This window comes from Crocuta crocuta, unplaced genomic scaffold (genome assembly GCF_008692635.1).
Source record: "Crocuta crocuta isolate KB4526 unplaced genomic scaffold, BGI_CrCroc_1.0 scaffold92, whole genome shotgun sequence".
Lineage (NCBI taxonomy): Eukaryota > Metazoa > Chordata > Mammalia > Carnivora > Hyaenidae > Crocuta > Crocuta crocuta.
In genome coordinates, this window is record NW_027528804.1 from 4,133,662 (window position 1) to 4,205,750 (window position 72,089).

The 72,089-nt window shown below is 37.9% G+C and overlaps 1 protein-coding gene across 1 annotated transcript; it reads left to right on the forward strand.

The window, feature by feature from the left end:
• The first annotated feature begins 23,851 nt into the window (after nt 1–23,851).
• Nucleotides 23,852–48,033, forward strand: LOC144224633 (uncharacterized). The gene is made up of 3 exons (XM_077755714.1): nt 23,852–23,882; nt 37,462–37,594; nt 47,604–48,033. The coding sequence occupies exons 1-3, from the start codon at nt 23,860–23,862 to the stop codon at nt 47,775–47,777; spliced, it is 330 nt and encodes a 109-aa protein (XP_077611840.1). The 5' UTR covers nt 23,852–23,859; the 3' UTR covers nt 47,778–48,033.
• The last annotated feature ends 24,056 nt before the right edge of the window (nt 48,034–72,089 follow it).

Sequence of the window (72,089 nt, forward strand, 5' to 3'; positions counted from 1 at the left end):
TAGAAATAAATAAAACATTTATAAAAAAAAAGAAAAAAAGGACTTTTCTTACTCATGGTAATAGCAACAGCCAGAGTATTAGCATTTTATTGTGCAGGTTCCTCAAGCTCCATTTTCCACAGAATAATGCTAACAGGGCCAGGTGACAACTTCACATCCAATGGGTTACATTACAGAAGAACTCTAAACTTACAGATTTTGAGTGCTTCACAATGTGAAGACACCATGTCTGCCCTCTAACTCTGGAGGAAGGCATTAAGTCTAATTCCCAAGGATGTTTGCTATACAAAAAATCTTTACAAGATGGTCCAGGACAAAGGACAGGTAGTACTTCACTCGCAAGATGTGCAGAAATGCAAGATACTCAAGACACCCAATAATCATTTGCATTATGTTTAGCACTTTGCGATAATTTCTGACCATACAAAATAAGTACCGAACCACATATGTACATGAACCTTAGTGGTATATATGACCTATTGACCTTCTTTTCTTTTACAGCTTCAATATTTTATGTCTAGTGATAATACCGGTATATGTTTTAAGATTTTGAACCTGTTGTTTAGCTTCTCAAATAAATAATGTATATATATGTGAAACCAGTTTTTGGCATTTTTAGAGCTAACTTTGTGCCTGTGTCCTTTTCTGTGCCATGGACTCTTGTAAAAAGGAGTTTAATATTTTTAAAGAATAAATCTCCAAATAAATAGGTCAAACATATATCTCAGTCAAAATGCAAAGAAAAAGTCAAAATAAGAAAATAATACTTAGAATTATATTCATGACATTTATATTAATATTTTTAATTCACATAATCTCATTATATGAAAATGAACACAGATATTATTTTATGAATAATATTTATATGAATGAATATTGTTTTTTAAGTAAAAGTGAAATTCATATGCAATAAATAAATCAGTTTGCTACTGATACACCTACACACATAATAGATACTATATTTAGGATGTTTACATCTCCAGAAAAGAAAAACACAAAAACCCAAACAGTGTGCCATTATATAACAAACGTGGCCTCTAGTTATCTATATAAAATACATAGTATATTATATCTCTTGCATATGTAATAAATAAGATTATCTATATAATATTTTAGTATGGACAAACTTGTTTTTAGTATTTTAGATTCTCATATTTTAATCATACATGTGATTATGTAGCATCTGTTTAATTGAAAAACCCTGCTTCTCATCCTGCTTTTAAGAGTTGTTAAATACATTCATGCTCTGTTAAAATGAAAACATTTGAGAGGGGTTTGGGAGAAGCTGCAGACGAAAGAGGCTAGACAATCCTTCCTCAAAAAGTAGATCTATCCACTATTCAAGAATGATTCAAACATTCATTATCGCTTAAATACCTGCCAAGCAATTGAAATCCCTCTAATTGCCAGGACCCTACATGTAGCTTATTGCCTCCGTCTCCCATCTCCTGACTTCTCTGGGTCATTTCATTCACACCTCTCCTTCAAGCCATCTGGGATCCCGGGTACAGCCGCATTTTAATGCCGAACACCTGGCCTGACAGTGTTTGCTGCTCCCTTTCACCTGCCAGCCCTTTGTTCCTCCCCAAGATTGAATGAGCACTGCAAGCCCTGTCAGGCACGCGCACACAGCGGCTTTCCTTGCGTTCAGTCTCTTCCTCTGGTCCTTAAGTCTGGCAAATCCTTTTATTATTTTGCCTTTCCCGTATAGCTGTTCCATCTACTTTGTGATCTTCAGGAGCCAAAAATCCACATGAGAATTAAATCTAGATAAATGTGATACCTCCAGAACACCAAGAGTGCTAGGGAGGAAAAGCATAAGTGAAGGAAATCACATAAAAACTCCCTGCTCTTGCTATGAAACAGTTATAAATCATCTGGGTTTGCACTAAAATTTAAAAATTCAAAAGCTATGGGATTTGAAAAAATGTGTTATCAGTACTTAGAGAAATATCAAATAGCTCCTCCACAAAGCAGAGAAACCCAACTTACCACCCAAGCCTTGGTTTCTCATTCTTTGCCTAGTACCTCGCGGGATTCATACCCCACCTCTTGAGCTCCTCCCACACACAAAGCTCCTTTTACGCTTCCAAAAATAATTTCTGATCTGACATTCCCAGTGATATTGAGTCTACACCTCAACTTCCATCTGTTTCCCACTCTCAATTTCTATAGACTATACAACTAAGAATATGGTTCTTGGCTTAGCAGTCATTCTTCTTAATTATTCAGAAGTCTTTCCAAACTTTAGCCTTTTCCAAGTTTCTTCTTTCAGTCAATACAGACAACTTTCCCAGTTTAACTCAGACACAATTATACTTCCCAGAGGCTTCTGTTAAAATGAGATCATTCACTTCAGGGCTCCATACAACAAATGTGATTTAAGATTTCAAACCTTGAACAACTGAGAGCAAACAGGATCCAGGGGTTCATCTGGTATAGGGCTGACTCCGAGGTATGTAAACATCGATGGCCTTCTTCAGATGTATAAGGAGTAAAAACATTTTTAAAAATGTGTAGGGGAATTTAAAAATCTGAAAAACTATTTTCCATTATAACTGTAATGGATAAAAGAAAAAGAATACAAAAATCCTAGGACTTTACTGATTATAACCTAAAGAAGCAAATAAGCCAGAATGTCACAGAATCTTAATGGCAATCCTTTAGTCTAACTGGAATATTCCATAGAAAACTATGGGGATGCCAGCTTTGGGAATGAGGTGAGCAGAGTTATTTTAAATTATATAGAAATCATGAGGATAAGGGTCCTATTATAAAGGGCTCAGAACCGATTAGGCAAGGCTTAGTTTTTGATGACTTATTTTCGATAAACCAATTCCAGAGAGATTTTTTCACAATGAACAGGGGTCAAGGGAGCACCGACTCAGTCATGTGACTGTAAAGAAATGTTAAACTCTGGTTCTTCCCCTCCTTTTTCTCTGTACACCTGCTCCCAAATTCCTGCCTGCTGTCGTTCCTGTCCATGTCACATTGCTTGCCAGAAATAAGCTGACTTTCATAATTAAGAAAAAAAAATTCAGAATTAATGTATTAGAAATACAGCTCTGAGAATTCAGGTAATATTTTAAACACTGAGAGAGGGAGAAGAGGAAATTCTAATCTAAGAACTGAGGAAGAGAGAGGAACATTTCCAAATATAATCTCCATGTGTACTATGACCTTTGTTGGATAAAACATAGGATAAAGAGTATCGGTGGTGAAAGTGACTTATAATTCACCAGAACATATACTGGGGATGGTGTGAGAGACAAAACTTGCAGCCTCACGTATGTCTGGTATATAAACTTAGTTAACTTGAGATTTTAAACTAAGGAACTAAAAAAAAAAGAACTGAACTTTTGTGAGACAAGGCCATATGTGGAAAGTGGAAGTAGAATGATTTTGGTTTAAAAGATAGAGATGGGAGTGGGGGTAGGGGTAGCAAAGTAGCACAAAAATCCAAGGGGCTCTATAACTGCAGAGAAGCCCGTGGGGTATGGTGGGGGAATTTAAATGAAAGACAAAGGAGACATGAATATAAGTATACTATAGGTCACCCAGTTGAGCCTAGAAATTTTCACAGAGCAAAACAACACCCGAAAAACAAAAACAAAACATGCTGAAGTTTTAACTGATGGAGAGGCTTTGGGCAAAGGATTTCAGTACCACACTTTATGAACTCTTTTATTGGCTCTGTTCTAATGGACATTTTTAAAAATTTTTTAAATTTATTTTTGAGAGAGAGAGGCAGAGTGTGAACAGGAGAGGTGTCAAGAGAGAGGGAGACACAGAATCTGAAGCAGACTCCAGGCTCTGAGCTGTCAGCACAGAGCCTGATGTGGGGCTTGAACTCACGAATTGCAAAATCATGACCTGAGCTGAAGTCGGATGTTTAACTGAGCAACCCAGGCACCCCTGTTCTGATGGACATTTTTATCGGTGATTTGGAAGAGGTCACAAATGACAAGTGGATATATCTGCAGTAAGGACAAAGTGGGCAAGGGTCCTAATATCTGGTTTATCAGTTTTTCTCTTCCTCAGCTGGTCCCTCACTTTTCTCTCACTACCGGTCTTGATTTCCCTCTACTTATTCATCTTTTTTCCTTTCTATACAAACTTCATAACAACTTTTCTTATACCCATGACAATGTTTCCTCAACAATATTCACATCTCCGGGCTCTGATTAACACCCCTATGATCCCACCACAACAATCCTTGTTAGTGTCCTTATAATGGTGTCCTAGTTGTCAAATATAATGGACTTTTCTCAGATCCCCCTTCCAGCCTCCCTGGTATTTACCTCCTTAGGCCAATTCACCCTTGTTATATTCTCAGTCACCTTGTTTGGGTCCTTCTCTGATCCTGTTCAGACTGGAGCTCTTTTCAGTCCCCCTTTCTTTGTCTTCTCATGTTCTGCTGGTCTTAGGACAACCTCATACACTTCATGACTGAAACAAATATCTATGGCAATTATCTATTCTGAATCCTAGGCCACATATGTCCTTCTGAATGTTCTAGAAAAAAACAAGAATTTAACAAACCTAATACTTTCATTCTACTCCTAACTCTTCCAGAAGGCACCGACTCAGAAAAAAGAATGAGAAAACACACAGTCACCCACATCATAGTTTATAAACTCCTTCCTAACCTCATGTTGTAAGTCCAGTGGGTTGGGATTTAGTTGACTATGGACGTAACCAACTATAGTGTGTGTAGAAACAAGGAAGGCAATTCAATTGCAGGTCACTTTTATTCTTATAAAGTTAGCATTAAAATATCATCATTCTGAAGAAAAATAAAATATCCACTTCAAATTCTTTGCCCATTATTTGTTTACATTATTCTTACTTTCATTATGTCATAAAATTCGCAAACTTAACTTTCCCCATTTTATCATTCTTATTCCAAGGATAGAAAGTTTATGTACTGTAAAAGATGTCTTACTGTTATTAGAAAAATACAAATTATTTCTATATAAAAAATTGCATGTTTGTGTTTCAAAGAAAATAATGTATCTTAATTTAAAAATAGATGCTTCTGAGACACCTGGGTGGCTCAGTCTGTTAGGCGTCTGACTTGATTTCGGCTCAGGTCATGATATCAGTGTTCAGGAAATTAATCCCCACTTCAGGCTCTGGGTCTACAGCATGGAGCCTGCTTGGGATTCTCTCTTTCTCTCTCTCCCTCTCTCTCTGCCCCTCCCCTGTGCTCATGCTCTCTCTCTCTCTATCTCAAAATAAATAAACTTAAAAAAATAAAAATAAAAAGATGCTTTTAAAAATGATATATTTAATTCTTCCTCCTGACATGTGGATGATATAAACATATATGCATTATTATTCTGGTGGAGACCATAAAGGGTTCACCTACAACTAAACAAAACTTCCTTTTTCCTCTTGTATGCAACCTTTTAAAGTAGGGCAGAGAATAAGCTGGTTTGCCAGATTCCAAACACATGAAAACCATTGCACCTAAATTTAGAATTTTTAAAAATCTTTCCATATTCCAATTTGGCTTGAAAATTTTTGAATTCTTCAGCTGCACTTTAAAACTTATTCATTTTTTTTTTTCTAGTTCTAGGCCCAGGAGCATGGTAACACTGTTTGTTTATATAGCATTTTATGTCATTATATGTGTTAAGTCTTATCCTACAGAGGAAGTGAGTTGTTATAAAGTCCCCCAAGGTTCATTGGATTTGATGCAAGGAGTAGAATAGCAGAGCAAGAGGAAGAATTATTTTACCCCATTCAGGGATGCCATAGAGGAACTAGTTCCTCCTGCATGTTCTCTTGGCCTGTACTATGAACTTGGAAGCCTAGGTATGAGAAGACTGGGGATAATTTGTTGACCACAAATAAACAGTGATCTTTAGTTTCAGCGTTCTAACCATAGGTTTTCCCACTCAAAAAATTTGCATGAGTTCAGTTACTCAAAAGTCTTTGTCCTCTTGTATCACTTAGCTATTTCTGTGTAGCCAGCACTCCCTATTCACCACTTCATCCCACTCTGAATAAAAGAAATTCACTGGCTTGAAATGATAAATATTTATTATTTCTCACAAGGCTATAAGTCAGCTGGCTAGTCTTTCTGGTCTTAGCTGGGGTCCCTTGTGCACATGGGGTCAGCTGCAGGTCAAGGACATAGTTCCAGTGATCAAGACTGGGTGCTCTCTCACATGATTGATCATTTTTAAACTGGTCTAGGTCATTGATTGCCCATATGGGTAGCCCAACCTTAAGGTGCAGGCAGGGCTCCAAGAGCAGAAGTACACAAGGTCTCATAAAGCCTAGGCTTAGAACAGACACATCGCCACTTCGACCTCATTTTTGGCTCAAATTCAAGGGATGGAAAATAGACTCCACTCTTTGATGGAGGAGCTGCAAAGGCACATTGCAAAGAGATTTGCAGTTATTATTGTGGCATAAAAACATCCCCCCAAACATAATGGCTTAAAACAACCATTTCATGTTTCTCACAGACTCTGTGGGTCAGGAATTTAGACAGAATGCAGTGGCTCCTGTCTATTCCACTATCTCTGGGAAGACTTGAAACCTAGGCGTGGCAGCTGGGGGCTGGAGTCATCTGAAGATTCCTTCACTTCCATGTCTGGGACCTGAGCTGAGGTGACTTGAAGGATAAAAATGCTAATTGAGGAGCCTTTGTGTGGGCTTCCTCACAGTATGGCAGCCAAAACAATCAGTCTCTTTACATGGTAGTTGAGGTCTTCAAACCCAGAGATCCAAGGCAGAAGCTGCATTGCCTTTTAGGACACAGCCCTGGAAGTCGTGCAGAAAAAAAAATCCCACCATTCTTTATTAGGGCAATCACAAGGCTTCCCTTTCTCAAGGGAAGAGGAATCAACCTCCATCTCTTGATAAGAGAGTGCACGAAGATTACACTGTAGATGATTATGTAGGACGAGAGATACTGCTTCACTCACCTAAGAAAAATGCACTCTGCTATAATCTGAATGTTAGATATATTAATTCACATTGCCCCTACAAGCAAAATACATTCACCTCTTCCCCCAAGTCCTTCATTATGGCATTAGCATGAAATCCAGTGGCTCATTATCTAAATCAGGTCCAGTTGTTGATGAGACACCATAAGTGTAATCCCTTGAGTATAGCTTCTAAAATACAGCTCCTCCAGTTCTCTCTAATTCTGAAGACCTTTCAGTTAAAGAGTCTCCCTGTCAGGCTGATGTGGAACAATACACTTAACATTTTTAGGAGCCCTAATTTTTAACAGAAATCTTCTGGTAGGCATGCCCTTAAGTTTTTGGAAGGACTTCTTTCTGTTTGAAGAGCCTATGAAATATGTCTGCGAATCTTTCTGAGGGCTTAATAAAGGATTATATCATCAGACCCTTGGCTTTATCCTGACCCTATTCGTTGAAACAGTGATAAGCCCAATCTACCACTTGATGAGAGTGTAAGATTATGTTATAGAAGAACATAAGATAGAGGAGATATTGTTGCAGCCATCTTTGAAAACCATAACCTGCCACAAAAGTGATACCAGAAGGTCATTAATTGGATGGGATAGCAATGTAATTAATTTACCAGACCCTGCCTATAAAGTTAATTCATCTAGTTTTGGATGTTTTTATTTATTTTTGAGAGACAGAGGAAGACAGAACATGAGCAGGAGATGGGCAGAGAGAGAGGGAGACACAGAATTTGAAGCAGGCTCCAGGCTCTAAGCTAGCTGTCAGCACAGAGCCTGATGCAGGGCTTGAACTCATGAACCGTGAGATAAGACCTGATCTGAAGTCGGACACTTAATGAACTGAGCCACCCAGGTACCCCAATTCAGCCAGTTTTTGGAAAAATATTTAGAGTATCTTCTATGTTTTGGGTATAGTTCTGGGCATTATCAATGAACAAAACAAACATTCTACCCTCATAGCTCTTTACATTTTCATTAGAGGTCAGACAAGAAATAACGAGCATAATACATCATGTGTTATATGTGGTACATGCAAAGAGGAAGAAGAAAAAAATCACAGCATGGGAGATGGAAAATACATGTGGTGTATCCCAAGTTTAGATAAAATTACCAGGGAAGGTCACACTGAGAAGATAAATTTTGAGTAAAGACCCAAAGTAAAGGAGGTCAGACAGTAAGCCATATGGATATTGAGGAAAGAGGACTCCAAGTAGGACGTATAGTAGGTGCAAAGTTTCTAAAGCAGTACTGTGCCTGCTAAGTGTTGAAGAAATAACAATAGAGTGAGCAACAGTCAGTTAAGCATCCGACTTCGGCTCAGGTCATGATCTCACAGTTTGTGGGTCTGAGCCCCACGTCAGGCTCTGCACTGACAGCTAGCTCAGAGCCTGGAGCCTGCTTCGGATTCTGTGTCTCCCTCTCTCTCTGACCCTCCCCTGCTCACGCTGTCTCTCTCTCTCTCTCTCTCTCTCTCTGAAATAAATAAAACATTAAAAAGAAAACAATAGAGTGAGCAAGGGGTAGAAAATGAGGTCACAGCATTAATGTGGGCCAGGTCATGTAGGGACCTATTGGCTATTGTAAGTAATTAGACATTTACTCTGAGGGAGATGAGAAATTCAAATAATGGATTTGTAGCTCATGAATAAATGAACTAACTTCCTTTTAACAGAATCATTCTGGCTCCTTTGTTGTGAATAGATTGAAGAAGGCAAGAACAGAACAGGGACATTGGTTAGGAAATTGTGGACTTATCACAGATTAATGGGCTAAGATGGTAGTGGTGGTGATGAGTTGTTGTCTGATTCTGTATATAGTTTGAGTATAAGGACAATAGGACTTGATGAGGTAGTGGATGTGGATGATAAGTAAAATATTGAGGATAATGCCAAAATGTTTGGCCTAAATGACAGGGTGGGTTTATTGGAGAGAGGAAGATGGTAAAGTATGAGAAGAAAGCTGGGTGCCTGAATATATTCTGCTGGGGTTTAAGAGTAGCATCAGATCACAAATTGGTTATTCTTTGCCAGACGAAGAACACCTGTGAGTTATTTGTTTAACAAACAAAGGCATACATAAATGAATTCTATCCTGTGACAGAAGGGGAAACCTTTTCATCACCCAGTGTTATATCAAACAAAACTGTTCAGGAGTGATTCAGACGGATTGTGTCTTTCCAACACCTCAACAATTTGCTTGTGAATGGCTTCTGCATATCTAAATTTTCTACTTAGGTTCCCACACTTTTTACTTTGAAGATTTTCAGCTTCCAAATAGCTAGGCTTCTTAAGATGTCAAAAAGCTTTCTCGGTGAACATAGCATTATCATAAATGGGACACTATGAGGCATAAATGCTGAAAGGGACAACTTCTCTTTAATTGCATTGATTACTATCAGTTGCCAGTCAGATATTACTTACTCTACCTGCTAACTAATCCCAAAGCACACTTATCCTAGACAAAAGCAAAAATTAAACTCAAAAGGCTGACAGTTTCAGCTGCTAATAATAGTCATTAATTAACCGTTTTTCAGAATATCTTATAACTATTCATTGAATCTTTATTTTTATTACCAGTGCATTTACTGAGCATCTACCAAGTGCTAAGCATCCAAAACTGGTATAAAATCAGCCACTGCTGTTGCCTGGATAACAATCCATGAAACCACAAACAAAATGTTCCGGTTTCTAAATTTGTTCAAGGTTCTAGTGTGTATCTAACTGTATTAAGGGGAGAGAAAGGAAACCAAAGGCAAGAGAGGACAAACAGAGGGAAAAGATAGACCGTTTACTATGCTTGCATGAAGAAATGTTTATCTAAAGGCTTCTAAGTGATGTTTTGATGAAAATGGTTTATCTATGAGATCCAACTCTATCAGTGAGAACTTTCCTCAAAACTTGCTCTTTCTGTCTTTCTAAAAGGATTATTTTTGATACACAGAAATGCCATTAATGCATTTTCTAATGGCAGAAACAGAAGCCTAAGGTGATATGAGAAACAGTAAAAGGAGAAAGAGTAAGAGCACCATAAAGATAGGGATTATGATTGCAAATTCCCAGGATTCAGAATGCAGAGTGACACATATCATTGACATTATAGCAGATGCTCTAGCGTAAATATTTCCTAAAGAATGCATGGATGGATGAATAGATGGATTGATCAGTGAATGGGTGGATAAAGATGTGAATAAGCTGAATGAAGTCATCAAAATTGCAATGATGAAATGTAGACCAAAAAATTTCATTTGGGATTAGTGACAGAGCTATGAATCTTGCTCTCTGGTTTATAATGCCCTTATCTCTCAAAGGAAGTGATTGGATATTTAAAATCATTTCTAGGTCTAAAATAAAGTACTTTCATAATAATGATAATTTTTAAGTTTTTCAAACATATTCAGCCACAGTTCATCTCTGAATCAGTAACCTGGGGATCTATTTTTATTTTTATTATTTTTATAGCATTTTACTTGTATCTGTTTTATTAAATGGCTTATTAATTTATTTTGGGAGAGAGAGAGCTGGCAAGGGGCAGAGAGACAGGGAGAGAGAGAATCCCAAGCAGGCTTCACGTTGTCAGCAGAGAACTTGACATGGGGCTTGATCTCACAAACGATGAATTCATGAGCTGATATCAACAGTTGGACACATGGGGTGCCTGCGTGGCTCAGTTGGTTGAACATCTGACTTTGCTTAGGTCATGATCTCGCATCTGTGATTTTCGAGTCCAACATGGAGCTCTGTGCTGATAGCTCCGAGCCTGGAGTCTGCTTTGAATTCTCTGTCTCTCCATCTCTCTTGCCCCACCCTATCCTCGTGTTCTGTCTCTTTCTCTCAAAATAAATAAATAAACATTAAAAAAAAAAAGAGTTGAACACTTAACTGACTGATCCACCCCAGGAATCTATTCTTAATAATAACAATATTAATTTTAACTTACTGTATACATTAGTTGGGTATTTGAATTTAGCAAATCCACAAGATAAGAGTCATTATGTGCCTCATTATACAGATGAGGAAGCTGAGGTTTAGACACATAAATAAGGGCATAGCAGACCTGGGACTCTGGATCACATCTGTCTGGCTCTGAGTCCCATGTCCTTAATTGCCGTCTACTTATTATTCCAGACAGCTTCTTTTGTACGAATGTTTTTTTGTGTGAAGCACCAGTGTTGCTGGGCTGGGCACAGGATTAGGACTAGAAAGTGCCACCAAGCATGAAACACAGCAAGGATAAATATCCTGCGTCAGTATGTTCAGGAGTCAGCCACAAGTCAAAAGGACAGATAACAGGGCACAAGGAACGAAGAATAGAAAGCATTTTGGAGGGATTGAGGAGGAGGGCAATTTGAAATCCTAGACAAGTGGGCAAGGAATATATCAAAGTAGAAAGGGTCAGAACAATAGCAAGAGGAGAGCATAGCACAGTGTAGAGTCCGTCGACCTTAATCACTGAAGCTTACCCCTCCCCTGGGATTTTTTACCATTGCACGGAGCAGGCACAAATTCTGGATTGCTGGTCGAGGCACAGCATGAAGAAGCAGAATTAGCAGCTCTGGGTGAAGGGGGCAGGGGATCAGTAGCAGCTGCTGGTGTGCAGCTCCTGACACCTTAGCATGCCTTCTTAGCTCCTGAGAGTTTTCGCTATCTGTTCAGTACCTCTTGCAAGAGGGAATTGGTTCTGCAGCATATATCGTAGCTTCCCAGCTGGAAGAGTGCAATTATGGAATGCTGGAGTCTACCACATCTGACAGGTTCTTTCTTTTTTTCCCCTGTCAGGAAAAAGTGACTCATAGCAACCATATATTGGTGTCATACACATGACTCTCTCCTCTCTGTGCCTCTGACCCCTCCCCCCACATACTTACTCACCTTTGGCGTAAATCTACTTTTGCAACTCTACCTTGCAAGTTGCTGGTATTTGCAAGAAACGGTGGTAGGTGGAGGATATGAAAAGATAAATGAGATATTATTTCTACCTCTGAGGAGTTCATAATCTCTGAAAGAGAGATACATGACCCAGTAATTATAGCTAACGGATATGGAGTACTATGAGACATGGGGTACTTATAACAGGGCAGGTGCTCTTATTTTTATTATAAATACTAACTCATTCAATCCTCAAAGCCACCCTATGAGTCAGGAACTGTCTTATCCTCACTTTCAAGATAAAGAAGCTGAGGCATGGGGGTGCTAAATAAATCACTCAAGGTCACTCAACTAATAAGAGTCAGAAGCAGGGTTTAAAACTAAACAATATGGCTCCAGAGCCTGGTTTTGAAAGATAATGACTTATTGCCTTCTTACAAACAAACAAATTGCCAAATTCAATTATAAGGGCAAGAAATAAGACCCGCAGAAGAGGCAAGATGACTGCATTAAAGTGCAGAATTGGAGTGAGTGGCATAAGTGGGGCTGTTGTATGACTTTGGACACATTCCTCAATTTTCTGGGTCTCAAGTTATTCGTTGAGAAAATGATACTTACCTTCAGGTCTTATTGTAAAAATAGTAAGACATTGGAAATACCTACCACAGTGCCTGATGCATATTAGGTCCTAGTAAGTGATGCTTGCAATTGTTGTTGTGATTGTTACTGTTTTGTTATCAGTGTGATGACGTACATAAGTACTGTGGGGACACAAAAGAATAAATGACTGATTCTAAGTGAGCAGGGAAGGTGGTTTACAGCAGGTACTATGAGGTTTGCCAAGGAGGGTGGCATTTGAACTGCATCTTAAAGCATCAGCAGAAATGTTCTAGGCAGAAAAAGGAAAGAAAAACATTCCAATCATGGGAACAAAATGTGTAGAATACGTTTGGGAAATATCAAGTTTTGTTGTGTGGGTAACTTATGGTCTGTGTGCGAGCATACATGTGCCTGCGTGCACACGCATGTATGTATGTGTGTATTGGGAGGGAGGGACAGGAGAGGACACTAAAAATTTGGAAGACACAAATTACAGAAGGCCTTTGTTGAATTTAGCCCTGAAGGCACAAAACATTAAAGGTTATATGATAACCAAGTCGGCAGTTTCTTAGATCCCCCTAAACTGTTATTTTTTTAATCGTGTGTTGTCTTTTCTTCCTCCTAAATATTTTAAGACACATTAACATGGCTCCACAACACAGGTATAGAGTGTTCTGTGACTAGGCTGACTTTGTTCCATTTTACCCTCGAGTTAAGATGTGTTCTCCACTATCCATCTACTACAGCTCATTGAACAAATCAGCCAGTGTACAGATGGGGGTGATAAAGAACAAATGTTGAAAGAACATTCCCTTTAATTACTCATTGGAACTGTTGCCTTTACTGATCACCCTACTTTTGTCAGACAAAAAATGTCAAAACATCATTTTCCACATATTGGATAAGAACCTTTTTTTTTTTTTTTTGGTTGTTGTAAAAAAAAATTCTTCCTGAGTAGGGTGCACTGTCCATATGTATAGGACAAACTCTTGCTTTCATAACTATTGCACACACTCAACATCATTTGCTGTCTGTATTTCTTAGGATTAAAACAAAACAAAATAAATGCATACCAAAAAAGAAATACATGAGGAAGACACCACTTTTTGAAACAACTGTTGAGTAAAATAAGCATATCACTTTTTCAAAGAATGAAAAAGTGGAAGAATAAAATGCTATCATTTTCTTGGAGCTTTAGTCAGAGGAATGATCTCAGCTGTACTGGTTTTGTAAGCACACCTAAAAACTGATGAGAAAAACTTCCTCTGTTCTCATTGCCAAGGTGGCATGAGATTTCCAACTGTTCTGCAGTTACTGCTGGCTGTAACTGATTCTTTCTAATTTTTTTTTTATGTTTATTTATTTTTGAGGGGGAGAGAGAGAGAGAATGGAGGAGGAGGGGCAGAGAGAGAGGGAGACACAGAATCCGAAACAGGCTCCAGGCTCCAGGCTCTGAGCTGTTAGCACAGAACCCGGCATGAGGCTTAAACTCATGGACTGTGAGATCATGACCTGAGCCACTGTCTGAGCCACCCAGGTGCCCTATAACTGATTCTTACTTCATTACCTTCCTTTTCTCACATGGCTCCTGGAAAACACCAAATGATTACATGCTAAATACTCATATAACATGGGACAACTGCTTATTTACCATTCTATCATAGTTATCATCATATGTGTTGTTTTAATGCAGTACTAGATAATCTGGATTATTCAAAAAAGTACCTAGAACTTTCTGGGGTATTTTTGTTTTGTTTGTTTTGTTTCTGTTTTATGCCTGGCACTTTTTTTTTTTTAATATTTTTATTTATTTCTAGGAGAGAGAGAGAGACAGCATGAGCAGGGGAGGGTCAGAGAGAGAGAGGGAGACACAGACTCCGAAACAGGCTCCAGGCTCTGAGCTGGCAGCCAGCACAGAGCCCGACGCGGGGCTCAAACCCACGAACCACGAGATCATGACCTAAGTGAAAGTCGGACGCTCAACTGACTAAGCCACCCAGGCGCCCCCACGCCTGGCACTTTGAATGAACAGTCTTACTGTCCTATCCCTTAGTGAAGGAAGTTATTACACACTGCCCCTTGTACTTATTTTCTTAGGTTTGCAGACTACAAGATTATTTTAATTTTTTCTTAGAAGTTCACTAGGTTAACCCCTTAATTATTTTTATTGCCCATCTTATTTCAGGTGTATTTAATTCTGTTTTCTTATAGTTGGGTGCATTGATAAACACCAAATTGTTTTCAGGAATTAAATATTGGTCTCATCAGAAATATAGAGAGAAATATAATGTTTTCCTCCCACTGTAAAGTAAACATTTAACATAGCTAGTCCTCAAGTATTTATCTGATTTTTTAAGTAAAATGTCATTTTTTCTCACATATACCTCTTTCAAAATCATTTATCCATGCTGTCATTATGCATGCTAACAGAACCTTCAATTGAAGTATCATCTGCAAATTTTACTAATATATTGTTTACTCCCATTTCTGAGTGATTAATGTAGATATTAAACATGGTTATACCTAACATCAATCCCTTCATGACTTGGTTGGGTATTTCTTCAAAATATAATAGCATTATTCATCATTACTCCTCATTTGTAGCTCTTTTATCAATTTTCTTTTCTGGTGGCACCAGAATATTCAACACAACTTAATTTTAACTTTTAAGATTCTATCTCAGATTACTAAAATCAAATATGTTCTTCCTGCTACATTTCTCACGTTTATTAATAATTCGGTAAAAACTGTAGACACCCTTGACCTACAAAATTAATTTACAAATCCATCCATGAAACACGATACCATCATCTTGGAGAGGTTTAAAGGCCTACGGAGTATGTTTAGGGCTTTATAATATTACCGGTCTTCAAAACATCAGTCTGAGAAGTTTCCAATATTAATTTCTAGGCAACTAAGTCAGACTTGTGTTTTTTTGTGTATGATATGAATATGAAGATTCCTCAATAGAATTCAGTTGGTTTTTTACTGCATTCTAATTGTATGTGACTTCTAATTTGAATGATTGTGGGAAATATTTTTTCTAGTTGAGGCAGATGAAAAAAGGGAATTGTGTATTTAGTTATTCACAGTATATTTTTTCCCATAACAGAACTGATATTCAGATAGTAAACTCTAGTCTTCGATTTGTTTTTTCTTTCAGTTGGCCTCCATTTTTATGGAGTGGAATGATAACTAATCTTTTTTTATATCCCTTGCAGTCCACAAATTAAAATTTCCAATCATAGGCCACATAAAAATGAGAATTTGAATGAAAATGTCTTACACATAGCTGCCAGGATGTTCTAAATATATAACTTAAGTCACGTGATTATGAAGTAATTACCATAACAAAATATATTTTAACTAAGTCCTCTTGCTTCCTCAGAAGATTTTACCATTATACATGAAAAAGTTTGGCACTGTAGTAGTAATTTTCCTGTGCCCCATTCCACCTCCTCAAGCTGATTAGTCTAATCAATCATGTTAATTTCCCCCCGTTTTAGAGATGGAGAGGACCAAGGCAATGTGGACCAATGAGAGAGCAGGAAAGACTTGCTGTGGGTTCTGGAAAAGAAGTCCCTTGTCAGGAATTTAGGATCTTCTTTCTTTACCTTCTGACCTCTCCTCACCACCCCCTGACCCTCCCTGCCCCAAGCCACATGAATAAGCAGAAAGCAAAGATTGCCACTGGCATCATACTTGCCATGATAGGGAAGCCACCTGAGAATGGAATCTGAGTGTGGGCAGACAGGTAGAAAAATCCAGGTGAAAAATCCAGGAACCTACCCTGAATCACAACATAGCTAGTCCGGACCTGTTCATTTACAAACACACAAATGTCCTTTCTCTGTCTTATCCAAAAAGAATTTCTGTTACACTGAGCCCCAAACATCCCAAATTGACATTACGCATATGCTTTGTAAGCTTAAACTAAACAACACTATCTCCTTTTTCTCTCCGGCCAAGTGGTGGTAGTAGCTTCTTGCCAATGTCAGTGTCTGGTTTATTTCACAGTCCCTTGTGATTCTTTCTCCATTACCTGTGTCACTAGTTTCCTATGTTACAGATTTGGTTTCTGTATTCCTGGTTAGATTCTATCTCATGGAGTCTGTAAGCTTAGATACAAGAATAACTGACAGGATTCCACAAAATGGTTGGAATCTTCTGTTCACCTGCTCTTCACCTGTGACCAGTCAGAGCATTGCAGGAGCATGGACACAGGGTAGTCAAATCCTACAAGTTTCAAAAGAGGCCAAGCATTCAGATTTTTCATGCAAAATCTGCTATTTAGAACCTGTTTGGCAGCTAATTCAATATTTGGAGAGGCTGTAGTCCAAATTAAACACCTCTGTAGGACCCATATAACTTGTGAAGTTTGGAAATGTATAACTTCCACTTATTACTACTTATGTAACAGTGTGTTACTCCTTCCTTGGTATAAAGTCTTCTTCCAGGCCTGTGTATATTCTAAGAAAAACCATAGTCATTCTAAGAAAAACTGTGTTAAAGTAATGCTAGGTGCGCCAACAAACCCCCAAATTTTAGTGGCTTAACACAATAAAAATGACTTTGCCATTCAAGTAATGGTTTGGTGTGATTGTTCCCTTTCAGCAGGAGCTTTTCTCTACACAGTGATCCAGGATTAGAGCTTTACCATTTCCTGGAGCCTTCAAGTCCTCTGCATCCAACTGGCAGATGGGGAACAGAGAGTGGAGAAGGCATATCCACCATCTAAATATTTTGGCATACACTTCTTTGGAGAGAACTAGTCATGTGGCTACACCTAAGTGAATATTGCCTTGGCTGGGCAGCTGTTTTCCATTCCCAGTACAATATTATAGAAAGAGTGTGTGACTTATAATGTTCGGTCAGCTGACTCGGCCACATCTACACTGCCTGTCCATAAGGCAGTATGTAAAGCTGTGAATGGGAGCTTCACAGAAGAGGCAATTCATACTGATACATATTTTGACTATCTAAACAGAAGGAATAAGGATAATCAAGATTTCTTCAAGAGTTAGCTATAGTAAATAAAAAGAAAGAGCCAGGAAGGGAACTAGATAGACTTATAAAGCTCATTACAGCACAGTTTAGTGAATATTATCATTACTACTCAACTAAAATGAAATCTGAGGCCTGGAGATATTTTAAATAACTTGTCCAGAGACCCACAACTGATAATTATGGTCATTGCAGTACATGCTATTTTGGATTTCCCTCAGAAGTTGCTTGGATGGGGTTTATCCTATTGCAATAAAGTGGCTTTTAAATGGTTTTATCCTATTGCAATGAAAAACTTTTATTGCTTCCCATGGAGACAACACAGAATAGGAAAAATGTCTTGGCAAGAGGCAAAAGTGTACGATCTGAGGTTCTTATGTCATATGACTGAGTCCTTGGGTTGAATGAACCCACACAATAATTAGGCTATTTACTTAATGAACTAAAGTGAACTGAAATTGTCATAATTTTCAGGGGAGAATGTGGGAAGAGCCATGACTTGGTAACTTGGTGCTACAGAACATGCTGATTTGTGATCTGGAATTAATCAACATTGAAAATGAAACACTACCAAGCTGCTGAATTTGTACATTGATTATTTCAAGAAACATTTTCAAGTGCCTATGCCAAATTACTCACCCTGGTAGATGCCAAGACTACAAGAAAGAATAGTAACTACTATTAATTGAATAGCTACTCCAAGCCAAGTGCTTTTATGTACATTATCAAATGTCATCTTTACTATGATACTTTGATGGTAACTGATACTATCCACAAGTTTTGTTTCCTTCTTGTACTTTCCCACTTTCATAGAGCTAGTTTGAAGAAGATCTGACTTAAAGTCATAACAGTCTGATTCTAAAAGTTGTTTAATTTCTATTGTGATATCCACATTCTCATTGGCCTTTTGAAAATATACAATGCATATGATTAAATAAGTTACATTTTAGCAGAGGGGGGAACAAGTAAACAGTTATATAAAGCAGGGAGGGAAATGCTATGGCAGTGGGAATATTTTAATACTCCATTTGTTGCATTTATACAATAGCTAATACAATGGTTTGTAACTTCGCACACAAGTTTTCTTTCTTAGTCATACCCCAAGGCCACTCTTTATAATTTCTAGGAAGCGGATGGTCAGGAAAGGTATTTAACAAAGTCGCTGTGTGCCGTGAGTGAAGAAGATGAGATCATCTTCAATACTTTGAAGATTTAATATTTAAATTTGAAGATTTAAATATTTAGTATGATCTTTAAATATGTGGCAATAGTTAGCATATAAGCTGTGGATTTATGTATGTGAACTTATATTTGTGAACAAAGAACTCACAACCACCTGGAACTGAACTTTACTTTGTAAGACTTGAAAATAAAAAAAATAACTTTTTATTTTATTTTTTCTAAAGTGTTTTTATTTATTTTGAGAGAGGCAGAGACAGCACAAGCCGGGGAGGGGCAGAAAGAGAGAGAGAATCACAAGCAGGTCTCATGCTGCCAGGGCAAAGCCTGATGTGGGGCTCGAACTCACAAAAACCATGAGATCATAACTTGAGCCCAAACCAAGAGTCAGATACTCAACCAACTGAGCCACCCGGGGGGGCCCAGAAAATAAAAAATAACTTCTCAGTATTACATCAGCTTTTGGCTTTTATTCATTTTTTTAAATGGTTGGTCTTTCTACTGGGTGGTGTTGCAAAATGAGTTTAATAGTAACAACCAACACCTATATACTGTATTCGTACTATGTGTAAAGCACTTTTCCAATGCTTTACATGCATTGCCTCATTTAGTACAGCAAATCTTTGGGGAAGCTAATATAACCTCCCCCCCCCCCCCAATTTACAGAGTTAAAAACTAAAGGAGAGGCTACATAACTTGCCTGAGGTCACGCAGAGACTAAGTTGCAGAGCTGTGGTTCACAATGAATGACTTGGGTGCCATGCTTTTCTGCTCTTAACCCTGTCCCACAACTGAATCTCCACAGAGAGCCAGAAATGCATACTGTATACAAAGCATTTGTGGAGGCTATGCCACCTCTGCTGAGTGACTTCTTATCTAATTGGAGAGCCACAACATACCACCATCTAAGTGTATCTCAATGTTCGGTGAATTTTAAGGAAGTACCATATAACACACACTGAACTAATATTGTTGATTGAATAAAAAATAAAATCAGAGGAAGGGAAAGTAGACCAATTAATTTTTATTGTCAGTATATACAAGCATGGAACATATTTTGATGTGTGTAAATTGCATAACTCCCCACTGAAATACTATTAGCATCCCCATTTTAAAGTTAGAGAACTAAGTAACAGGTCCCGACCCAGGGAGCTAGGAGATGAGTGGTGTAAGGCAGTTGTACTCAAAATGTATTCCATGGACAAGCAGCATCAGCATCACTTTTGAATTCATCAGAAATGCAAATTTCCAGACCCAACCCAGGCCTATTGAATCAGACTTCTGAAACCAGGGCTCAGAAGTTTGTGTTCCAATCAGCTTTCTAGGTGTTTCTTATGCACACTTAAGTTTGCGAAGCAGCTAGCTAAGAAACAGATTCTGGGATGATTGTGAGATCTGAATGATGTTGAGCCTGTTACTCTTGCCACTACACTGTGCTGTGACCTGGGCTCATGAGAGGAGCTCATGAAAGAAAGAAAGAAAACAGCTGTTCTCTGAACAATTTGTGAAATACGCATCAGTAGAAGAGATAGAAGAGGGTATACAGGAGCCGCCATTTACTAAATGTATCACTCATGATGCCATGTTCACCTTCTTCTAGATACACTTATTGTTTTACCCAAAACTAGTATTTAAGCTCACTTATTGGACTAACGGTGGATACTTGATCCAAAGTTGGGCTCTCTGCAATCTTGTCAGCGATTCATGGAGAAGTTGGGCATGAAGTGCTCAGCAAGTGATTAATACTGGTAATTAACAAAGCCAATTGTTTAGATTTGGACTATGGACTGTGGAGGGGGAGTCACCAGTGGGTAGAAAGAATAATGTTACAGACATATAGGGAAAGGCAAATACAATATAAGAAAAAGAGCTTTTCCCTAGATCTTTTATCCAACTTTTTCAGTTTTGCCAGCTCTTATTTCTGAGTATTCTTAAGCTCTTTCTCTAGGTACACTGAATAAGTATAATCTAAGGCTAACCATATCCTTTATGTAACATAAAAAAATATACGAGACTTGAATGAGCAAAACATTTGGAGGGAATGGCTATGGTACCCAATCTGAACAGTCAGGAGTCTCTCTGTCAGGAAATAATAGGAGACATAGTTGCTGATAAAGAGGTTCAGAAGACTGAAAAACACGTTCTAGGCTAAGTCCCTTCTCTACTTCCACTCCTTGAATTCCAATTTTCTTGTAATTCTCATCTCCTACCACATAGTAACAGTGCCAAGCCAAGAACATTAAAATAGTTTAGTGCCAACTTCTTTCAAGCAAATTACTTATTCCTAATTGCAAAGGCATTCCCTCCTCCGAAGAGGCCACCTTGTCCTGAGAAATTCAAGCACTTACTCCTCGGTGATGTTGAGAAGTTGACTCCTTTGATGGCACAGAGCAGCCCTGCCCCAGACTCCAGGCAACTTTGCAAATCTATCTCTGCTCTTTCTTTTCTTTGCCAAATTCCTATGGCACTTTGTCCCTTCACCCCCCCACAGGCACAAAAAGATAGAAACCATTTATACTGAGGTAACTAAACATAGTAATAATGATATTTATAATAAAGAGCACCTTTCTGTAGGGTCATTTTGAGGATATCATGAGCTTATGTATAAACACAATTTAGAAATTGTTAGGTAGGACTAGATTTTAATGGTCATAATGTTATTCTTATCTACGACTCCACTAGGTTTTAAAATTTTAGGTTGTACTGGATTTGAATACCTAGTAAAATAGTTGAGACTTTATTTTCTAGTATCATTAAAGATTTAGAGCATGGTAGTGAGAGGTCAAAAGCTGAGTTTTAGAGATAATTAAACTAATCATGATGTCAGGACGACAGAGAAACAATATCAGGATTGGAAGGTCAATTTAGGAGCTTATTAGCCTGTACCCATGTTCTTGGCTAAAAGACTGAATAGGAGTCATGGAAATGGGAAGGAAGGAATAGTTTGGGGGGTTTAGGCTGCAAAAACCTCTTGAGCCCCTTGATGACTGATTGGCAATGAAGGACAAGAGACAGAGAGGACTAAGTGGTTTGAAACTTGCATCTCTGGGAAAACTGAATTAATCTAGTTTTACCCTCATGCTGCTGTTGGTTGGCTTTGTAAATAGGTAGCCTTCTACATGATCTTTAAAACATTCTTCTGTCATTTTCTATGCATACTTCTGAATCTTGGGGCACTTTCATCACAGCACAGGACTTGTTTTCAACAATCTGGATCCAAATCACTTTCCTAGGATGAAGTCTTGATGAGGTTCTGAGATATGGGATCTTATACCATCTTTGAGGTCTAGTTGAAATAGTGTCCCCTCTAAGTCAGATTGTCTGTGAAGGTTCTGGGAAAAGGGAATAAAACTAGCTCAGCTCAGCTATCAGCCTATGATTTTTGGGTCTTCACTTCTATTCCCATTCATCCTAGTCTATTGAAGTTAGCCCCAAACATATCATTTCATGGTCATCTACAGAGCTGCAACTCTAGTCCAGGCCTCTGAAATAAATTTAACCAAAGATTCAATGGGAAGAACAGAATTATTTGTCTTATAACTACTGTGCTTGCACATACACAGGTGAGTGTGTGTGCTTATGTGTGTGTGTGTGTGAGAGAGAGAGAGACAGAGAGACAGAGACACACACACACACACACAGAGCATAAGTATGCACAAGCACAACATAGTCTATTCAACACAGATATCTGGACTTCTTTTTTCTCAAAGAGAAGCATAAAGAATTTCTATAATTCTGAAGGGCAGCAGTCATCAGTTGAGTTTAAAATAACATTATATTTTCTATAAACATTTCCTCTTTCCTCAAGTTATCAGTTTACTTACACATTGCTTTAACCCTTTCTTTAGGAAAGGATACTGTTAAAATACCAGCAAGTAAACTAAGGGGTTTTATGCTGAGGTCTTTACATCAGTACGAATTTACATTTTGTAAGAACACCCTGAGGAAATTCCAACTTCTTCCCTTAAAAACTTAAATGGATCCATTTCAGATGTGCAAGTCCAGCTTCATGCTCTAATGCAGCCAGATTGCCATAGCTTCATTTTAAAGCACAGGTTTCTGGTGATAATACCCATCAACACTTTTCCAGTATTGGCTGAGAATGACACTTACCAAAGAATTTGACTTGAGTTATTCGCAATGAATAACTTAAATATCTAACCCCCAAATAGATAGATGATGGACTCTGCTAATCTTTTCATGTATTTGATGCTTTCTAAACACACACATATTTCCAGGTATTATGACTGATTTTCTATTAAGAAATGATATTTTGTATTTCTATAAGAAATATATGATAAGAGGAAAGATTACCCAAAAGTCAAAAATCAAAGCATGGTATCATAAATAATATTAGTTCCCTAAAAATATAACTTGAGTGATTCTATATAATTTAAAATGGGTTAAAATTAAGTGTGCCTGATTTTTATAAAATTTATCAAATTATGTTTTATATATCACAAATTAAAACTTGAGACAGAAACTATCTAATTAATAGTTACGTTATGGCAGTATGTGTCTAAATCCTGAGTAGTGACAATTTTTTAACAATATGATTTCTTTAGGGGCACCTGCATGGCTCAGTAGGTTGAGTGTCTGACTTTGGCTGGCTTTGACTGTGAGTCATGATCTCACAGTTCGTGAGTTTGAGCCCCGCGTCAGAGCCTGGAGCCTGCATCAGATTCTGTATCTCCCTCTCTCTCTGCCCCTCCCCTGCTCACACTCTGTCTCTTTCTCTCTCTCAAAAATAAACATTAAAAATTTTTAAAAAAGCAATGTTTTCTTGATATACTATTGTTTTCTGATTACTGCAGATGAGAATGGCTAGCCATACTTATATTGTATGCATCTGATGACTTGTGTCTCCATCAAAGTTGCAGCACCCTACATGAAATGACCATATAAAGGACAAGGTATGGGAAAATCACAAGTGAGATCTTTGTTCCGTAAGACTAAGGATAATGTTACCTCCCTGCAGACCTTAAGAGAGAAAGCTCTTACCAGTGCTCAGCAGGAAATGTCATGTAGAGAGCACTTCTGGGAGCGGGGAGTGAATTCACTTAGGAAAATTGCCAACCTATAGGATCCAGGGAAAAATCCAGGAAAATAAATATCTTGTTCTGAGTGTCCTACACACTTCTCATCTCCTGCCAGGGCTCCTTACTAATGGAATGCCACCAGAAGCCAGAGGGCTACAGATCCTACTAATTAATCCACACAGGTCACAACCCAGGCTAAAGAATGGGGTGGAGAAGAGTGATGAGTACCTCTGATGAAAATAAGTAAGTAAATAAGTAACAACAAATAAATAAGTAAATTTACTTATTTACTTATTAAATAAGTAAAATAAGTAAATTATAATTTTTAGAAAGTTAAAAAAATAAATTCTATCTATTTAATCCTTATTTTATTCTTTCAGCTTTATTAAGATATAATTGACACATGACATTGTATAAATTTACATTGTGCCTGTGATGATTTGATACACTTGTATTTTGTGAAATGATTAACGCAGTAGGGTTTGTTAACACCTCCATCAGCTCACATAATTACCATTCCTTTTTTGTGGTGAGACCAGTTAAGATCTACTGTCTTAGCAACTTCCAAATATATAATACAGAATTGTTAACTATAGTCCTCACCCTGTATATGAGATTTCCAGAGCTCATTCATTTTACACTTAGAAGTTTGTACCCTTTGATCAACATCTCCCCATTTTCTCCACCTACAGCCCTTGGCAACCACTATTTTAGACTCCATTTCTAAATTTGGCCCTTTTTTACATTTTATATATAAGTGATAACATATAGCATTTTTCTTTCCCTAACTTATTTCTCTTAGCATAACCCTCAAGGTCCACTCATGTTGTGGCAAATGGCAGGATTTCCTTTTTTCTCATGGCTGAATAATATTCCATTATATGTGCAAAGACACACACACACACACACACACACACACACACATACACGACACACACCAAATCTTCTTTAACCATTCATTTGTTGACAGACATTAGGTTATTGTAAGTAATGCTGTGATGAATATTGGAATGCAGATATCTCTTCAAGAACTAATTTCATTTCCTTTGGGTATATACCAAGTAATGGGATTCCTGGATCATATGGTAATTCTATTTGTAATTTTTTGAGCAGCCTCCATACTGCTTTCCATAATGGATGTATCAATTTACATTCTCACCAACCACACACAAAATTCCCTTGTCTCCACATCCTTGCCAACTCTTGTTATCTTTTGTCTTTTTCATAACAGCAATTCAAGCAGATGTGGGGTGACATCTCAAATTTTTGATTTTCATTTCCCCGATGATTAATGATGTTGAACATCTTTTCTTGTACATCCTGGGCCACTTGTATGTCTTCTTTGGAAAATGTCTCTTCAATTCTCCATTCACTTTTTTAATCATATTAGCTTTTTTTTTGTTTTTGCTATTGAGGTGTATAGGTTTCTTATATTTTGAATATTAACCTCTTTATCATATATCTGATTTACAGATATTTTCTCCCATTCCATAGGTTGCCTTTTAATTTTGGTGACTGGTTCTTTTTGCTGGGCAGAAGGTTTTTAGCTTCATGTAGTCACATTTATTTATTTTTGCTATTGTTGCTTGTGTTTTCAATGTTAAATTCAAAATATCATTGCCAAGATCAATGCCAAGGAGTTTTTAACCTATATTTTTTTTGTAGGAGTTTTATGGTTTCAGGTCTCATGTTTATGCCTTTAATCTACTTTGAGTTAATTTTTATGAGTGGTGTAAGATAAAGGTCCAAGTTCATTTTTTCTGCATGTGATTATCCAATTTTCCAAAAATCATTAATTGAAGAGATTACCATTTTTTAAGTTTATTTATTTATTTTTTTAGCTATCTCTACACCCAGAATGGGGTTGAAACTCATAACCCTGAGATCAAGTCACGTGCTCTTCTGAGTGAGCCAGCCAGGATGACCAGAGGCTATCCTTTTCCCATTGAGTATGCTCAACTCCCTTGTCAAATATAAATTGACCATATATATGTGAGGGACTATTTCTGGGCTCTCAATTCTGTTCCTTTGGCCTATCTGTTTATCTTTATGCCAGAACCATACTGTTTTGATTATTACAGATTTGTAGTAGTTTTCAATAAAGAAATATGATGTCTCCAGCACAGTTCTTCCTCATGATTGCTTTGGTTTTTTGAGTTCTTTTATGGTTCCACACAAATTTTGGGATTTTCTTCTATTTGTGAAAAATAAATAGGAATTTTGGTAGGGATTCATTGAATCTGTAGATGACTTTGGGTAAAATGGATATTTTAACAATATTAATTCTTTCAGTTCATGAATAAGATATATCTTTCCATTTATTTGTGTTTTCTTTAATTTTCATAATCAAAGTTTATAGTTTTTAGTGTATTAGTCTTTCACCTCATTGATTAAATTTATTCCTAAGTATTTATTGTTTTTGGTGCTACAATGAATGGGATTATTTTGTTTTGTATTGTTTGTCTGATAGTGCATTGTTAATGTATAAAAACACAAGTGATTTCTGTATGTTGATTTTCTATCCTGTAACTTTACTGAATTTGGTGTTTGATATAATAGTTCTTTTGGAGTCTGTAGGATTTTCTCTATATAAGACCATATCATCTGCAAATAAAGATAATTTTACTTCTTCCTTTATGATTTCAATGACTTCCATTTCTTTTTCTTACCTGATTGCTCTGGATGGAATTTCCATTACTATGTTGAATTGCAGTGGTGAGAGTAGCCACCTGTGTCTTCCTCCTAATTTTAGAGAACAAGCTTTCAACCTTTCACCATTCATGTTACCTGGGGGTTTTTCATACATGGTATTTAATTACATTGCGGTACATTCCTTCTATACCCAATTTATTGAGAATTTTTATCATGAAAGGATAAAAATTGCATTTTGTCAAATGGTTTTCTACATCTATTGAGATGATTGTATGATTTTTAGTCTTTATTCTATTACTACCCCTGTTTTCTTTTAGTTTCCACTTATATTCCTTCACTTCGAATCTGTTTCCTTAAAGTTGAAGTGAATCTCTTTTAGACAGCATGTAGTTATATCTTAAAAACAAAAATCCATCCAGGGGTGCCTGGATGGTTCAGTTAGTTAAGTGTCTGACTCTCTTGGTTTTCGTTCAGGTCATGATCTTACAACTTGTGAGTCTGAGCCACACACTGGACTCTGCACTGACAGTGTGGGGTCTGCCAGGGATTCTCTGTCTCCCTTTCTCTCTGCCCCTGCTCCACTCACTCTGTGTCTCTGTCTCAAAAATAAATAAACATTTAAAAAAAATCCATTCAGACACTCTATGCCTTTTGATTGAAGAATTTAGTCCATTTACATTTAGACAAATTATTGATATTAATAATGATCCATTGATATTAATTATTATTAGTGCTATCTTGTTTATCCAGGTGTTTTATTTTTCCCTTATTTCTCCCTCACTTGCTGCTTTCCTGTATAAATTGAGGATCTTACATAGTGGCATGCTTTGGTATAAGTTTCTGTTTTGTAATTACCTGGCTTATGTAAAACAACTCACAGCTATAAGTTTTGTTTTATGCTAATAACAAATTTAATTACATAAAAAATTCTACCCTTTTACTGCCCTTTTTATAGTTTTGATGTCATAACTTATCATTTATATTGTATATCTATTAACAAATTATTATAGCTATATTATAATATCACATATAGTATTATAGTTATTGATTTTGAGTATATACTTACCTTTCCTGCTTATTGTATATTTTCATATGTTTTTCTGTTATTACTAATTAGCATCCTTTTATTTCAACTTGAAACATCTTCTCAGCCTTTCTTGTAAGGCATTTCTAGTGGCAATGAGCTCCCCTAGTTTTTGTTTGGAAAAGTCTTTATCTCCCCTTCACTTTTTTTAACCAACTCTCTTTATTTAAGATTTCATTTTTAAGTAATCTCTACACTCAACCTAGGGCTTGAACTTACAACCCCAAGGCCAAGAGTCACATGCTCTACCAACTGAGCCATCCAGATGCCCCTTCCCTTCATTTCTGAAGGACAACTTTGCTGGACAGAGAGCTTTTGGTTGGCAGTTTGTTTTTTCCTTTCAGCACTTTGAATATATCATTCTGCTCTGTGATTTCTGTTGAGAAAAACACGTATGCCCTTACAGGGGTTCCTTTGCAATTTTCAAAGTTCTTTTATCTTCATATTTTGAAGATTTTTGTTGTTGTTGTTTATTTTTGACGGTTTTATTATAATGTGTCTTGGGAAGGATCTCATTAAGTTGATTTTGTTTGGTGACTTATGAGCTTTATCAACTTGGATATCCAAAATCTCTCCCCAGATTTTGGGTAGTTCTCGGGTATTATTTCTTTAAATAAGTTTTTTTTTTTTCTCCTTTCTTCCCTCTCTCTTCTGGGACTCAAATAATTCACATATTTCTTTTCTAGTCCAACTCTGTCATGATGGTTTTGTTACTTAACCCAAATTATCTAATTACCTGGGCATAGAAGATAGTTCAAATGATAAAAATAAAATAATTAGAATAAATTTAACAAAACATGTATAAATCTTTTGTACTAAAAAGCACAAAAAATTGATAAGAGAAAGTAAAGAAGATAGAAACAAATGGAGAAATATAAAAGATTTATAGACTGAAAGACGTAAATGGGAGATGGACACAAACAATGCTTTGCAGCTCACACAAAACTGTGAAATCATTAAACAAGATCACTGTTTAGGCTTCAGACATAGAAATTGTATCTATACAAATATAAAGAGGAAAAAAGACTTTTGGAGAAAAGTGAGCCACTTACCTATGGCATAAAGTTAGGATTCAATCTGGCGAGAAGAACCACTATGACTGGTAAGGAATGAGGATATATTTTAGAACTTATGGAATTGTGAGAGCTAATAATAACATCTATGAAAAGTGTCTCTCTTTCTGGTGACTGGCTTGAAACATGGGTTGTAAGAAGGCCATACATACAAGAATACCAAGCTGGGTATGAAGTGGGTGAAAGCAAAGGCAAATTGGAATCTGAAAGAATAAAGAGGAACTAACAAGACAAACCAGAAACTGCCCACAGCTATCTCTCATTGCATCTAAACTGACAATAATCTATGCTTATCTGTATTTTGGTCAATATATCTGTATCCCTGTAACAAGGTTGCAAAGGGGCTACTTAGCTGAAAATTTTGCCAGGTAGGAACCTGCATATGAAGGTGTCACACTTGATTTCAAATTTCCTCCTGGGGCACCTGGGTGGCTCAGTCAGTTAAGCATCCCACTCATGATTTCGGCTTAGGTTATGATCTCATAGTTTGTGAGTTGGAGCCTCACAGTGAGCTTTGTGCTGACTGTGGAGCCTGACTGGAATTCTCTCTCTCCCTCTTTGTCTCCCTATCTCTCCCTCTCTCTCAAAATAAATAAAGTTTAAAAAAGGTTGTATATGTTCTTGGTCTGTATCTCAGAGAAGCTCTAGGAAAACATTTAGCAAAAGCCAAAGGCCCTGCAGACCCTGCTGCTGCTGCTGCTGGTCAACAAAGCAAATCTGTAGATCAAAGACAAAGTATGTAAACTGCAGCCCTTTGGTGTCCTGTACTCACCTTCCAAGCAGCCTAGCTTATGCTTCACTTTTGTCTTTCAAATCTTGCATAAATTTTCTTGTAGCCCATCCTACCTTGAAACCATACAGAAAAGAGAATTCTGGGAAATATACTTCAGCTTAGCAAAATTATCACATACAAAACTATCACAAATGGAAAGAGAGCTATAGAGTTTTTTTCAATAATTTTCAATAAGACGACTTTTCAACCCTTGTGGTAAATGACCACATCTTGTTTTTATCATTGAACATTAAATCCTGTGACAAATATTTAAGAATAAATGCTTTGCAACATTTAAAAAAAAAAAAAAAAAGGGGGCGCCTGGGTGGCTTAGTCGGTTAAGCGTCCGACTTTCGCTTGGGTCATGATCTCGCGGTTCGTGGGTTCGAGCCCCGCGTCGGGCTCTGTGCTGACAGCCAGCTCAGAGCCTGGAGCCTGTTTCAGAGTCTGTGATTCCCTCTCTCTCTGACCCTCCCCTGCTCATGCTGTCTCTATCTCTCTCCTAGAAATAAATAAAACATTTAAAAAAAAAAAAAGAATAAATGCTTTGCATGAGTTTGAGGTATTAAGTATCAACAAACATATAAAAGAGAAGTTAACTTTAATTTTATTATGTATCAAGTATATTGCTCAGCACATTTTACATTATCATAATGCTCACAACTGCATTGTAGATTTTTCTCAATTTACAATGATTTTCGTTTAAAAGTTAGGCTCAGAGGTGAAATAAGTTCCAAAGAATCCAGAATGCAGGCTTAAACTTGAATCTGAACATGGTTCTTTGATATCAAGATCATGCATTTTCTATCGGATTACAGTTAGAAAGAAGAGGACACTATGTTAAAAATGTTAAGAAAAAAATATAAAGAATTTTCTACAAGCTTGAACAAGTGAGTGGCAGGTATGTGGAAGCAATGATAATTAGATGGCTTTAAAATAACTCATCTAAAAATGACATTCCACCCAGAGAAGAGAAAGTTGAAAGTAGAGTGGTCTTCACTTGTAGGATTGCATGGTTGTCAAAAAGGTGATGGTTCTGTGATTAACAGAAGATACCAACTCATACACACAAAGGATATACGTTCTCTTAATGCAGGTAAGAGATAAGTAATTTACTACATGCACACAGCTATACAAGCCAGGCAAAACACTGACACACCCAGTCAGAGAGACAAGCCACGCCCTCTGACTCAAGTCCTTACCAAGCAGTCTTTCTACTTGGATACTTGGATACCCTCACTTGATGCGAGTGAGGATTCTGTCACATCCTTCAAAGAGACTTGGTTTGTCATTCTCAAAGGCTTTATAACCTCTGGCTATTTCTAGCTGTTACTCAAACTCTGGCTATGTGCTTGACTACTCACCAGGTTCAAGAAGTTTGTAAAATTCTCAGCACATGTCTAAGTAAAATTTTTCCAGGCATAGCACATTCCTAGCTTGCCCAGGTTTCAGGCTTGCCCATGATCCATGCTGCTAGGAAAGTATCCATATCCAAAAATCAGTAGGTAGAAAAGAGGAAATGATCTTAAACTTTGAAACTAGAGGTCTAATTTATATATAAAAAGACATTTTATGATAGTGAGACTTTTAAGAGACAGGAATAAGGATTATAGAATTTATGACATAAGTCTTTTCAAATAGTCCAGGCCCTTTTTTCTCTGGTTTCCTTTAACTGTGATTCTAGACTTCTCTAAATCCCTTCCAAAATTTTATTCATTTACTTATTTAATCATTCATTTAAAAGAAATTTATTGAATGCTTAATATATTTCAGGTACTGTGTGGATGTCAAAAAGTAGATTTGACTAACTAGGTTTCAGGAAGAGAATATAAAACCCCCTGCAAGCATACACCAAATGAAGTTATCAGACTTCTAGACATGATATTTGTTCCATCAGAACACATCTGTAATTTTTTATTTAATTTTTATTTTTTAAATATAGTTTTAAATTTTCTTTAGAGAGAGAGTGCGAGTGTAAGAGGGGTAGAGGGCCAGAGGGAGAAAATCTTAGGTAGTCTCCATACTCAGCACCAAGCATGATGTAAGGCTCAATCCCATGACTCTGGGATCATAATCTGAGCTGAAATCAAAGGTCAAATGCTTAACAAACTGAGTCACCTAGACACCCCAGAACATATCTATAATTTGATACTTCCACTTCCTTTGTAAGTATTATATTTTTCTCTAAGAAATTTTCATAAATTTATGTGTAATTTCTTTGTTGCCTACAAATGTGGATTCCCTGTGAATTAAGACTTTGCTATCAAAATATTCAGTGTATCAGCAAATTATTCATAGGAAAAGTATTTTCAACATTACGGGGACCATTTAGAAATTTATTTTTCTCAGTAAAAATCTCAACCACTTTGCTTAGTAATCAGCTGCTGATAATTTTTAAATTTTCTGTTCAAGCAAAATGTAGCAGTTAGGTTTTGTGAAATAATTATGAATAGTTTGTAAAGACATAGAGGTGTTCGTGACCATTTTAAATTACTTTCCACCCTTTTAATCCTTTGTCTCCTTCCAGAGTATGTACAAATATTAAATTAAGTGCCTGGCATATTTTATAGACCGACTAACATCGCCCTCCTTGATTTAATAGCTTTGTGGGAATTTTTCTAGGTCTATAGTAGGGACTAACTAGACTTACAGGCATCTTTCTTTCCTATGGTTCCTTTTCTCACTATTCATTCTAGTAGTATAGAAATTTCCTGCTTTGAATTTTTCCCCATGAAATTTATAAATATGAAAAGACGAATAGGTACACAAGGTTTATAGCAACAACATCAATAGCAACAAAAAAGTAGTCTCTCAACTCCTTAAAGACAGATGCTTTAAGTCTTCTTTTAGTATTTTCTTCCACGGCCACTGAGTGGGTCAGTCAGTTAAACATCCAGCTTTGGCTCAGGTCACAATCTCATGGTTTGCGAGTTTGAGCCCTGCATAAGGCTCTGTGCTGACAGCTTGGAGCCTGCAACCTGTTTCCAATTCTATGTCTCCCTCTCTCTGCCCCTCCCCTGTTCATGCTCTCTCTCTGTCTCAAAAATAAGTAAACATTAAAAAAATTTAGGTTTATCTTCCATATGCCTAAATACACATTGAAAAATTTCTTGATTATGCAGTTTTAGATATTATCCATTGACTTATTACTTTGAAAGATGAAAATCTATCTCCTTTATATCACCTCAACTTTTCTCTATGCATTCACTTGTATGCATGCATGTGCATGCGTACACACACACACACACACACGCACACACCCCTCTCCTTACATCAACTTCCCAATAGTCATATAATAATTTTGGTTGCAGTAATATTCAATTTTCACATTAAAGCTATTTAAATAGCACCATGGTTCAGCTGTATAACATTATAATGATCCCATGTGCTTTCTTTCACATCTACTTTTTTTCCTTTGTCTTTTTTTCACTTACTCTTCTTTCTCTACATCTTGCTCTCTTGTTAAAGATTCCAGCTTCACACACCCCAGACCTTGCCTCCTACTATGTTTACACCCTTCTTTTGGTAAGCTCAGATTCTTCCTAACAGCAAACAGGAAGCAAATTTGTTGAGATTTTGCATATCTGATGTTGTCTTTATTATTACACTTATATTTGATTGGGAATTCAACTGAATATGAGAATTCCATATATTCTCTCTTTTAAAAATGATTCCCCATAGGGATTTGAAGGCATTTCTATTTTTTCCCCCTAGTTTCCTGAGTTAGTTTTGAGAAGTCAGATACTTTTATGATTCTCAATCCTTTTATGAATCCTGTCTTTTGTTCTTTTCTCATAAAGTTTTGGAATCATCTTTTCCAGACAGTTATGTGCCAACATCTTCTTAACAGTTCCTTTCAATCTGAGAGCTATCTCGTTGAATTCTAGAAAATGTTTTAAAATAATTTATTTGATAATAGAATTTCCTATAACTATAATCTCCTATAGTGAACTCCTAATTTCATTCCATATCTTTTCCCATTTTTGGAGAGATTTACTGAACTTCATAATATAATTCTTTAGATGACTGCTTTGTCCCTGCAGTGATTTCCAAGAGTACTCTTATATTCTTCACTCTTTTTATATAGCTGCCTCTTCTTACTGCAAGCTCGTAGCACCGTCAGTATTTATTTAAAGACACTAATTACAAAATTCAAAAAAATTCTACTCTCATGATTCTTTAAACCTCTTTTGTCATTGGCTTATTTGTGCTCTATCTTCCATGTTGTGAGACCCTTTTATGCCTTTATATTTCTGAAGTTGGTTTTCCATTGATATTTCAGTGGGAGTGCTAAGAAGCTGCTTGGATCCTCTTTCTCCACAGCCTGGGCTTATTTATTGGTTCTCTGCAATCTAAGGTGATAAGCCTGGATCATGATGCCCAGTATCTCTAGAATATCTTCTACCAAAAGGAATTTTTTACTTTCTTATATAGGAGATATGGCCTGGCTACCACTGTTCTTAGATTCAAGTAGGGAAGGAGTCTCACCATTCAGAATGTAGATTTTCACTTAATCTCATTGTTTTCATCAGGAGACTCTCCACCTTCTTTGGTACAGACTCATTAGGAATTAAACTCTTGCTTTTCAACCACTCTAGAGGATGTCATATGGCCTGACTTCTAGGTATGGGAATGTACAGTGTACTATAACCCTTAAAGCAGGAACACCCTGTCCACATAAGTGCAAAGTATTTTTTTTTATTTTTTATGTTTATTTATTATTGAGACAGAGAGAAACAGACCATGAGTGGGGGATAGGCAGAGAGAGAGGGAGACAGAATCTGAAGCAGACTCCAGGCTCTGAGCTGTCAACACAGAGCTGGATGCGGGGCTTGAACCCACAAACCGTGAGATCATAACCTGAGCCGAAGTTGATGCTCAACCGACTGAGCCACCCAGGTGCCCCAAGTGCAAAGTATTTTTAAGAGGAATTGCAACTGATGAAATCTACCAACTGGGGAAATAATGTACCTGAACAGCTTAGCATGGACAATTGCAAATTCTTACAGAACAACATATAAGAAAGTTGTTGAATTAATATAAAGTAATAACAGAAAATTTTAGAATTATATAACACAATGGACATAAAGTCACAAAAATATCAAATTAGCCTAAGTCCCTTATAACGCCTCCCAATTCTATTTCTATGATCTCTGTGGTCCTACCTCCTCCTACAATCCTACTCAATTCCCATAATTCCACTGGTTTTAGAGCTTCACACTTGGTTCTTTCCTGCTAAGTCCTTTGGTGTCCCTTCCAAATGTTGTTTTTCCTCTTTCCCCAGGTAATACCAGCTCTCTCTTTCTACCATAACTTCCTCATCTTGATGAGGACATGTTTTTTCATTCTCTGTGAGAATCATATTCATTAATATGCTTAAAAAAGAAAATTCTAACAGTACTCCTAGAAACAGAAGACAGAAATTCTTCTCAAATTTAAGGCAGAATAATATTTAACACAAATTCACTGCAGGAGCTTCCCTTCCTGGTGAGGTTAGGTATGTTTTATGATTATCTAAAATCCCCTTTCCTTGGAAGTCTTCAAAGCAGAGAAGGGGGGCAAACTTTAGCCTATCATTCCTCCCAAAATCTCCACCCCAGAGTTGGGTTGCTGATCAGTTCACAGTCCAGGGTATGAAAGGTAGATAACGGCCTATCTACACAATGGCTTCTCGTATTCTTTTGGGCCATTTGAAGTGCCCACTTAGGAAAGACTCTGAGTTCAAATTCTGTGTAGAGAAAAACAGCTTATAAAGGTATTAAAGTGGACAGATTAGGAAAGAATATAGGAAGTGTCTCTCCCTCTCTCTCTCTCTCTCTAATACACACACACACACACACACACACACACACACACACACACACCTGCCTTTGGCAGTTAAAAATCATAGCCAAATGCTTCTCAGTATCTCCCCGTTGCTATGAAGGTGTAAAGGAAGAGGGCCTATTTCTAAGGTAACAAGGGTCCAAGTCAAATAAAGCCTATAGATTAAAGTCAACACTTTTCCATTAAAGTGAAATGGTATCCTGGACTCTGAAGTACCAGTGTACCGTACCTTCTAAGACCAACGGCTTTAGCCAAACAAATCGTATTTAGAGCATCATGGTTCAAAACTCCCAGCCAAACTCTCAATCTGTTCTCCTGATAAAGCTTTGCTTGAAATTGTATGAGTAAATGTTTGAAATACAAGAGAAATTGAGACAAACACAAAAGACAAGGAGTCTTTGAGAAAGAGATTTCTGTTTGTTCCTGGGCTGGTGGATGAAGGCCAGGAGTTAGGGTCATGCCTTTTCCTGATGTGTCTTTAAACAGAAGTAAGGCCCTGATGTTGAATATTTCAGGGTGTCTGGTGGTCTCCTCTCAGCAACATGTTTCCGACTACACAGTGTACGGATACAAATAACTTATTCTGCACACATATTTCCTTCTTTCCTCTTGCCTTTCCATCTTTTATATCTATTCCTCCACACAATGCCGAATCTCCCATGGAAGAAATACAAGGGCCCAGTGAGAAAAGTACAAGATTTAAAGTCAGAAGACTTATGAGTCCTCAGCCTCTATCACTTGACAGCTGTGAAAATCAGAAGAGTCACCGAACCCCTGTGAGCCTAATTTCCACTCTAAAATGGGAATAGTCACTGTACCATTTTAAGAACCAGGTTGAGGATCAATCATGACATTCACTAAAGCATCTTGCGATAAAAAGTGTTAGTTATTAATATTCTTCAGAGTTTGAAGGAAACAAGGATTTATAGACATATGAGTAGCAAAGGTACCAACCTGACCTCAAGAACAGAGATATCTACATTTAAGCTCATTTTTTAAAATACAGATTTTAGGTTGGATTGTCTTCTAATTTTGGTAGAGTTGGAAAAATGTCAGGCCCAGTGATACTCAGTACTAACCAAACTTGGTCATGCTATGATAGCAAGTAATATGAAGATGCATTTTAATTCTCAATTCTTTCCTTAAATTTTTTTTAACATTACTCATTTTTGAGAGACAGAGAGAGGTAGCATGAATGGGGGAGGGGCAGATAGAGAGGGAGACACAGAATCCAAAGCAGACTCCAGGTTCTCAGCTGTCAGCACAGAGCCCAAAGTGGGGCTCAAACTCATGGAGCATGAGATCATGACCTGAGCTGAAGTCGGATGCTCAACTGACTGAGCCACCCAGGGCCCCCTCCAATTCTTTCCTTTAATTCATCAAAAAGAATATTAATTATACTAGCCAACACTTCTTGAGTGCTTACTCTATTCTAGGCAGTGTTCTAAATGACTTCTGTGTATCATCTCATTAGACCATTGTAATAGCCCAAGAGGCACTGTTTCCACTTTACTGATGAAGAAACTGAAACACAGAAAAGCAATTACCCACCTGGTGGAGAAGCAAAAGTGTCAGGGTTAGAACACAGACAGTCCCCAGAGTCTGGATTCATAACAAGTAGACTGTCAGACCTTCCCGTTTGACTGGGCACTGTAAACTGAGGCAACAGTTAACCAGTGAAAGGTGGAATGAAGAGATGCTAAGATGTTATCTAGTCTACCCTCCCCTCAGGTGGAGAAACAGAGGCCGTCTCTTACAATATTGCTGAGAGATGGTCCCCCGGCCTCTATCAAGCTGACATGTTCAAAATGCAGCTGCTATTCTACTTGGCCAGCCTGAGCCCGCCCTTAGTGCTATCAAAACAAGGTGAAGAAGGTTTCCTGGCAACTAGCAGAGTAATCTTGGCCTAACAACCCCAATCCTTAATTTTTCTTTCCCTCCGTTTCCTCATACATGTCTCTCCTTCCTTTTCTAAATATATTCCTCTTGCTTTCCACGAGATAAATAAAAACAATTAAAACTTGTTTTCTCAGGCCAGAAATGAGTTACCTTTAGAAGTTGATAGTCTCAGGGCGCCTGGGTGGCTCAGTCGGTTAAGTGTCTGACTTCGGCTCAGATCATGATCACACGGTTGGTGGGTTCGAGCCCCACATTGGGCGCTGTGCTGACAGCTAGCTCAGGGCCTGGAGCCTGTTTCATATTCTGTATCTCCCTCTCTCTCTGACCTTCCCTTGCTCATGCTGTCTCTCTCTCTTTCTCTCTCAGAAATAAATAAAACGTTAAAAAAATTTTTTTAAAAGAATCTGATAGTCTCTTGTTTGTGAGAATGTCTCCCTTTGATTTCTTAAGTAGACGTACGTTTGCATGTTTTTAAAAAGGAAATTAAAATTCTATTCCTTTCTGTTTGATTATCAGTTTGGAAAACGTGGGCACACCCTTTGAGAAAAACTGTTCTGTGACCGCCGGGTCAAGGGTCCCCATTTTAAGTTCTACTTTCAGCTGGAGGACGGCGACCCCACTTCACTGGGCTACCCTGCAGCAGCAGCAGGTGAGTGACAATGGAGTCAAGCATCAAGGACAAAAGAGGCACCTTATGCCGGATGCTGTTTTTCTCACAGGTAAAATGGGAAATCAAATCCTCTCCTCTCTCGGCAGCACTGTCCTCTCTGAACATGACATTAACTTCCACAAACGAGCCTGGTGGTGAAGGGGTGATTAGCTAGATAGGCCCTAACAGCTGGGCTCCAGGAGATGGAAGCGAGGTGGAGGAGGGGCATTATCAGGCTCCGGGTCTTGTAGTTGTATCAACAGCGGCAGCAGCAGCAGATGAAAAGCTTCTAGAGGTGGGGGCAGGGGAGAGCCCAGATTGTAAACATCTCTTGCCTGTTGCCTAGAAGCAGTGGCAGCAAACAATCCAAAGACTGCTCCTAGGTTTTCAAAATTTCCTTTATACGCGGGGCTCTGTTTCTTTTTAAAATATGCGGCCATTTTATAAGGTCATCAGCACACATGCGACGTGTGCGTATATCCTAATAATTTCCTAGTCACCATGTGTAATGGCTTACCTAAAGTGCTCAATTATTGTTTAACAAAACCTTGTTAACATTAGTACATTAATGCCGGGGCTTTTATAAGCCTTTTAATGACTATTCTATATTTAGGCACTCATATTTGTAAGAATCGACAGAAATGAAAAGCTACGTGGCTTTATTTATTGGGAAATTTGACAATTCCCGAATGATGGTTTTCTGAAGCCAGCCGTGATGAAGGACGAGAGTTATGTATTAGAAATTAGTTTAAAATGTGCTAACAGTAATATTATAGGCTGTCTCTGCAGAAATGAAGTATGAAATACCGTACACACATAGAGCAAGGAAAGGGCAGGGTAGTGATAGTGGAACATTTTAATTACCTATGCATAGGACAGGATTACATCAAGTGGAGGAAGTAGGGCTGGATCTGGTGCAAAGCCGCTTTCTAATTTAACGTGTACATCAACCCGAAAGCGGAGAAAAGAATGCCAGGTTTAGGATTAAATAATATTTAGGGCTCAAAGAAAAGAGAGACTATGGAAAGCAGTGATTAAATCTCATTAAGCTTATGATTTAATCCCAAATTGAAGCTAGAGGTGTTTAGAGACAACATGGAAATTTAGGAAGACAGAAAATAAAATACAGCATATAATCATTAATTCAAAAAGAGACAAGCCACTGAATTAAGGTCAGGGTAAATTGCAAGGAAGTGGTTTTTAAAAACACAGCATCACCCAGAATGCCAGTCCCGCTAATAAGTGGTAAATTTGTTTAGCATTTTACAAGATCAAAGTGGAAAAGTAATGCCTCTAGAATGATGCAGCAAAGAACAGGCGCCCCCTCCCTTTTTCAAGATCCAAAAATTTTAAAGGAATAGAAAATCAAATCCTCTATACTTTGGAAGGGAGCTCTGAAAGGACCCAGGGGAGAAAAAGAGGCAAATTACCAAATCAGAGGACAAACCTCTTTTATGACATTAAAAGCACACAACCCAGCAAGGCATCCGTAGGGCCATTAAGGGGATGAGTGGGAAGTCAGTGACAGATGAGGCTGCCATTGCTGAGAGCCTGAATGAATCCTCTGCCTGCGTATTTACGAAAGAAGCTGAAGGTCACGTCCCGGAAACCGGGATACGTTTTCTTGAGGGGAAAAGTGAAACGTTAAAAGGATTTTATGATCACACAAGAGCAGATAGTTGGGCAATTATAACTATTAAAAGTTGACAGGGCGCAAGACCCAGATTAAGCATGTCACAGAAATCTGAAACAAGTGCAAAGGAAACAGGAAATGCCTTCAGCAGCGCGTTTTGAGAGCTTGCTCAGGAGAGGGAAGAATCAATCGAGCTGGGACTCTTTTAGGACTAAGTGCTTAAAAGAAATCCTTAGGTTCTTTAGAAATCTAGCCACCAACAACTGAGTCATGGTTGCAAAGTGCCAACCCTCATTTTGCAATTTACAAAAATACATAATCTAGTGAAAAGTTAACGTAATCTTGATAAGTCACAAATAATAGCATTTTCACAGGAATAAGGGCATTTGTGCACTACTGTTCATGGCAAAAAGGGATGTAAGCAAAGCTTCTAAATTTAAGTTCTTTATCACAGTGAGTTTCATCTGTAATCTGGTTGCATTAAATGAGATAGTATAAGAAATAAAGGAGAGTAAATCTGATCTACCCTTAAGAAAGGGAATTTGTGTATGTGATATGGAAAGGAAAGATTGTGGAAATTACTGCCATTGCTACTCTCCTCATCACCATCATCATCGAGCTGACTATTAAGTGCACAACACTTCAGCAGGGAGCGGTTTGATGGGGGTGTCTTTCTCCCCCTGTTGCAGGGTCTGGATTTCACACCGATTTGTCTCATCCCTTCTGGTCATTATGTTACCAACTATCATGTCACCATATTACTTTTAAAAACAAAACTAAAAATGCTCCACTTTCTGAGGATGTTCTTAGCATGGACAACTGCTCCATCCGCCAGCCTCCGGCTGTGTTTTGATGAACCAATAAAAATAGTCACAGAACTGTGGAGTTAAAATCTGAAGGAAAAGTGGCATTACTTAATGTTCATTAATCACTTAAAAACTGTATTTTCTTTTCCTTCCACCCTTCCTTCCTCCTCCTTTTACTTCCTTCCTGTGTTCCTTCTTACCTGCAAATATGTATTACATTTCCTAGACCAGACTATAAAATTTAACAATAAAACATGCAAACATGTATTATTGCCCTCAGATAATTCCCAGTGTTGTGGCAATATCAATAGTGTGATGGCAGCTAAAATACCATAAAGCAAGGGTAACCAGAACCACTTAAGGAAGTACGTAAGACAGCCACAGTCTAGTCAAGGAGTGGGTGGGGCATAGAAGGAAATTATAGGTGTTAACCAAATGAAGAATAAGTGAGAAAGAATATGGTAAGCATAAAGAGTATATTTACAAAAAGCTTAGAGGGGGAAATAACACATAATGACATGACTAGATTATAACTTCATTTGTATTTTTATATTTCTTTTCTACCAAACCCTACCACACTTCCCACATTTGTTCTTATATTTCCTTAAAAAGGAAAGAACAGGGGTGCCTGGGTGGCTCAGTCGGTTAAGTGTCTGACCCTTTACTTCAGCTCAGGCCATGATCCTGTGGTTCATGAGATTGAGCCCTGCATCTGACTCTGTGCTGTCAGCATGGGGATTCCCTCTCTTTCCCTCTCTCTCTGCCCCTTCCCTACTCGTACTCTTTCTCTCTCTCAGAGGAGAGAACAACAAAAAGGGTGTATTTATATATATAAATATATATATATGTACATATATATATACATATATAAGTGCTCATATATATTTATATATGTAAAATAAAAGTGCTTATAAATTTCAGAAATATATGCACTTTTGTTTAAACCTTTAAATAATGACCTGAAAGGGCATAATATAAAAGTGATATTTCTTTGACGTACCAAAAAATTAAATAGAAAAGATGGCGAAGAGAGGAAGCAACACTGACATCATTGAAAACATCAGGTTCTCTGGATCTAAAGGAGAAGGAAAAGGTCTTACAGGAAGAGGACAATCAGATTGCTGGGTTTAGCTATTATTACATTGAATAAAAGAGTACACGGTGGAAAAATATGGACCAGAGTAATGCCATGGAGGGGCCATCATATGATGGTCAACATGAAAATAATCCTTCCTAATTTTTCTTAACAAACCATCCCATTGGATTCAGGTGTAAACTTTAGTAATTCATGACTCACATACAACACCCAGCGCTCATCACAAGTCCCCGTCTCCTATGCAAACCATCCCCCAGCCCACCTGCCCTCCAGCAACCATCAGTTTGGTCTCTATAGTTAAGCATCTGTTTCTTGGTTTTCCTCTCTTTTTTCCCCACTATGTTCATTTGTTTTATTTCTTAAATTCCACATGTGACTGAGATCATATTCCAAACCGTCCCATTAAAAGTTAGTGAAATTCTTGCAGAAGTACTGCATTGTCCTCTTCTAGATCTAAATTAGCTGTGAAATCCAAGACCTGGATACACACCCATTATTCTTCATCCAGTGCTTACACCAGAACCCTGCCAGGAAGTTGGCTTTGCACTGATGAGCTTTGACTGTCTTTTTACCATCTTCACCTGAATGGATGGAGTCACTGTACTTAACATTCCTCCATCTCAGTGAACACAAGCAAGCAGGATGCTCAGAAAACGGGACTTTTTCCAGTACCCCCAAGTCTCCCTTTTTCTTCTTGCTTCCACATGTTCATTTAATATTTCTCTGGTTTTCCTCTTGCAATGTATCAAGACCTGCATTTTAGAGAAACACTTCTTATCATTTATCTTTTTTTTAACAAGGTGTGTTTTTACATTTTACATATTCTTATTTAATAGCTCCATTTTCCCTTTGTCTCATACCTTATTATGTTATACAGCTATTTTTTTTATTTTTTTTAATTTTTTTATTTTTTTACAAATAGTTTATTGTCAAGTTGGTTTCCATATAACACCCAGTGCTCATCCCCACAAGTGCCCTCCTCCATGCCCATCTCCCTCCTCCCCCCCACACCCATCAGTCCTCAGTTTGTTCTCAGCATTCAAGAGTCTCTCATGGTTTGCCTCTCTCCCTCTCCCCCACTATTTCCCCCCTTCTTCTCCCCCATGGTCCTCTATTAAGTTCCTCCTAATCCTCCTATATGTGCAAACATATGGTATTTGTCCTTCTCTGCCTGACTTATTTCGCTCAGCATAACACCCTCAAGGTCCATCCATGTTGCTACACATGGCCAGATTTCATTGTTTCTCATTGCCATGTAGTATTCCATCGTATAGATAAGCCACATCTTCTTGATCCATTTGTCAGTGGATGGACACTTAGGCTCTTTCCATGTTTTGGCTATTGTTGAGAGTGCTGCTATGAACATTGGGGTACACGTGCTCCTATGCATCAGCACTCCTATGTCCTTTGGGTAAATTCCTAGCAGTGCTACTGCTGGGTCATAGGGGAGTTCTATTGTTAACTTTTTGAGGAACCTCCACACTGTTTTCCAGAGGGGCTGCACCAGTTTACATTCCCACCAACAGTGTAGTAGGGTGCCCATTTCTCCACATCGCCAGCATCTTATCATTTATCTATAGCACATGATGTGCTGTTTACCTGGGTTATTTCATGTTACGTAAGTCATCACTAACTGTAGAAGATAAATCTTTATCCCTAAATAAGAGGAATTTTTAAAACAGAGTTTATTTATTTATTTTGAGAGAGACGGAAAGCATGAGCAGGGTAGGGGCAGAAAGAGAGTATCCTGACCAGACTCCACACTGTCAGTGCGGAGCCTGATGCGGACTCAAACCCACCAACCATGAGATTATGACCCAAGCCAAAGTAGGATGCTTAATGACTGAACCACCCAGGCGCCCCCTCCCCCAAATAAGAGGAATTAAAAAGCAAACTGAGCACGATGACAGAAATTTGCCTAGAAAAAAGTGAGGACTGGGAAGGGATTGCTACAGGATGTCTCAGAAGTCCTGTAAATATGACATTAAAAATACTGAACGTCCAGCCCCACAATGCCGTAATGCTGGAGTCCTGTACAAATTGGCCAGTCTAAATTTTAGTTGCTACATATAGGTGGATTAGGAGGAAGTTAACGGAGGACTATGAGGGAGAAGTAGTGGGGGAGAGGGAGGGAGGCAAACCATGAGAGACTCTTGGATGCTGAGAACAAACTGAGGGCTGATGGGGGTGGGAGGGAGAGGAAGGGGGGTGCTGGGCATGGAAGGGGGCACTTGTGGGGATGAGCACTGGGTGTTATATGGAAACCATCTTGACAATAAACTATTTAAAAAATAAATTTTAGTTGCTAGATATAGAGTATCCATGTTTATAAGCCAAAATACACGAAAACAACTTATTTCCTCTACCTTAGACAGGAGGCTCCCTACTGAAAAGAAAAAAATGTTTGCATGCCACTCATGCTACTTCTCTGCTTGTTGGATTTCAAAGACAGAAGTGGGTTATACCAAATAATACTACATTTTTAGGAATCATATGTATTAAATAATTAATTAATTGACCATTTGCAAATAAAAATGGGGTCTATGTGTCACTTTAATTCTCAGACAGGTGACTGAGGAACAAAAGTATCAACTGATCGATACACATATGTGATTAAGAACACCGAGCTGATTTCAGCAAATTGGAGCGCTGGGCCAAGGACTACTTTTGACTTGCTTTCTGACCTTTGGCAAATCAATTAAAATTAATCTCTACTCACATGCTACATCTTTAAAAACTGAAGGTTTTTGTTTATTTTATAATGTTTATTTTTGAGAGCGAGACAGAGCATGAGCAAGGGAGCTATCAGCACAGAGCCAGACACGGGGGCTCAAACTCACAATGTGAGATCGTGACCTGAGCTTAAGTCCAACTCCCATCTGACTGAGCCACCCAGGCACCCCTGAAGATTTTTATTTTTAAATTTCCCTATCCACCCAAGCAATTGCTGAAATTTAAGAGATGAACGTTAAAAATACCTTTGCAATAAGTACCATACAAGGAGCACCGCTTTAAAGCAATGCATACATGGCAAAGCCCCATAAATATTGATGAAACAAAGGAAAATTTCCCGAAACAGTACTTGGATAAATTAAAAGAGAGTCTCTTCTGGAAGGAATGGAAGCCTAAAGTCAAATGACTAGAGTGAAAATGTTTGAGATATTGGCACATAGCTAGGCATCGTTTTTGAAACAGAAGTTCCCATTATGAGGGGAAGCATTTCCCTATTGTCAACTTCTTTTTCATGTCTCTTCCTTGTTTGCAGCCCCTGATATATGGCTGCTGACGCTAAGGCAAAGTCATCATGATGCTTTAGAAGGTGTATGTTAGTTTCCTCAAATAATGGTTTTCCGTCAAGCTGCATATGCTTTGGCCATTTCAATATCTCTTCCAAATTTAATGCACACTTTCTTTCTCTAGATACTGACATACTTTACTCTGATTTTTTCCAACAACAACAATTTTAGATATTGAATGATATGTGCAAATTATGGTTTCTTTGTTTTTGTTTTTTATTATTATTTTAAAGCTATTTGTTTGTTTTTTTAGAGGGAGAGAGGCAGACAGAGGGTGAGAGAGAAAAAAATCTTAAGCAGGCTCCACTTCAGTGCAGAGCCTGATGTGGGGCTTGATCCCATGACACTGTGATCAGACTTGAGCCAAAATCAAGTGGCATATATTCAACCTACTGAGCCACCCAGGTGCCCCCAAAATTGATTTTTAATATACCTTCCCCCTCCCCTCACACACACACACACACACACACACACACACGAAGATGACTTGGGTTGGATACTATACTATTTTAAACATCATTTTCATTTATATGTGACATTTTTTTATAAAAGTACCTTTGGAATTAGCTGGCATATGTTGCTAATATGTTGCATATGTAGTATAGTATAGTTAAATATGTATAGAATATATGCTGAATCAACAGTGTGTAGATATAACACCTATGATTACTTTGCAAGTCTCCACGGGCCTGACTTGTAAACCCCAAATTTAAAAAGTTACATCAAATTTCCCAAACTATATAACTCTATAATTTAGACAATGCCTAAAAGCCTTAAAAATATACCACCACATTGGAAGTTAAGTTTTCACATTTGTCCAGTTTTAGAAACACCCAGTGTGGGGAAAGCTCAAGGAAGAGGCTAAGTTGTAAGAATGATGATACCTTCCTTGCTCTTGATATAGGTCTCTGATTGATGGATCAGAGCCCTCTTAGATTGACTGACCCTGGAAGAAGGGCATCAGAATTAGCAGCTGATCTTGAAAACAAGGGGGAGGATGACATTCAATAATATTTATTAAAATGGGAAGATATTTAAATGCATTGTTAAAATGAAGAGGCAAATTATAAAATAGTATGCACAGCAAGTCATCATTTTTGTGAGCAAAGAATAAAAATATATTTAAGCACATATAAGCATGGATTAGTAAAGATTATCTCTAAGTGATGGAGTTATTAAAGACTTTTTTGCTTTGTATGTAATTTCTAATATTACTACAACAAACATTATCCTGTCATAAAAGAATGGTCTTTTTAACTTTCACAATAAAATTTTTGTTCTCTCTTCTGAGGTACTCTTTTAACATGCAGATTTGATATTTAGACATAAATTTTCCTTCATGTTACATGCATATTTGTATATACTGTATAGATTATGTAAACAAATGTATCTAGTAACTAATGACATATTTGCATCCATATAAAATTAGCCAAATCTTTTTTTTATTTCTTAATGTTTATTTATGAGAGAGTGAGAGAGAGAGAGAAAGAGAGACAGAGAAAGAGACAGCGAGAGAGAATGAGTGGGGGATGGGTAGAGTGAGAGAGTGACAAAGAATCCAAAGTAGGCTTTAGGCTCTGAGCTGTTAGCACAGAGCCATACATGGGACTCAAACTCACAAGCCATGAGATCATGACCTGAGCTGAAGTCAGTCACCTAAACAATTGAGCCACCCAGGTGCTCCTAAATTAGCCAGATCTCTTAACCTAACTATTCAATAGTAACCAATTTTGCTGAGACCCTTCAGTTAATTTTATTGCATGGTAACAATAGGCACGTATTTTTGACTTATTAAACTAATAAGGTCATATGAAACTAATCGTTGTTGGTTTATTTCTCCAATTACATGCAGAGATTCTTCGAATCATAAAATTACTTAGGGCTGAAAGAGATCATTCAGCTTAACCCATTAATTTTACAGATAAGGATGCTGATGCTCAAAGACACTAAGAAGTGACTCAAGGTCACCACTTTAGTTCACAGCAAGCAAGCTTTCTGATGTTGAGCCCATTTAAGGTCATAGTGTGTACAACAGAGCCAGATAGAATTTACTTTTTTCCACTAAAATTGTTTGCTTTACTCTCCTTGAAATTTTGAAGTTATCCTTATTTATTTTTAAAGTGCTCACCTTGTCCCTTTAAAATGTGTCTCTTAATCTTAATAAATTGCTTCGAGGGAAACCACGTTTAAAGTATCCATGGTCATAAAAATGTATATTAAATAAATATAAAGTGATGACTTTAAAAAGTTCTGATCTTATGTTCTCTGATTCCATTTTGCCAATTTGTTGAATTTTGAAGAGCAGTTTTAAGGATTTCAATGTAAAGGTCAAGTGGTGTAAACTCATGTGTCTGACAGTCTTAGTATGAATGGTTCAAAAATAACTTAGTGTTAGGCATAATTGTGCGTGCATGCACACACGTACACACATATACGTATAGTTACAGCCATACATTTAGCTCATTTTATAATAAGTGATATTGAGTATAATAATCTATTTGAACTATTTTATATGAGAAAGAATTTAAAACATTGATCCCATTTAGGAAGCAATGTGATATAAGGAAAGGGCTTTGAAGTCTTAAATATATGGAACTCCAATCCACCTATCAATATTCAGACCTTAAGGTAAATTGTTCAACTTTTCTGAGCCTGTTCTCTTACCTGAAAATGGAATTTAGATCTACCTACAAGTATTTTTTGAATAAGAAATCCTATGCATAGCACCTAGATTACTGAAGGATATTAGAAAACATTCAATACATTCACTGCACCTTATTTCTAATTGGAAGTTTATATAAAGAATGCATGAGGAATATTCTCTTTGAACTCCAATTAATCTATAATTTCCTTCCATTCTTACTCATCTGATTGTCCCCCGTTATGATGGCAGGTTACAGTCTCATTTTATTCCGCAACTCAGCAGACCAGGAAGAGTAGATTCCAGACAAGACCTGATCTCCTCTGATGAGAACAGGAACCTTTCAAAAACGGTAGACCATATATTCTACATTTAAGAAGTTCAATCATCTTTTTCCATGTGTAGACATAGCCAGATTGCGAATGACTCCAAAAAAATATCAAATTTATAAGGTTTCTTAAAAATTTGATGTTAGTCATCAGACTCTACATGAATGCAAACAATGCATGTTGCTGAGGCTATGTTTTTATCTTGAAGAAGTGTGAAGAGAAAACTAAGGAAGACACAGCAGCTCTCCCTGATCATTTACATGGCAGTCATGTTGGATCAGCCAAGGATGCCAGTTGCAAGCAACAGGAATGGACTTTGAGAGGCTTAAGCAGAAAGCAAATTATGGAGACGGCATTGGGAAGCCAACAAAATCGCTGGTAAGGCTACAGAGCCAAGCCTGGAAAATGGGCATGAACAAAGGAGGTTTCGTGGAGGCCGGGATCCCATCCCAGATCATCCCACAAAACCAGTCCAGTGAGCACACAACGCTGCCACCTCACTGGACATGGGGTCCCGCAGCCTGTACGCCATCACCCCACCTCTGAACCTTGACCGCCTTGGCTGCTCTCCAGCACGGCTGCAGAGCCCTGCAACTGCAGCCCACGCCACTGCTTGCTGCTGTGGTGCATGGTCTGTAGCCGGCACTTNAAGTTGGGCTAAAAGGGGCTCAGTCTGTTGAGTGTCCAACTTCAGCTCAGGTCTCGATCCCCCAGTTTGTGTGTTCAAGCCACAGGTTGGGTTCTGTGCTGACCTCTCAGAGGCTGGAGCCTGCTTCAGATTCTGTATCTCTCTCTCTCTCTGCCCCTCCCCCTGCTTGTGAACTCACTCATGTGTGCTCTCTCTGTCTCTCTCAAAAATAAATAAATAAACATTTAAAAAATAAAGTTGACCTAAGGGAAAATGGGAATAAGTATTTCTGCTTTTGCCTCTCCTTACCTCCCCAAACAAAATGCACAAATCAGTGAATTCTCTAAACACAGGAAGGGTTCAAGTTTTGGGCAGCCAAGAAAACAGACAAAATAATCCACTATACAAATGGAAGGGGCAGGAGAGTTTTCCTGAGTTTCTACAACAGAAAGTAGGAGTCAGGAGTTAAATGGGAGGGGGAGGAGTTAGGGTTTGCAGATTTAAACATGATAAGAGATACCACAAAATAAAATTATGAAATAACAGTTCTAAAAAGCTGGGAACTTCCTGCTACTGTTGGAGTTGAAGTCAGAGGTACATGGTCATCAGAAAGGAGTGCTATAGATAAAAATTCACAATGTCAGTCAAAATTCCTATGATTCTATCCTTCTGAGGAGATGAGGATTCCACCTCAGGTTGTGTTTTTGGTCTGTTTCTACCATTTTTTAGGTTACAGTCTGGTTGCAAATATATCCAGGAGCAGATTTAAACATGATAAGAAATACCACAAAATAAAATTATGAAATAACAGCTCTAAAAAGCTGGGAACTTCCTGCTACTGTTGGAGTTGAAGTCAGAGGTACATGGTCATCAGAAAGGAGTGCTATAGATAAATATATCCAGGAGCCTGGAACAGCCAGAGCCCCCACCCTCCTGTGCATTCTCAACCAACTTAGTACACTCCCAGCTGATCACGGGGAGCTGAACAAATAGCATCTGCTATGTCAACTATAACATGAATTTGACTGAGAAGCTGATTCCAGGGAGATAAAGGTCACTATTTTTACAAATTTAACAATATATATTTCTATCATCTATCTATCATCTATCTGTCATCTATCTGTCATCTATCTATCTATCCTCTATATGAAATATACATACATATGACATGTAATGTGATACATATAACATATGTGATATATAATATGTATGTCATATTTCCTCTTGAAAAGTAAAAGTGTGGGGTACCTGGGTGGCTCAGTCGGTTGGGTGTCCAGCTTCAGCTTGGGTCATGATCTCACGACTTGTGGCTTTAAACCCCGCGTTGGGCTCTGTGCTGACAGCTAGCTCAGAGCCTGGAGCCTGGTTCGGATTCTGCATCTCCCTCTCTCTCTGACCCTCCCCTGCTCATGGTGTCTCTCTCTGTCTCTCAGAAATAAATAAAACATTAAAAAAAAAAAAGAAAAGTAAAAGTGCTAGTGGGGTAAATCTGCAAGCAGACTGCATAGATTATAAATAATAACAATAAAGCTAATAGATCAATTACTTTTATATAAAAAGTGCAGTCAGACCTCTGACTTTTAGTTGTGACTGGTTATATGCAGGGCTTTGTAGTTACTGGTGCTTCTGAATTTGTTTATTAATAATAATGGCACTGCTCATAATAATATAGCTATTGCACTGTTAATTGCTTTAGCACTGTTTTAAGTGCTTAAGTATATCATCTAATTTAACCATCACAGTGACACAGTACGTTTTTTATCCTCATTAAGAGATGAAGACATAGCCTTGGAGCTATTACCTATGCTGTCCAGCTTTGCAGAGCTGGCTGGTGAGAGAATCTGTGATGGAACCAAGGCCTCTCTCACTCCAGCACCCCTGCTCTTAGTGATCCCCCTCAGCTTACTGATACTTTTACATCTTTTTTGATTCGTAAGTCCTAGCCTTTCTGATATTGCTTCTCAGCTACCAGTAGCTGCTCTATTGCTTGATGTATAATTTCAGTGTATGCTGAAAGCATTTATGTTGTCCACCTGCTTTCATCCACATAGCAACTAAGTATTCAGTTTTATAGCTCTCATTTATCTCTTTACGCAGATCTCTCCCAATAGAAAAGAGTGCAACATGCCTCCCTTTAACACAGGGAGAGCAGCCAGGCTCCAGATCCTCTTGTTTGGATGTCTTCTATGTCCAGCCTAACCCACAGACAATGCACATAACAACATCTCAGGAAGCTTGCAGGGGTGTCAAAATTGAACTTGAGAAATCCATGGGGGGAAGTTTCAGACGAATCTGACGATTAGTAACAGAAGATGGAACACTTAGCAGTAGCACACAATTTTGCAAAAGCTGGTTGCACTCATGGTAGTTTTAAAATTAATCCTGTCAAACATCGTAGGTCCCACTAGTAAGGCAAACTCTAATGAAAGTGTCGTCTCCTTCCACCCAATGCAAAATTCTGCTCTACGACACCCGTGACAGAGGATTCTTTAACCTCTGCCTCAGCACTTTCAGGAATGGAGAACTCTGCCCTATTTTATACTGAATGAACAGTTTTCTGTTACTGCTGGTGTTAAGTTTTTCAGGCCTAGAAATCTGGATTTATTTTATCAGGTCACCAGGGAGATCCAGAAAATAGAACCATATGACTGCTATTCTAGGCACTCTTCTTTCATTAGCAAGGTATCTGGAAACTAAATGAATAATCAGAAGGATGCTTTCTAAACTTAGGATAATAGGAAATGAAATTACATATTAGTATGAAATTTTTCCCCTTCGAGTCATGAACAAAACTTCATAAATTATGCCTGTCCAACCAAGGGAGAACATTTCTAATAACTGGATGTACGAGGCCTCTCTCTTGCCCTTTCTGAGAAAATGCCAAATAAATTCAGAGTAATTTCTCAGATAACCAGTTTTTATCAGCCACCAAATCCATAATCTCATGCCAAACAAAATTTTACTAGAGTGATTAAGTATGTGCTTGGGAGCAAGGCCATTGGCACATTGAAAACTCAATAATGGTTGTCTTTTGCAAGCTGGGACTAAGAGTTGGAGATGCTGTGGCAAACCTGGGTCCCCTAGTAGCAAAGGGGATAGGATCCAAAATACCAGAGACTGGAGGGCAGCACTTGGCTTCAGAAGCAAAGCGGAGAGAATTACTTTACATGGTGGCAAGATCAAAGGGGCAGTACCTGAAGTGCAAGTGGGGTGAAGGGGTGAGGAGTCACTAATTTTCAGGAATTTACAAAGGTTGTTAATAGGACATGTTTTTAGAGGCAGAAAGATGATCCACTAATAAGAGAACTCTTAAAAAGAGATCAAGAATGAATGAGCGGAAGCCTGAGATCAGCTATCCTAATTGAAAGTCACCTTCCTTTACAGTGTCCAGATTCATACCAGTTCCAAGACCAAAAATCTGTAAGCAAAGGAGAGGTAAGATCTTTATGAGAGTGGACCCTGAAACACTACAGCATGTTTTCAGAAGTATGTTTCTCTTTTCCTTCTTAGAAGGATCAATGGCTATTTCAAGTAACCATACACAAAGTTCATATATGAGTCTGAACTTCGCTCATGATTGGCATGTTTTGTGGGTACAAGCAAAACATGGACTGTTATTGCTCTCTAGCCCCTACTGAAGAATAACCTCAAATGACAGCAATGAGGAATATCCTCCCAAAGCTGTAAGTCTGCTTATCCACTTTGAGTGAAAAAAAAAGTTGCTAGAGGTCACAGTCTCATGGACACAGGTCATTGACTTTAGATTGCTGGTCAGAACCATGGAAGGAGAGATTCTACAATCAAGAAAAGTCATTTCAAGGAAGCGAGCAAGTTCATATGACTGTATCTATGGTTAAAAGCAAAACATGTAAGGATCTCTGTCCCACACATGAATGTTTATAAAAAAAAAAAAAAAAAAAATCCACTGAAGAAGAGACCTGAAATTACCAAGGCCCAAGATGATTTGGCCAGTAGATGTCAGCCAGCCTCTCTCCTTGGCCATCTCAGTGCTTCTGGAACAGGCTTCTGAATAGAGTAAGCGCATGGAAGAGATGGGCCCAAGAGCACAGGCTGCTTCTCACAAACACTGATCTAGCTAATGCTGCTGAGAAGCATCCGACCTGCCAGTAACAGACTATGCTGAATTCCCCATATGATACCAAACAAAAATCTGGTGGCACACTGATTATATTGTAGAAAGGGCAATGTTTCATCATGACCTTGATTAACATGTATTTGGGTATGAGGTTTTCCTCCTGCCTAAAATGCCACAGCCAGCACATTCCAAGGACTCACAGTATATCTGTGAGCAATTGACATGCGATCTCTCAAAATATTATCTTAAACTGAGGGACTCATTTTATGACAAAGGAAGTATGGCAATGGACGTATAACCATGAGACCCATTGTCCCTAATCACATACTACAACATTTAGCAGGTGCTACTCTGATACAGTGTTGAAATGGTCTCCAGAAGTGTTAACCGAGGCACAGCTTGGAAATGACAGGATGAGATGGTATTCTTCAAAATGTGTTAAGGTACCTACCTTAAACCAAACATCGTTATATGATACAGCATACCCAATATATAGAATATATGTATCTTGGAAACAAGAAGTAGCGGTGTCCTGTTGACTATGCATTCTCCTTACCTACTTAGGGAATGTGTGTTCTCTCTCTCTTCACCTGTAGGCTCTGTAGGTCTAGAGTTCCAGGTTCCAAAGGGAGGGATGCTTCTACAAGGAGTTCAGTAAGAGTCCCACTGAACTATACGCTGTAGCTTCCGTCTTAACACTTTGGGCTACTTGCACCAGTAAACCAGTAAGAAAAGAAAAAAAAAAATCTCTGGCAGGCATCATTTATACTGATCATCATGAGGAAGTAGGACTGATGTTATATAATAAGGATATGAAGGAATAAATTTGACACTCAAATCATCCATTAGAGAGCATCCATAAATATGCCCATGCTCAGTAATAATCTGAGAAGGTATCAGAGCTCAGATTCCTCATGGCCAAGTGTCTGGGTCAACCTACCAGGCAGGCTGCTTAGATCAGCAGATTGAGGAAGATGATGAGTATCAGTCCTAGACTCAGAACCAATGATGCAGTGAGAACCATAGTTTTTCCTACAAACTCCTCTTATACATTTTCCCAGAAATTGTGACTACCAGAAGATTTTGAGAGGCTGTGACTGGATTGAGCAAACTTAATTGAGAAGCAAGTGAATTTAAATGTTTCAGTAGGTAGATATATTCAGTGTTATTGGTAAACACCTCTTTTTTACCAGCCTCTGCTCCCATCCCAGACATGATATATTCTGATAGCTTCTCCAAGTGTTAGCTAAGAACAAGTTTCAACTGTCCCTTTATTCAGGGAATGGTGTTTGGTCAAGTAGAATCTACCACATCCTGCAACTATGGCCCACACACAGGAGGGCAGACTTTGGCCAGTAATTGTCTGACATTATTGATTTACTGACTTAGTTCGTCAATTTGTGCAAATCAGGTAGAGGTCTCCCTTTAAAATTTTACTGGTCAGGACTATTGTCCCCAATACCTATGATAGGCTCCTAGTCTGTTGACATTTCTTTAGTATCATTCTTCCCAAGCTCATCTTGCATACTATGTCAGGTGGATCTCTCTAAACTCCATTTTCATCATGTCACTCTGCCCTTCAGAAATCTATATTAGTCACTTAAGGCCTACCACATTGGGACTCTTTACAGGTCAGTTTAACAAATATCAATTGAGTATAGTTGCTGTACTGTAGACGGGAGATACAAAAATGAATAAGAAATGGTACTTATCCTCAAATGCTCACCATCTGCAAGAGGAAAAATGGGCTGATTGCTTCTTAGAGGAGGACCATGCCTTGCCAATATTTGTATCCCCAACTCATGGAGATCAATTCTGCCTGATGAGCTCGGGCAGGGCCTCATAAGGGAAATGACAGTTGAACCAGGTCTTTAAAAAGTGGAAGAATAAGAATTTTTCTTAAGTAGCATAAGAAAAGTGCTTTCAATGAAGAGGTTACAGTGTGAACACGGGTGCAGAGAAAAGAGAGTACTAAATTTCTGAGCAGCAGCTCTCACCATGTTGCAGAGTCACACTGATATGCTGGATGAAGTGATGTAACTTGTTACTACTAACATTAACAGTGCTGAGGTGTTGACTGACTGATTGAAATAAATCAGAGAAAATTAAAAGTTCTCCTTTAAATAATGCCAGTACCTCATTTTATTCTGATCTCTTTTGTGTAGATAAGGCTTTGGCCTGGCCTAAAGACAAAGGTTGACCTTTGTCCCTGCCTCCTGGGAAGTAACTTCTAAATTTTTGGAACTTCCCAAAAGATAGGAGTGCTTTTGTTATTCATGGTGGACCCCTCCAAAGAACCCTGACAGGTTATGCTAACAAGATGACTCCTGTTAGACCCCTCAGGTCATGTGATAATAGGCTATCCTCTGGGGAAATGAAGGTGGTTGAAGACAGACTTCAGTTATGTGGGCAATCAATCAAACAATCCCACTGACATTATGAAGCCTCAATAAAAACTCCAGGTGCCAAAGTTTGGGAGAGCTTTCCAGGTGAGCAATACTTCCAGTGTATTATCACACACCTTTGCTGGGGGCTAATGCATTGTATGCATCCCAAGGAGGATGCCGAACTTTGCATTTGGGATCTTCCCTATGTGTTTCTTGCTTTGGCTGATTCTAATTTACATCTTTTCCCTAGAATAAGCAGGTGACTGTGAATATAAAAGGTTTCAGTGAGTTCTGGAAGTCTTTCAGGTGAATTATCAAAACTGAGAATAATTTTGGGAAGCCCCTGAACTTACTGTGATGTCAGAAGTGAGGGTGGCCTTGTGTGGAATCTTCCCTCTCACTTTGTAGTTAGACCCTAACTCCTTGCAGTCACTTTCAAAAGGTGTGAGCAGACCTGCAATCCAGAGGACTGTACCTTTAACGCCACAGTTTGGCTAACTGGATGCTTTCTTGATTGGAACGGTAAAGTCAAAGGGTGCCACCTGGTAATTATACATAACCCTGGGCCCGTGCATGATCATGCCATCCATCCTGTGTGTCTTGCTGAAGAAGGATGTGTGTGGGTGGATGTGGTAGAGAATGAAGTCACCAAAGTAGGTATTGTCTAAACCAGTAATTCTTATTTTATATATACTAGTTTTTAAAATGGACAGTCACATAGTCTGGTAAAAATCTATAATCTAGAAAAATTCTGATATTTTACTGAAAATAACACAGTATTTGAAATCAGAGACCTATGTTGCTCTTTCTAGCTATGTGGGGTTTAGCCTGCTAGTTAGTCACTGACTTTCAGTCTCTTTATATAAGGAATGAGAATAAAATAAGGAATAATTTAGAGAATTATAAAGCTTGACTGGAAAATGTATGGCATAGAAGAGTACTTTATAAGCCTTAAGATGCTAATGATGTTAGTAAATAAGAAGGGCTTTGTTTCTTTTCTTCCATCAAACATTACATGACTCAAAAATTTATTTATCCTTCTTCATACTTAGTTTCCCTATCTGTAAATGATGAGATCTCTTCCAATTGGAGTTCATCTTATGACAGATACTTTCACTATAATCTTTCTCTTGTGCATCGAAAGCCTGATGTGTTTTGTATATTTAAAAAAAATAACTTCCTTCCAAACCCACTGTTCCTGATAGAGAGAAGCAATCACAATGAAAAATTGATCATTGAGTTTATAACTATTTGCCAAGACAAGCATCACAATTTCAGCCAAAAACATGCTCAATAATGAGAGATATATGTCGCCTAAGGGAATGAAAAGTAATATTAAAATTTGCCACGCAAGAACTTTCTAATGAACTATCAGTGGAAATATTAATTAACAAATTATATTAATATAATAATTATATTAATATAATAATTATAGTTTCACACGTCATTGGTTGTATTTTAAACAAATGTAAGTAATGAAGTTTACATGATTTCAGTTCCTTCTTTCCTTAATTTCTTCATTGGAGCCAAATTGTTGCACTTTTTTGGGAAATACTAGGTGCGGTAGAGAGTGCCTGCAATTGGTCATTAGTGATTTTGAGAATAGGACAGATTCATTCTTCCACTCAGCAACTCTTATATTTATTGTAGCTGAATGCTATTTTGAGATAAAACAATGCTTTTCTCTATTTTCACCTTTTCTTTCTCCTAATTCAAACAGGTGTGACACCTTGCTTATTGCAGAGAGGACTGTGTGTGGCAGTGTGGAAAGCACCAAGAGTGGCTTTGTGCAAAACTAATTCTTTATTTGTTTCTTTCCTTTTTTTTTAATTTTTTAAAAATTTATTTCTGAGAGGGAGAGAGAGAGAGAGAGAACGGGCATGAATAGGGGAAGGTCAGAGAGAGAGGAAGACACAGAATCTGAAACAGGTTCTAGGCTCTGAGCTGGCTGGCAGTCAGCACAGAGCCCAAAGAACTGTGAGATCATGACCTGAGCCGAAGTTGGATGCTTAACCGACTAAGCCACCCAGGCACCCCAAGAAAAAACTCATTCCAAGCTCAAAGGGATTTTCCATGTTGAGAGATGGGAGAAGGTGAGGTCTATTGTCCTGGACTGGCTGGGAAGCCAGGGAGAGCTTTCTGGAAGGACCCTGGTAGGCAGCAAGGCCCAGAGGGCAGTGACTATAAGCAACTAGGGGTCTCTAGCCTTTATTGAGTCTCGTTCGCTGAGCATGACAGAGAAGCAGAAGTTGGATCTGAACGCCCATGTGCACAGAGAAAATGGATGTCCATGTGATACACTGTAAAAACACATATAAGATTAGAAGGTGGTCCCACAAAACCCCTAACACATTATCACTGTGCATAAGTTTGATACAACCACAGGGAAGCCCCAAAGTTATTGCTACTGGGGACAAAGTATCATACCATACCAGTGGGAATTGAATTGGAATATTCAATTAATTAATCATTAATTTTTATTTTATTAATTAAATTTAATTAATTAATTTTTAATTAATAATTAAATGCCAACAACCAAACAAGAGATATATTATTTCAAGCATACCTGGGTCTATACTTGGTGTAAAATATAAAAGTGCTTAACTTAAAAAATTTCAGAAGTAATGTTGGCACTCAAATATTGTTTAGATTATAGCTAATGACCACCAAAGACATAATGAAACAATGGGCATCCTGTTTAGTCAATAAATTAAAAACTCCAAATATTTGTCCAGACCAAATCATAGAGAAAAAAATTTTATTGACTAACTTATAAATTACTATTTTTGTCCCTATCATCACTTACTTTCTAATGTATAATACTGAAACTATCGAAATCTGAGCAGCCACAGAGAGAAGATACAGAAACCAAAGACTTGGACAATGAGCAATTTAGATGGCCCCTGGGTAAATAAAAAGTAATTGATAGATTAAATGTTGCTACCCAAAAGTCATCTTTTGAGTAGCAATTGTTTTTGTGCTTTTATTTTTCCATATTCAGATATGGATTGATACATATTATACAAATTCATATTTTATTATCCACTTAATGGAAAATCACCTTCCAGTGTCTTTTCTTCGATGTTTTTACAGGTACGTGCCTATCAACTCTCTTCCAGAAAACATCAAGGCAGTCACAGCCAGTCTGCCGGTCCTATGACCTAGAAAGATTCTATTTTTTTAGCTTGAAGTTTCAAAGAAGAGAGACATATTAAAATAGAAAGTGAATTTCCAAACGGGTATGAATACTAATCTGAGATGACCTGTCTTTCTTTTTTCCTCTATAGACAAGAATACCTCATTTTTAAATGTATTCTTTATTTTTTCATCCCTTTATTGTTTACTGTATCCAAGCTAACTGCCAGACACTATATATGCTCTGGGGACACAAATCTGGAAAAATCAGTGTGCTCACCCTCAAAGAAATCATGCCTAGGGAGTAGACAAAACTATGTAAACAACTAATTGTATAGACGTAGCAAAATCTGGTAAATGATACAATAGAAATGTGTCCAAAGTGCTAGGTCACCCCAGAGGTGAGCATATTTGCTTCTGCCCAGAAGAAGGGTGGCAAGGACACATCAGAAAATGATTCATAAAAAGGATGTTGTCTAGGCTGGTCCTTGAAGAATGTGGTTGGGAGGGGAGAGCATTCCAGGTATAAGAACTTGCATAAACAAAAAGGCAAGGACATGGACATAAAGATGCCCGTAGTCAGGAGATGTTGATGAAATAGGACATTTGTGAGAGAGAGAAAGCAGGCAGGCAGGGCAGATGAATGAGGCGATACAAGACTGGAAAGGTAGGTGATCATATCCAAAATTACTTTAAACTTCCTTTGTAACATTTATTTCTCACTATGAGTCTTCCTATATTGGAGCAATTGACATTGCTCTACATAAAGAAGAATTTAAGTCAAGCTTAAAATTATTCAGTCAAGTTTAAAATTACTTAAAGCAACCCCTACTACCTCAATTAGCATTTTAAGAAGTCTGGCAAGGCAGACACAAAATTTTCCTTAGACCTTCTTTAATATTAATGTGGGAAAGCATCATATTTTTGAAGCCTGGTCACTATTGAAAATGACTCATTTATAACATTATAAAATGTTAACCAATTTTTGTTTGGATATGGTGTTTTGATTTCCATTGTTATCTAATGCATATATCCCCGTTTCCGTAATCTAGGTCATCCTTACTTGAAATCCCATGGCTAAAATGGCTTTGGAAAGAATTTGCTGATATGAGAATCTCTTGTCTTTCATTTTATACTATATATGTAAGAAAAGACTAATAGTTATATGTCTGTCTTATGTCACAAGTTTGCTTACACACACACACGTCAGTATCACACCAGCCTTTCTGGTATTTTTTATTTCATCATACTGTGTTCCCACCACTGAGTTATAAGCTCTGTGAAGACAAGAGTCTTGCTTTATACTTGGGACAGTTTCAGAGTGCCTAGAGCAGTACCAAACAGACTGACAGCTTTCAGAATGTGTTTGCTAACTGATTTTCTGATCCTTACCCCTTCTTCCAGCCTTTTTTGTTTGTTTGTTTAACAAATGAATATAAGCAGAGATAAGTAAATGTAATAAACAGATTTGTTTAGGCGGTTTTGTTGTTTACTTATTGTTTTTCTTATTTCTCCCCAACACCCTATCTCCCAAGAGTATACACCCTAAAAATAGTGGCCGACAAAAATTTGCAGGTAGAGGTGTGAAAATGTATAGAGGTAAAATTCTGAATTCCTATTCCTCTGTCTGGAAAAAGCTAAAGAGCCTTACATTACTTATTTATGCACATATTATCCTAAAGTTCACACAAAGGAAAAATGTACTGGTCTTTTCACATTCTCATTGGGACTTGCAAACGTAAAGAAATCCCCCATAACACTCAGCGAATTTGCCATGCCTGGCCTGGTTTGCAATGTTATTAAGTGCTTTACCCTTTCTGAACCCTTTGCAATAATTTATAAATCACTTTTTACAAAATCCTGAGGGAAAGGAGAGAAGTACTATGGCTATTTTTTTTTTTAATTGCCAAATAAGAAAGGAAGAAAGAAGGTAGGAAGACAAAGAAGGAAACATGTTTAGGGTTCCTCCTACCTTCCCTCCTTTTTTTCTTTCCTGGCTTTACTGCCCTGTCTTGGTTCATGACTTTTGAGAATATCAGTACATACTGATGTAAAAACTATGCACAGAGAAGGAAAAACTCATGAGGTGTGCCTCCCACTGCTGAGTGGCACAGGTTCAAAGTAGAACATCCTATTCTAGGCTTCTAAACCATGGAGCTTAAAGGCCTGGACTCTTGGCTGCATAGTCTCACATCTCACCTCCTCACTCTTCAAGTCAAGGCCTCTCATCTCTCTCATTCTCTGGAACAACAGTGCTCTTTCCGGTGTGACTCTCCTTTCATTTCCAGCTGGAGCAGATGCTGCTCCACACAACTGCTCCTGTCACCTGTCCTCCACACAACTCAACAAAATTCTGAGTGTTCCTCCCTAGCACCCCTCTTCTGCCTTTGATCCAGATTCCCCCTTAGCTGATTCCCTGGCCTGCTCCCTCCTGATTAACTCTGCCTGCATTCTCCAAACCTTTTCTCCACCTGCACTCACTGATTTCAGAAATGCTTACATAGGACCTCACCCTAACCCTCATGCATCCATATGACTCCTTGCTTGAGAGGTTCTCATGGTCTTTCTATAAACATGTAAAATAGTAAAAGCCTAATTGGCTGTTTTACCTCATTAACAGACTCTCCTTAATCTGGCATTATTCCACCATCCAAACTTACAGTTTATGTGCTGACCTGATATCTCCTCTCTCGTTTTAGAGTAAAAAGAATTATAGGTTTAAGTATCAGGTTTTCTTTAATAAAGAAGAACAATTCCTGGCTAAGTAATCCCAGTGAGAATTTGTGTTTGGTAGGGGAGGGTCTTACAACACTAAGGAGCACAATAAGAGTAGAGAGGAATCACTTCCTATACTGCACCAGGGGCTTATACAGGATAAAGGAATTACTTCTTTTTCTCCATCGTAGACAATTGCTCTCAGGATATGAAAAGAAACAGCTTTTATGCCTGAGCTTAGGTCTAGGTCAAGAAATGAATCACCACAGACACTACAGTTTTCTAGGGCCTCATGGTGCCACTGGGCATGGCTGGGTCATGTCATTTGGCTTCTATTTTATTAATCAATGAACAGTCGCAGACAGTAGAACAACCTGCAGCTCAGATTAGCACTTTGCCTTCATCTTTCCCACTTAGTAAATTATATCCTTGTGGAATCATTCATAATTTTGAAATTTATTCATGCATATGCATTCTTTCAGCGACATATTGTCAAGTACTATGGTAGGTTGAATTTGTTATCTTAATTCTTCATACCACTGTAGTTTATTATGCATCCTTATTGTTTTCATGGCCTCAGGGTGACAGAAGTGTATATTTATCCCCCTTGACTTTGGACTTGGCCGTGTGTCTTGCTTTGGACAACAGGATATAGTGCTCATGACTTAAGGAGAGCCTTCAATACTACTGTACTGTTTTTCTGCCATTGATATGAAAAGAATAACCATGCTCCCTCCAACCAGTGGGCCCCAGAATATGATACATGGTACAGAGTTGCCCCAGCCAGCCTACAGACTGAAGCAGCATTCTCTCACCTGATCTCAGATGCATGAATGAAAAAAAAATATTTATGCATTATTACAACCATTGAATTTTGAGCTGGTTTATTATGCATAACAGAATTTTCTTACATGCTGGCTAATTAATAGGCTCTAAGCTAGGGTCAGGAGCCACAAAATTGGATAAAGGGTTTTTAGCCTCTTCAGGTTCATAGTTTATTAACAAAGATAGATGTATAAACAAATACCTTATAAAAATAACATAATTTTACAAAGGTATGAAGCAGCATGGGGGAGCACAGAGTTGAGAACATTCTGTCTTAATAGGTTGGGGGGAAAGTTGCCCATAGAAGCAAAAACATTGTAACATTTGGATAAACAGGGAGAAGAGCAATGAGGATATTTCAGGGAAGAGAATATAAGACAGAACACCACTGGCTAAATTAGGCTTGTGCTGATGGCCAAAGGGGCCTTTTCAGACTCTATTAAGGGTACTCTTAAGCATTGATCTACAAATGGTGCTGGAATTGGGCAAGAGTTCATAATAAATAGACGGTCAGTTAACAGGAAGGAGAGGTTGAATTTGTGGTCTTAATTCTTATACAAGTATAACTGGGAAAATAGAAATTTATCTCATTGCTTCTAATGTAGACAGGGACCTCAAGTGGGGAAAACAAACCCTTGCAGCATTGACCTTACTGAGCTTTGCTGTTCTGAATACATGTTGAACAACTGTTTGAAGATTATCAGTTTGAAGGACTGCCGAATCATTTGGCAAAGAGAGACATCAAGCCTTGGTCTGTCCTTGGTCCTTAGGGATTATCTAACTCAACCTTTCATCCACAGATGGGACAACTAAGACTCAGAAGATTGACATTTACCCAAAGTGAAAACCCTGAAGCCAGAAACCCCGTCCGATTTATCATTCCTGACCTCTTTTCACCATACTATACTTCCTGCCTTAAATTTACCACAGCATGCAAGAAATGAGAATGTCTGCACTGAGAGAAGGATTACAGTCAGAATTAAGAATATGTATCACTTAAGAAAGAAGTAGGAGGCTTAAGAGAATAGTCCATGAATGGAAATATCTATAGTATCATGTCATCCTTCATAGGAATGTTGAATGCTTAGATGGAGCTTTAGATGAAGACCTTCATAATGCCACTGCCCAAGGTTTTGGGAAAGAGGCTTATCTTAGGGATAGAAAGAGATGGGGCATACGTTAATAAGTACAGCTCCTGAGGAACATACCTAGCTAGGAAGAAACTACAACTGGGCTAACATCTTAGCCAGGTTCTAACAGAGCAGTAGGTAGTAAGATCCCTTCTAGTTAGATACACGTGACAAAGAAAACTAGAATGTTTTTTTTATTTTAAAGGACACAGTCTGGCAATATTAACTTTTGGGAGATTCCGAAGCTATAATAGCATTACTCTGTGCTCTTCTCCTTTTGAGAATATCCAGTATTTTCCATAAGTTAAATATTTCAGTAAAGGAATCAGAGCCCTTTTCCATAGCAGAATAGAATATTATCTACACTTATAGATGGTTTAGATGAAAAAAAATTAGGAGCAAAAAACAGGTTTTTCCTAAACTATAAAATTTCCAGTTGTACATATTATAGTGACCTACAATGGAATAAAGAACCCATTAGTATTAACTGGGGAAAAGTGCCCCCCAAATGGGGCATTATCTTCCTGTTGCTGTGACTGTTTCATTTCATGTTGTCATAAGATAGGGCCCTATTTTTACCATATCTGTCCAGTGGAGCTGGTACAAGTTCTGAACCATCATCTCTAAATGAAAGCTGAAACTTTGATTAAGTGTAGACTTCAACTGAAACTAATGTAATGTTGTGTGTTAACTATACTCAGAAAAAAAAGGTCTAGTTCATTCCAAGGGAAATGACCTTAACTTTGGGCGAAATAAATAAAAATAGAAAATTCTGAAGAACTGTTATCAATGCGTCACCAGAATGTTGACTTCAAATAATGTTCGCCTTAAAGAATAAAAAGGTCAAGTGAAAACAGTTACTGTGATAAAAAGTAGAGGCAAGTAGGAGTATTTAAAAAATAGGTATTAGGGCACCTGGGTGGCTCAGTCAGTGAAGCATCTGACTTTGGCTCAGGTCACGATCTCACGGTTCGTGGGTTCAAGCCCTGCGTTGGGCTCTGTGCTGACAGCTAGCTCAGAGAGTGGAGCCTGTTTCAGATTCTGTATCTCCCTCTCTCTCTGACCCTCCCCTGTTCACACTCTCTCTCTCTCTCTCTCTCTCTCTCTCTCTCTCTCAGAAATAAGTAAAACATTTAAAAAAATAAGTATTGATCCCAAGCACCATCCACAAATTCAGAAATATCTCTAAGACTAAATATCTGCTATGGGTTCCTGATAAGCCTAGGGAACCCCATAGATAATCTGCCATATGTTAAACTTATTTATCCCTGAAACAACAACAGAAAGATTCACTCACATCCTCCTTTTGTCCCTGAGCTCTGGCCTCCATGTTCTGCTCTAATTAAACTCCCTTCATCGCCCTGTCTCCCCAGCTTTCTCTGATCCTTCTATAAACAGGACTCAGACGTCTGCTTCTTCATGACACCCTTCTAATGCTGCTTGGCATCACTCTGTGATCATTTCACTGTCAAGTCAAATTCAATTTATCATACAAATACCAAAGTGGTGTATTCCTCTTTATTCATAGTGGGTCCCAGAGTGATTTCCTTCGAATGTGCCCATGTCCTTCCTTCATTTGTGTAGCACAACCTCTTCATCTTTCTCCTATTTCACTATTGCATTCCAGTCCTCTTAACCTCTCCTTGCCTTCTCAAGATGATTATTTTTTGTCTCCATCATTAAATTCATTTTTCTTCTTCTCTGCACTTTTTTCCTTGACGTTCTGAAAGCCTAATTCCTTCAATCCCATGTAGGTGATAGTTAAGTTAATATCTTCAGATTTGACCTCTCACCTAAGTTTTACCCCATATTTCCAATTGTCTGCTAAATACCACTACTTGGTTATTCTACGTACACCTGAAACCCAATAAGCCAAAATGGAACTTATTGTTTTCTACACAAATCCCATCACCACTGTTTCTGTCAAGGCTGTGACCATTTTTCTTGAACATGAAGCTTCAGCTATCTCAATATTGTTTTGTTTCCCTTGCTCCAAACACTTTCCATTCCAATCCAACCACTTTCTTAGTAATTTTGTATCTACATTTTCAATATTTTCCTCATCCACTTTATTCTTTCCAATCTCATTACCTATATCCTAGTACAGGTCCGCATCATTTCTCTCTTGATTTATTTTAAGAGCTTCCTAACTAAAGTCTCCTTTTACATGACCTCATTTAAAATATATCCAAAATATTTCTAAATAAAGCAGTTCTCTGATAATTTCATTTCTTCCTCTTGCCTCATATCTCTCAGTGTTGCTCCTTTATGATCCACAGCCTAATATTGAAAACATTGAGGCTCTCACTGACCTCACTTTCAAGCTTATTTCCCACTTATTCTCTTCATATAACCACAAGATAACCTGAACTTCACCACTGTGTTGTTATTTGTTAGGATATAAAGTTGAAAGTTAGAGGTTGTCATTACTATGTTGGTTCTTCTGCTGAATTTGTTCTTCCCATCATCTTTATGTATCCAAATACTAGTAATTCTGCAGGGCCAAGATCATTGGCTTTATAAATGCTTTCCACAACTAGAAATAGCTTCCACTCCAAAAACTCTACATTCTATGTGTGTCTGTGTCATTTATTTTGGCTTATTAAATGTATCTCTCCTACTAAATCATAAGCTCCTAAGTGTAGACCTATTTCTAATGAACAGTGTATTTCTCAGATAAAATACTCCAGTGCCAATAATGTAGCAAGAATTCAATAAGAGTTTGCTTAAAGTACAAATGAATAATCACAGAGGTGCCTGGGTGACTTAATTGGTTGAGCATTCAATTTTGGCTCAGGTCATGATCTCACAGTTCATGAGTTCAAGCCTCTCATCAGGCTCTGTGCTGACAGCTTGCTTCAGGTTCCTTTTTTTCTCTGTCCCTCCTTGCTCTTTCAAGAATAAATAAACACTAAAAATTTTTAAAAAATGAACCATCAAGGCTAACATTTGTTTTGTTTTGTTTTGTTTTGTTTGTTTTGAAAGAGTGGGTACTCACTGTTGCATGGAAGTGTGTCTTTGTTCTCCATTTTTTTTAATAAGAAAAAAACTAAAGTTCAAAGTCATTACATAACTTGTCTAAAGTCACACAGTAAATGGCAAGACTACGTTCTCTAATTTATACTTCTAACATAGACCTCTCTCTTAATTCCAACTTCATATATCCAGTTAGCTTCTGTACATTTCCATGTAGGCATTTCATACTCTCCTTTTGTTACAACTCTAATATCTATCTATTATAGTCTGTTCTCTTCAATTTGGCCTAGACTATCATGACTTGACATCCACACAGCTGAATTTGTTTAATAACTGACTCCCTTACCCCATACTTTTTAAAACTCAATTTGTCCCACATTTATCTTCCTAAACACCACCTGTAAAACTGTCACTATCTTGCTCCAGTATTTTCAATGGGTTTCTATTTATGAAAATAAGCCCCATCTTCTCAGTCTGGCAACTAACAAATTGGGCTTAACTATGACATCAACAAATTGCTCCAAACATCCCCAAGCTTGTTGCCTCCACACCAGGCAAACTAGTCTCTTCATGGCATTTGAACATACCATGTATATTTCTGTCCTCTTACTGGAATTATACACAAGGTCCTGCTTCAATGGAATATACTTATTCCTACCTACTTGTCAAAGCCTAAACAGACTATATAATTAATTTACCTTCAAACCTGAGACTCTTTTGGAGGGGAGGGGGTATGGCACATGGAAGGAGAGACTGATTACACAGGGACTATTTCAGGTAAACCAGCAAGTAAAATTAACCTGCTTAATGCCTACGTATCTTTCCACATCTGTATCAAGTCTCATCTCTCCAAAAAAATTTCAGACTCCTGGTCCTTAAGTAACTGCTTTCTTTTTTTAGAGCAATTTTGTCATAGCAAAGCAAACTAAAGTCAGAATTCTAAGACAAAGAAATGAATCTCAGCTTTCCTGCTTATGAACTGTGTGATCATGAGCAGGTCACAAATTCTCAGGAATTCTGTCCTCGTTTGGAAAGAGGATTATTGTTCTCATTTCTTTTTTTCCCTGTAGTAGGATCCACATCCTTTGCCTTGAAGTTTGTGGTGCCCTCCACTGTGGGTGGAACATACTTCCTTCTCCCATTGATGTTGGCTTTGGCCATCTGACTTGATTTAGCTGATGGAAGGTTAAGAGATGTGACATGAGCAAATGCTTTAAATGTGCTTTCATGGTTGGGTTTGCCTTCCTTTTGTGCTCCTGTGATCCACATTAAGGATAACATGCCCTGGGAAGCCACTACTTCTCTGCCCTGGGCCTCAGAAAGACATTTTTAAGTAGAACTAACCCTAACTAGAAGCCTGGAGTCAAGCATGACCTCCCTCAAGGCCAGGCAAGCCCCAAGAAGATCAGGAAAGCAAAACCCACCTACAGATCAAAGGTCAAGAGAAAAATGTAGCTGTAGGCCAACTAAGATTTAGGGAGTATTACATAGTTCTGTTTCAGCCTGAAATGATTGATATAACCATTTTACCTAGTTTTTTGAAATTCAATTTATTTATGTGAAAATGATTTTAGAAATTGCAAATCACAATTAAATGTTATTTATGATCATTGCTACTCAATATTATGAATTTTATGTACATATTTGTGCCTCCATATCTAAATTGTAAAATGTTAGAAGTAGATCATTATATTGAATAATTATATAACTATATAAGAAACAGTTACATACGATATTACACAGGAATAATAACTATGTAAGAATTATATAAAAGTATAATTATTTCACATATTTGCTAAAGTGTGCTGTAAGGCACCTTACCTGAAGTGGGTCTGGGGTGGGGGGATTAGTACTCTACTACTACTGTGATAGTCCTCCTTCTAAGTATCATGTCTCTATTTTTGTTCTTTTTGATCTTTATGATATTTGCAGTAGCAGCATAAGGTTTTATTAAAAGGGTAGATTATCAAATCAAACAGATCAATTTGGGCACCTGGGTGGCTCAGCTGGATAAGCATCTGACTCTTGATTTTGGCTCAGGTCATGATCTCATGGTTTGTGAGATTGAGCCCCATGTGAGGTTCTGTGCTGAGAGCGAGGAGCCTGTTTGCGATTCTCACTCTCTTTTCCTCTCTCTGCCCCTTCCCAGCTTGTGTTTGTGCTCTCTCAAAATAAATACTTTTAAAAAAAACAGGTGGATTTGGAAATTGCCTCAAACATTCATTATTTATAGTGCCTTGTGTAAGTTACTTAAACCCTCAGAGCTTTAACTTGTTTATAAACCAAATAAAAATAATAATGATAATAATATTACCTTCCTAAATTAATTTAAAATAAATCATTTAGCATAGTAACTATCACAACTTAAAGCATCCAATATATAGCTTTTATTATATTATCCATATAGTAAGTGTTCCTTTCTCCTCTCCAGAAATTACTAAGCTGAATTCTAAGACAATTCTATATTTTCCAGAAAAGTGTAATTCTCTTTATGATTTTCTAAACAAACACACACACGTGCATGCATGTACGCATACACTCACCCCTCATACTCATAAGATTTTCCAAAATTAAGTTGGGGGAAGGTGACAGCAGAAAGTAATCTTGAAGGTCTTATGTTCTCTCTTTGCTCTGTGGCCTTGCTCCTAATGTTTCCAATGCCCTAAAATAATGCATGTCTCTATTTACCTAACTAATGTTTCATCAATCTTCAGATTTCTTCTTAAAGGACACTGCCAAGTCTAGGTTAGACACCTCCTTTATAAAGGAGCTTTCATGAAATTCTAGTTGAGGGCTCTTAAACAAGGAATTGAAATTGCTTTTTGACTTGTCAGTCTTCCCCACTGTACTTTGCGGTCTCTGAGGGCATAGGCTATATTCATTACTCTTCACCAACTCACAGCTTGGTCTGGACACATACTAAGTACTTAAATATGAAAAAGAAAAAAAAAGAGTAAAGAAGGGAAGAAAGGACAGAGAGGGAGAGACAGAGACAGTATGAGAAGGAAGCAAGAAAGGAAGGAGGAAAGAAAGGTTATTTTTATTTTCTTTCTTCTCAGAAAAGAATGTTCAAAAAATAAGATAGTTACCATAATATCATTGAAACTCATTTTCCATCCAAATCTATATTTTGCTTCAAATCACATGTTAATGTGTTCTTTTCCTCTCATCAGAGTAATAGGATATTTATTTTAAAATGCCAACTCATCATAAAACCCATTTGAGGCAAAATGGAACAATGGAGCAAGATAGATTTACTGAAATTCCTATTCTCCTCCTCCTGCTTCTTCTTCTTCTTCTTCCTTTTTTTTTTTTAAGGCTCTGATCTGTTAAACAAAAAAACCTCTAGCTAGAGACAAATATAGAACATTTACTGCAGCCACCTTGTACAATAAGAGCAAGAAACTTTAAGCATCATTCATTTAAAATACCTGTGCTTTAGGGATGCCTGGGTGGCTCAGTCGGTTAAGCGTCTGACTTCAGCTCAGGTCATGATCTCATCGTCCCTGAGTTGGAGCTCACAGCCTGGAGCCTCCTTCAGATTCTATGTCTTCCTCACTCTCTACCCCCCCGCTGCTCATGCTCTGTCTCTCTGTTTCTCAAAAATGAATAAATGTTTAAAAAAATTAAAATACCTGTGCTTCATATTTATAGATAGGAATTAGGAATGAGACTAGATCTGGTTAGCAATAAGCAAAAAAGATAAAAATAGAGCAATAGAAAAAAACATGAAAGGAAGAAGAAAAAGAAGAGGTAATGTTTGTTCAGGGCTCTTCAGCTGTTTTCATCCTAATACCTAAATGTTCCCTCTGAGCATGAACAGGAAAAAGATCTAACTGATTCTAAAGTATTCTCTGATACCGAGGTGCAGAACTGGAGTGATATGCCTATGGAATTTGATGAAATCTAGTTGAGATTAACATATGGGCATCAAAACAGCAATTCATCACCTTTGGCTAAAAACATAATAGATCAGATGTTAATCAACAACATCAAGTAACAGATTTCATTTTTTTAAGTAGACAAATGTTACATATAGATTTTTCTGTCCTGCCTTTCTGTTCTAATATTTTTAAATAACCACCTTCAAAACAGATTCAAAGAATTCAAAGAAAGAATAACAAAAAGAATTGGAGAAAAAGTTCTCAGCAACTTTAACTATCCACCTGTGTCATAAAAATGTATTTGTCTGAGGGAGAACCATCCAGTGCCTTGGTCACAAAATACACAGAAAATCACTAGTGTTAATGTGCATTAACTTCTACTGTATAGATATACTCAGTTTTCCTCATATACTTACTTTTCTGTTGTGTGCCTGGCAAACAGAAGTCTCTTAATAAATGTTAGCAAATGAAAAAAAAAACAAACAAAAACAAAACAACAAGATTGAATCAATGATCTGATTAATCATTAGGGCCAGGGTTCTTGCTGAATCCCCAGTGTGCCTTCAAAGTTGATTCCTCTAGAAGGAGTGAAACTGAATGAAGACAACCTAGCAGAGTAGGAGAGATAGTTCCTATGGGCCACCTGACTGCTAAGCCACTCATCTAAACCAATGCCACAGCAATGAGTGCCAAGTAGATGGGGAAGGCCCAATGTACAGATGGCTGTCTGGACGTGTCACAGGACTGGATTCCCACCACAGCCCATTGATATATTTATTGCTGACAATGTAATTAACTGGCTGACTCCTTGTTTTTAAATCGGTCATCCTTAGTGGACAGCTGTGCTGGGGGCTTGTACTAATCAGTGTCCCTGACAGGAGTGAGCTCCACAGGCCAGCACTGTAGCAGACCCTCTGTGAGGTCATCTCTTGCTGCTGCACTGAAAACACGCTTCGCTCTCTCTCCCCAGGGCCATTGACAGGCTTCCTCAAGCCCAGGAAACACACAGCATTTTTTTTCTGAGTGCTTCTCTTTCTGAAGTATAATCCACTGGAAAAACAAAATCATTTCTCAGTTTCCTTTTCCAGTGAGAATTTCTTAATATAGACTGAAATATCACCTTTAATAATCACTGTAGAGAAAGACTGTAAGAACTCCATTAGATATTACCCAAATTGTCAAATTAAAAGGGAAGTTAGAGGTCACGTGAGAGCATCAAAACACTGTTTTATCCCATCTGTGAGTCCAGGCATCAAGTATATATTTTTATTTCTATACCGTGAAGAATGATCTTTATTTTGTTCACAGTATGATGAGGATTAATTAAATAATGCTTGCAGGATATTTTATATCAAAGAATTCTAAAGATATTTTTACAGTGAGAATGTCTCATGTATCAAGCACAGGTTCCCCAGGCAGTAGCACCAGACTGGATTCATGACACAGGCAGCAATCTTTCTGCTGGTCTCATGAGCCTTTCTTCACTTGTAAAATGGGAGCCAATGTGCTTCACTGATCATACTTCTACCTGATTGAGTAACCTTGGGAAAGTTATGCAACAGCCCTGTACCTTAGAGTTTCATCTATAAAATCAGGGGACTGAACACGGTGAATCTCTAAAATTCTGTGACTCTACCTGTTTATGGAAGCAAGTAAAAAATTTTCATATATTCTTCAAATTAATAAAATACATGTGAATATGCAATGTAAGCGACATGTCCTACCTAAAAATGCAGATGGTTCTGGACTCCTTTCTATCATCACAAATATCAGTGTCCATGATTTGACAGTTTGCTTATGAAAAAGTCCCTTACATTTTCCTTTTTCTGCTTTGCTAATTTTCCATTCTGTATTCCAAAGCAGGCCAAGAGATTGCAATGAAATCAGGTTAAACATTGATCTTCCGTCCTGACATTGCATTAACTTTTCTAATAAACATCTTCACTGTGTCAACCAGCACTGTGTTTACATATTGAGCCCAGGAGCCAATTGTCTTGCTTCCTTTAGATGCTTTTGAATTCCACAAGGAATCTTATCTGGAAGACGAGAATCATGCATCTGCCATGCCTTTCAATTTTGTATTTCAGATTAACTGCTCCTTTTCCTCCACATTCTTAAGGCTTTCTAAGAAATTTCCTTCCCAATTCACTTGGTAAGTGCCTGCTCCGGCTGTTATTTTTTAATGAATTCATGTCTTTTCTCTTATTTTTCCCATGCCTCCCGTGTTATCTGGAGTTGGGATTCTGAGCTCTGACCTCCCTCCTTGTCCCGCTGCCTGAGGAGAATGGAAGGCAGGCACTCAGACTTCAAATATCCTAGATCCAGTTTTGGCTGGGATGAGGGCAGGATTGGGGTAGAAATAAGCACGGCATTGAAAAAAATATATTGACAGCTCTCTGAAAATTAACTATTTCTGTTCAGATTCAGGGGCTTAGGAAAAGCAGGAAGCAGTGGATGTGCCTAAAGATCCCTGTTCAAATACTCTGTCTTTTAATTTTATGAGACTCTTTGTTTAGGGATTAGTTTTCATATCTGCAAATTGAGCCAGTGCTACCTGCTTCACTAAAGCCACAGTCAAAAGTTGACTACCAGAGAAGGCTGGGGAGAAATTGCTCCATGAAGTGAAGCAAACCCTTTATTCCTGAGTGATTTCCTCTCTCCAAATGTCAAAGAAAAACATCACAAAGTATGGGACTGAGTCCCTTTCTAAAGGACATTTAATATCACATTCTTAGAGATATGGTCTAAAATTTAAGGGCTGTAGTTACTGGTCAGGTCATAAAAGTTACTGCACGATACACCCTATTTTAGCAAGAACATCCAGGGACAACTTCCCAAATCTTGGATGCCTAGAAAACCTCCTATCTACATATGCTGAACCAGATCAATCACAAAAATGAGGACCTGTAAAAATTCTC

Bases quoted from the DNA above. Each gene is read 5' to 3' on its own strand.
- LOC144224633 (XM_077755714.1), top strand. From the start codon at position 23,860: ATGAGTACCTCTGATGAAAATAA. The intron at 23,883-37,461 runs GTAAGTAAATAA...TTTGATTATCAG, and splicing joins AGTACCTCTGATGAAAATAA to TTTGGAAAACGTGGGCACAC. The intron at 37,595-47,603 runs GTGAGTGACAAT...TTTATCTTGAAG, and splicing joins CTACCCTGCAGCAGCAGCAG to AAGTGTGAAGAGAAAACTAA.